General features: G+C 37.3%; 1 protein-coding gene across 2 annotated transcripts; it reads left to right on the top strand.

Moving 5' to 3' along the window:
- Window positions 1-7,276: 7,276 nt before the first annotated feature.
- SHPRH (SNF2 histone linker PHD RING helicase) lies at window positions 7,277-53,727 on the top strand. Of its 2 annotated transcripts, none has more exons than XM_032184334.1 (31): window positions 7,277-7,358; window positions 7,761-7,838; window positions 8,835-9,508; window positions 9,908-10,037; window positions 11,922-12,140; window positions 12,492-12,570; window positions 13,345-13,495; window positions 14,258-14,363; window positions 14,864-15,120; window positions 15,521-16,216; window positions 19,611-19,862; window positions 20,649-20,727; window positions 21,682-21,845; window positions 21,930-22,186; window positions 24,078-24,199; window positions 25,671-25,756; window positions 27,439-27,528; window positions 28,619-28,726; window positions 29,737-29,879; window positions 31,584-31,757; window positions 32,312-32,374; window positions 33,379-33,604; window positions 34,955-35,098; window positions 35,794-35,895; window positions 36,791-36,862; window positions 38,009-38,197; window positions 45,981-46,073; window positions 46,593-46,679; window positions 47,162-47,340; window positions 49,839-49,919; window positions 51,201-53,727. In XM_032184334.1, the coding sequence occupies exons 3-31, from the start codon at window positions 8,867-8,869 to the stop codon at window positions 51,295-51,297; spliced, it is 5,088 nt and encodes a 1,695-aa protein (XP_032040225.1). In that variant the 5' UTR covers window positions 7,277-7,358; window positions 7,761-7,838; window positions 8,835-8,866; the 3' UTR covers window positions 51,298-53,727. The 2 variants fall into 2 exon arrangements, with proteins under 2 accessions (XP_032040225.1, XP_032040224.1); XM_032184333.1 differs by having other exon boundaries at window positions 25,668-25,756.
- The last annotated feature ends 7,221 nt before the right edge of the window (window positions 53,728-60,948 follow it).

The following is a 60,948-nucleotide window of genomic DNA, read 5'->3' as shown; positions in this document are numbered from 1 at the left end:
CCTCCTCAATTACAAGGGCTCATTTTTGTCCATGCAGGGCTGTGAATTTTTTCATTGTTTTATTGTGTGACAAGGTGTTGTTTTTGTGGTGCTTTTTTACCCTGAGACTGTGTTCAGTGATGCATTGTCATTTCTGGTGGCTCACTTCCCCGGTCAGACAAGGTGGATGCCACCAATTCCAACTAATGAACAGTCTTGTGGGATGAAAGAAAGCACTTTAGAACAAAGCAAGTCAAAGCTGAAAACCCTCAAAGCACAGAAAGCAGGAAGGAGAGTAGGTCGAAGCACAGTTTATTATCATGACTTGTGTATGAAGTTTGTAGTTGTAATGCTACACAACAGATGATGCACTCATCCTGGTGAGAGTACAGAAATGATTTTTTGTTGCTGTTGTTGTCATTGTTTTATAGACAAAACAAAATACATGCAGCTGGGTTTAGTTTGATGGGAAAAGGCAAAGGAAAGAGTAATGAAAATAAAATATCTACAGATACTGGGAATTAAAAAAAACAAAAAAAACAACAAAAAAAAAAACCATCAAGTTTCTATAATTGGAAACATTGACTATCTAAAGAAGTATCAAAACAGAGTACTTAACTTGCTTACATCACTTGTGCTGGTTATAAACCACAAAGCAGAGCTGTTAATTTGCTTGGTTCACCAGATCACACCAGGCTGGGTTTCTGTCCTTTGGTACCTGCATTATCATGTAGAGGAGCAACAAACACAAATTTGAAGCCACCAGACAACATTTTGTTGCTCATTTCTCACTGTATTTCTAATTTTTACGCCTAAGACACACATAAACATGGTTTGATTAAAAAAAAAAAAAAGTGTATGTGTATATATTATTGGAAGCACGTTTATATCTAGAAATAATGTTCTTTCTTACCAGTTAAGGTCACTGCCTTAGCAAGTTAATGTTCAGGCCAAAATAGGTCATGTCAGAGATGCTTCAGGCTCCTCTCCACTAGACCAAATATGAAAGACTTGCTCCAGAGGTCCACACTGCACCAGGGGACAGGGGGCTGGAGGCTTCAGGGCTCTTAATGTATATAATAACTGTAAGGGACCAGATCCCGTACTGGTTGGCAGTAACAATATCGAGATAGTGGGTAACAACCCTGAAGCATGGGGCAGTTTGCTGACAGCTTTGTGATGTCTCCTTGGCTGTTTCCTAAGCTCAGAATGAGAACAAATGCTGGGTGGTGTGGAACACACCTCTTACCACCCTGTAAAACTAGGGGCTTTTTCTGAGTCAGTGTAACAATCAAGGTGGACTCAAATATGAATTTTAGGCAGACAACTGAATATAATGCTGCTCTAAAGATGATGGTTATTAATCTTCCTTCATGAAGCAACGTCAAAAATAATGAATTAATTTTAAGATCAAATCTTGTTAAACTTAAAGAAAACATATGTAGAGGCAGATTTTCATCTGTGTTAATTAAATGCATTAGTTTGTGGTGTGAGTACTGCAGATCTTTGTGTGCTTCTCATTTTATAAATCAAGGAAATAATATCCTGATCACTGCTGAACTTCATATTTTCTCTGACAGAAGATACAAAGACTGCTTCTCACTTCTTTGTAAGGGAAGAGGCCAAAAGAAAAATGTCCCAGAAGACTGCACATTTTTGTTTCAATGTCACTTTGAATTGCCTTTTTATCCACGGTGCAGACCACAGAGAAGAATTTTGCGTAGAAGAGACTTTTGATTGGTTTGATCTTTATATCAGAGAGTCAGCTATGAATTCAAATCTTCTCTTGCTCGAGTGTGAAAATGAAGATTTTTCACAGCCAAGAAAATATCTCCGAAGAAAACACAGATAATGTCAGAAATATCTGTCATGAGTGTCCTTCAACTCTTCTCTAAACTAGTGCCTTGTATGATGCTATAAATATCTGTATTTTGAGCCTAGATTTCCAAATGCTTTCAATGATTTTATAATACATACTTTATTTATTTATATTCAGTCATATTAGAGGAGTTGCTTTATCCCAGGAACTGCAAACTTTTTTTTAATGCATTTTTCGTTATGTTAAAAAAAAAAAAAAAAAAAAAAAAGGCTCATAAAAGTAATATTAAAGCAATGAAAGCACCTTATTATGTATACATTTAAATAACTTCAAGAGCTGCATTGCAAATCCTGGATAGTAACTCCAGATGATATCCTAGATGCAACGTGGTTATTTTCTTTTCCTGCTCTCTATTACATCATCTTTTTAACTGTCTTCTTGTGTTGGAAAAAGGGAGATGGGCTTCACTCCCACCAGTGCCTGATCAGCTGCTACCACCAGTGCTGAGGTCAGTTATCACCTGGTTTCCACAAAACCAGCATGCAGCTCAGCTGAGTGGCAGATGGGCCAGGGTGCGTAAGAGCTGCGTACACACATGAGCAGACAGATGGCCGAAGGAGTGCTATCCTGTGGGGTGTGGATGGACTCCTCCAGGAGAAGCTGCGTAGAGAGATAGAAGGGCATGAGAGATATATTGAACTCTCTTATTTTGAAGAAACAGAACCGAAATCCTGAATACAAAGTCAAAAAAAAAGAGAGGTTTGTAATCCCGTGGCTACGAGGTATTGTTTTATGCATGCTGGGGAGTTAGCCTACTGGCTTACATGATTGCTTTTGGCACACAAAAATATTTTGTTCTTTGTAGCTTTCTGAAAAATATGTAAATCTTCCACTCTTGCCTGAAGCAGCATTATAGACATGGATAGCAGCAATTTTATGATGAACACTTTAAAAATCCCACTATGATAGCTAAATTACTTTAAAACACCAAACACCAAGGAAGTTGCGTAGAGTTGAACCTATGAACATAATTTCCTACAAATGCACAGAATTCTGACTGCAGATTTACTGATCTGGAATAGATTGGAGCCGTATTATACCTCTGCCAGGGTCCATTTTTTCATTTCCATCATATGGTGATTTTATCTATAGAACACAAATCTCCTATTAGTTAACTAACTGATTAACACAGTGAGTGGTTTTCTACCTAATTTGCTGAGGCACACAGATGCTCAGTTAGGTATTCGGCATAATGTACAGTCATTGTAGTGCAGGGAACACAGTACACCTGCCCTCAGTTTTATTCTTTTGCTGTAGCCATTCACATTTCCTGCCGACAAAACCAACCTGGAGAAAAACACAACTTTGATTTATTTTAGAAAGCTCCTGGCTGTTTTTGCAATTAAAATATTGCTGAAAAGACCCTAAAGTATTGTATGTTGACTACTGTGCTGTTCTCTCTTCTTCATCCTCCCTCAAAAATAAACCCTCCACAAAGTTGCATGTCTCTCACTTTTATTTGCTTACTTTTTCTGGGATTTAAGAGTTGTTATTGAGATCAAAGAGGAATTCATATCCATAAGCAGGAGAGGCTATGTTCTTAAGTGTGATCAAAAAAAAACCCAAACCAAAACAAAACAAAAACACAGTCTCCTTTTATGTCACATTTGCTTTTCTTTTCCCTTCTATTTCCTTAAATTAAATGGCAATTATCTTCTTTCATGCATGCAAGTTCTTTAGAACAGGAGGGAAATTACTAGGTACTAATCACTAGGATCCTTAGTTATTAGCTGCTGAATAGAAATGGGCATTCTTCCACCCGCTCTTGACCCTTATTTCAAAATAGAGCTTGTTTATCCTGAGAACTATGGAAGATATTTCCTGCAGAATGGGAGTGCAAGAAAAAGAGAGTCTCAGGCAGAAATCATTATGCAGAATGGGCACCCTCTTGGTGCCATTGTATTTTTTTCTCTTCTGAAAGCAGAAAAGGTTCCTTTCTTGCTTACTAATTTTCTGATGACATCCAGATGAGGTGATAAATAAAGTTCTATTTCATGAGTGCTTTGTATTTTAAGTCTTTAAAAACACAATCACTACAAAAATAAAGCACAAATCCAAACCTTGGAGAGGAAATCAGTAAACAGAGGACATGCATAATATATAAATAAAACAGTCAATTAAAAGATGAGAACTAGGAGTTTTATAGACATTAGCATGTGAAAAAGCTTGCAAATGCACGGATTGTTGTCTTCTATTTCTATAAAGATTCTTAAAGTGTATGCTGCTTGAACAGTTTCTAATAATGGGTGACTGATTTGACTACCATCTGTGATGTGGTGGTTTTGTGTTTTGTTGTTGTTGTTTGCTTGTTTGTTTGATTGTGTTTTATTTCCATTCTTTTCCTGCAGGAGAATCTGCTGTGATGTTTTAGTTTAGACATTTTTGTCTGCTCTTGTTTGTGATGCCATATATTTGTATCGGAGAGCTCCAAGTGGAAGAAGTGTTCTTTGTGCTTTTAGTGGGAAGAGAGTTTAAATTTTGTGATCATCACTTCCTGGGGAAGAGAGGGTAAGGGCTAGGTAAGGTGGATACTGCTCGAACATTATGTCAATGTTTGTTTCTGTTTCAAGGAGACTGGGAAAATTTCTCTGGATGATTCATCACCTACTGGATTCCCAAGAAGAGCCTGTGCCAAAAGTTTAGAGCTCCTTCAGAAATTCAGAATATTCACTTCATAAAGAGCTTTGGGAGGAGGGGCTGGTGAAAATCCTGAACTGTAAAAATACAAGCTGTCAGGGTAGATCCATCATGTCCAAGCAGGCATTATAGATTTATAATGGAGTAGGACATCACAATATTCATTGTTAACTTCATGGCTACTTGTAGATCCCAGGACATTAATAACACAGTTTCTTATTGCTAACCTTAGAATTAGATTTGACAGCAGTTATGGATCTTTACAGGTAGCCCTTTAGGCTACACACATATAGCCTCTACCAGGCAATCCTGTGGATACAGTTTAGTTTCTGGCCAAGCAGCACAGCCTGTATCTTATCTTCTGGCCTTTTGGAAGAAGCTGCGCCCGGTCTGCATTTAAGCAGGACTGGCCCTCAGCATGAGAAGCATCCTGAAACGTTTTGTGCCCCTTTTTGCTGCAAATGTCCCTGTATGGTCTTCATAAGGGCACTGGCCTCATATACCTCTTCATTCCATCATTATAACAGTTGGACAGTCATGCTAACAGCACAGTTGCTACTGGTGCTACTCTTCCTGGGGAAGCTTAACACCACAGACCTGTCTTTGGAGTCATCCAAACCCAAAATAAAAAGGCAAATCATCCACAGAAGCCTGGTTTCCCTGTATTCCCAGGTAGCTCTGGTTACAGACTGAAGTCAAAGTGTTTTTTTTTCCAGTTAGCAGGCTTCCCTTTTCTTTCCTGTTTCCCACTACTGGTGTAACCCAGACTCATCAAGCAGAGGAGGAAGAGCAGCCACTGTTGGATCTCTGTCTTTCCTGTCAAGAGCAGGTGCAGAACCCTTGTGTGAGGAGTCCCATGTCTGAGGTCCTGCACGGGAGAGTCTCCCCTGCCCCAGACTGACTGCATATCACTTTTAGGACCCCTCATGCCTCACTAACCATCAAGGGAGTTGTCCTCTGACTGCTCTGGAACATATCATTGGAGAGAGCCTCTTCAGGCTGGGAAAATCTGATGCTCACGTCTTGCAACATGAACCTGGATGTCAACCCTTGCTGGGAGCTGTCTACCCAGGCATATGGCTGCAAGCCAGGATGTGGGAGTGAAACGTGGCAGAAATTCCTAGGGAAGCAGAAAACTTGAACTGCCCACTCATTGAGTCAACAGCTAACTCCCAAAAGGCACATCCAGAAACAAAAGGCATTTAGTAAAAAACAAACAGAAAAAGAAGTGGTTCTCGAGCCACCAGCTCAGCAGCACTTGCCGCAGTGCACAGGCCTTGTGCAAGAGCAGGCTCGGACACACTGCTCATGGGGTTGGACACCGTTGTTGCAGCCAGAGGTCACAGCATGGGTAACACGGTGAGCTGCCCGCACAGTGATCTGAGCCTGGCCTTAGGCTTTTTGGACTAGCAGGACCTTCTTCACACAGGGAGCTAAACAAGCTCTTCTGCCACCTCCACAATGTCTTCACACAGATGCTGGAGAACTTCTCAGCAGTAAAGCTGTGCACAGAGCTACAGAGCACCCTGAGGGCACCACCAGCCCTGCCTCTCCCTGCCCACCCCCAGGCCCAGGACCCAACATTAGCCCAGGGCCACCAGCCCCAGCTCCAGCAAGGCTGCAGCAGGGCCAGGCTACAGCTCCCCACAGCCCTGCCCTGCTGTAGGCCCATGTCCTGGCCAGACCTTGTCCTGTCTCCATCCAAAAGGGAGGTGCCCGGTGTCAGGGCTGGGGCTGCCCCAGTGCCCTCAGTGCCCTGCTCCTGGTGGGGCAGGGGGATGGGATGGGCTGCCGGGCCCTGCCCTGATGTACCCACAGGCAGTCCTGACACCCACAGGGTACACACACACATTTTCAGTTGTTGCACGGAACCTGCCCAGCAAACAGATATGTTCCCTCTGATTCATCCCCTCTGCTGCTGTTACCTTGCCACGTAAACCCACTACATCAATGCACACCAGGCAGTATGGAGTTGTTACTTTATCTGTGTTCTACAGTAATTTACAGTCGTAGGACTGGGTGGTGATTTTAAAGTGAATTTTCATGCAGGAATGGTCACGCAGGAAGACATGCACTGGGAATTGAAACAAACCGCCAGCATGGCAGTGCCAGCGCTCTGAGGGCTTCCTTCCACACTGAGTACACCACAGCCCTGGGCAGCTCCTCTGGGGCCACAGGAGCCTCACCCTTCCGGAGTGGCTGAGAACAGGGGAGAATCAGCCACAAAACTTGGTAAGGATTTTCTCTGTGAAGACTAAGAAAGGGCCTAAATAGCTGCTACAAGAAAAAAATAAATAAATAAATAAAAATTAATGGCTTTCTGATTTGTTTATTTAGAGCTGTTATAACAGAAGTCCCCAGGCGTGGATCTGTGTCTTTCACAGGAAGACAAGTGCTTCCACATTATTTACTGAAGGGCTATGTGCAGCCATGGGGCTGAGCCTGCCCTTACGCAGTGACAGCTGCCGAGGAAACCCCTCCCTGCACCCCTGCTCTTGGAGCACTTTCTGGCGCCTTGCCCTCGCGCCTGCGCACACCGCCAACGACGCCGCGCCCTCCCTCCTGCCCCGCCCCTAGCCCCGCCCCACTGAGGGCAGCCCCTCTTTCCCCGCCCCCTCACGCCGCGGGGAGTCACCGCGCATGCACCGCGCATTCCCCCCCTCACGCTCCTTGTTACGCTAGCGGGGAAGGGGGCGGGAACAACGCTGCCTTCCTCGCCTCCCATTGGCCGCCGGCCGGGCCGGGGCGGGTGCGCGCGCATCGCCGTGCCCGGGAGGTCGCTGCCGCTGCGCTGCGGGCCGGGGGCCGCCTGCCCCCCCCCCCCCCCCCCAGACCGGACGTCGGCGGGGCGCGAGCCCCTGCGGTACGTTAGTGGCCGTTAGCGACCGTTGGCGGCAGTTGGCAACCGTTGGCCGCCGCGGGGGGAGCCTGGCCGCCCCCTCCCAGCCGTGGGCCCCGCGGGGAGCGCCTCGTCCCGGTGGGGCTCGGCTCGGGCAGCCCCGTCCCGGGGAGCGCCCCCTGCCCGGGTCCGGGTCCGGGTCCGGCTGGGGAGCGGCGGGGCGCGGGCCTCAGGAGGGGGGAGCGAACGCGGGGCCGGCCGGCTGCGGTGTCCTGCGGGACTTTGAAAACCAGCCGCGGTTCTGAGGATCCTGCCCTCTTCCCGCAGGAGCCCTTTAACGTTAGGATGTTGGGATTAGGAGCTTGGGGTGTTTGCCTCTCGGCTCCCGGCGCTTTGGTAGCGGTTGTGTCTGTGTTTCCTCAACAGTTGCGTGCGGAGGCTGAATCGGCGTGGATGTGTAAATATTTTCCTGTTGTGGTGACAAAGAAGGCGCTGTAATATGAGGTAAGAAATCTGCCGCCGTGTTTAAGCTCCTTATAAGGATCCTTATAACTGTCAAAGATAGTTTTCTTTAAAAACGATGACTGCTTATTTGAGTACTTAAGCATGAGCATGTAGTCCTGAGTGTGTAGTCATTAGTTTCCCCAATAAGTCTAATATTCCGTTATTTTCTTCTTCATGTACGTTGTTTAGCATGTGGACTTTATTTTCTAGTATTTTATCTATAAAATCTGTTCCTTGCCCAGGTTGTGGCAAGGAGCTGGAGTTGTATCTTGATTAACCTTAGCAGTTAGTTGAATTCAGTAAGCCTAAGCATTTAGTTTGATGATTGGTCTCACTGAAATGCATGGTGGCAGAAGTAAAGGCTCCTCTGCAAGTAGTTTGTATATCCAGCTCTCAGGATGCACAACTTCCTGGGAAAATAAAGTGTTCGGTCACTGGGGACTTCTAAGGACAGAATTTGATACCTTAGTATCTAAACTATGTTTTATGTAATAGCAGTTTCAGACAGTCCTCTGCTAAGTTTGCTTAAAGTTTCATTCCTATGTAGGCTTTGGAAGAAAAGGAGGGGCACTCTGCTTGTTGCTTCCCCACGCCCGCCTCCAAATCTCTGGTACATCCTGCACTTTTGTGTATGGTGTTTCTTTTGCTGTCTCCCTCCACCCCCAGCTTTGAGGGATTCCAGTGCTTCTACATCTATATCTGTCCCACAAGATTCTGAGCAGTAGTGAAATATAGCATTCCTGTTGATCTCCCTCTGTAACTGTCTGGCAGAATGAGCCGTAGTACAAGACAAATTCTTCGCATCCTCTTTGTGTAAGGTTTTTGCATAGGGACGGGAGATGGTCTGTAAAACTGCCTACTGATCAGTTAGATTTCTTAATGCATATGCCTGCGTCCAAAACTTTGCAAGTTTAGCAGTAGCTGCACAGTCAGATTTCAGTGTGAACATTCAATTTTGCAATACTTATCACTGACTAATATAAATTCATCTCACAGAGTCTGAAAATAGCATCGAGAAAAACGACAAAATGAGTAGTCGTCGAAAGCGTGCACCTCCATCAAAAATAGACGATGTGAAGAAAAAACAGCTCTGCTGGAATATGCATGAAGACCGGAGAAATGAGGTGATAACATTAGATGATGAAATGACCAATGAGGATGATGTTCCAGGCCCAAGCACTTCCTCTTCGTCCTTCATTGTTATAAATGATGATAGCACTGATGAGGATGTCAGTCAAAAAGAAGACACCGGTTCAAAGTCTGTTAAATTTTTTACAGTTAACGACGAAGAAGACTCTTATTCCACTTTGACTTCTGTGTCAGTACAGCTAAATATTACTGTCCTGCCATACCGTGCAGATGGGTCCTGGAAAGCTTTATTGGGAGAATTTGCTCTTTGTCATCCTTCTGAGCAGATTCTAGCTGAGGAATTCCATGAAAGGGGCTTTACTTTGATGAGAGGAGACTCTGATGATCACCTGCAGGTCTGTGTCCATAAAAGAAGCGAAGAAGAGTACAGTAACGAAACAAAGGAATACCTGGGTGCTTATGAACAAATTATTATGGTGGAACCAACTTTAGGTGGTGAAATATTGGAAGGCTTGCGATGGTTGCAAAAGAAAAAGATAATTGGCCTTTATCAAAGACCTGCAGAGGCTCAGGCTTTAAAGGTATTGATTCATATATCTATTTTTGTTGTTTTACGTTTTAAAATTTGGAAGATTAAACACTGCTGAACAACGAAGTCTGTCTTACAGTTTTATAATGTGATGAAATACATAGTTTCTGCATCCTTTTGCAAGTGTTTTTGGTGTGTTTTCTTCTGAAGACTGTCTTTACTGTTGCACCATTACTAACATTTTAATCAAATGAATTAAGGTAGCTTTTGTCTGTGACATACTGTATCTTCCTTACTGTTACCTTGGCAAAGTTCATCATATCTGTCTGCATCTGTTTATTTTGAAGGTTTGGTAGCTAAGGTTTTTCATGTAGAAGGCTATGAAAATTACAGTGTTTTTATTTATAATGTCCTTAGCATTCTGATAATTAAATGATTAAACATTTCATAGGTTGGAATTTACCTTCTGGAAGCTGGGCTTAGTAAACCAGATTTTCTCAGTGATGGAGGTGGAAGACCCAAAAAAGCTAATCAGCTGATTCAAAAACTCATGGAAAAGTTCTATAGTTTTATAATTCCAGGTAATCTGATTCAGTTGAATGTTGATTAATACTTTTTGTTATTTCTGTTATTGTCTCTTTTCAGTAGTTTCAAATATAAAGGAAAAGTTATTCCTGCCATATAGAGCAGCTCTCTTTTTAAGTAATATTATTAGGTAATAAACTTTCCATATTAGTATCCGACCATTAATCATATGCTAATTAACTTGTGGACAAATTACAGATGGTAATCTTCCTTCTCTACAGATAAGGCTCTGAGGCACATAAAAGCTTGAGACCTTACCATCTGGGGAGTAAATGCAGATTTCTTTAATGCATGTGAATTATTTGAACAGATGTACAGTAAATGGCTGAAGATACCTAAGAAATGTTTATTAAAAAAAAAAATTAAACTCAGAGAAGTTTTATTCCTAGTTTGGTGCCTAACACAACCATGGCAACAGATTTTTTGTTTGGTTTATACTGTAAAACAATCGTAAAGAAAACTGCATTGATGAAGTTATGTAGAAATGAGGGAGATGTTCTCTCCATCCTATTGCTTTTATATTTTTTTTCCTCGGTGTACTCATCCTGGTAATGTTCTTGTAGAGGGTTTTGAGACTTGGAGTTATGGATTCCATATCAAGTTAAAGCAAGCATAGGATAGATGCATTAATGAATCTGCAAAAGATCAAAGTTACACTTCACAAATGTGGTAATTTCATTGTAATTTCCATGAAGTTAGGAATCTCTGTGAGAGGATCCCTTGGAGTAGTTTCTGTAGCTCTCTGGTGTTTGTGCCACGTATATTTCCTTTTTTTTTTTTTTTTTTTTTTGAGAGGTGTCACAGTGGTAGTCTGATTTAATTGTTGTGCCTCCCAGTATCATTTTTCTCTTTTTTTTTCAGTATGATGTTATAGTTTTAAATGTACCTTAAAGGTCACTTTGTGATGATTATGCTGGGCTTGAGTTGCTTCTTAACTTTGGTCTTCTGAGAAAAATGCTGCAAGGTGGCTTTCTCTCCAATACTAGCTAGGGTTAGTGTCTTTATTTGAACTGTAGGGTTGTACAGCTCTTCCCAGGTTTTATTAGTACTGATTTTACTTGGGACCTAAAATGCTCTCAAAACTTGTGCAAGCCTTTTGTTGCCTCATCTTACTTCAGCTTCCTAAAATACTGACCCTTAAATTTTTCATAAATATTTGTTCTGCAGTGCATAAGTTCTGTGTATGCCCATATACCCAAATTTCATGGAAAATATGTATGTACAAGGTCTTCTTTGCTAAGTCTCCTAGAGGGTACATACTTCTCTTGAGGTAGGATTATGATTTCTGAAGTATGAGTTGTCTGACTTCTTGCAGTGATACGATGGGAATTCCATGTTGTTAGACTTCTACAATTTTTATAGCCAGATGAATAATTTAAAAGTAACATGAAAACTTATACTGAAGAGATTTTCTGATTGTTTTTAATGTTTTCATATCAAGAAGGACTTTATTTAATGAAAAATGAACAAATCCTTTACAACCCACTGTGATTTTCCCCTTTCTCTAAGTCGATCAACCCATGTGAACATTTTAAACTGAAATGTGAGTTATTTGTGATTCTTTATCCACTGGAAATACTTAGTGGAAGGTATTTATTGAATAAATAAAATCTGGTCATTCTGTGCCTAAACTCTGAAGGAAGAGCTTTTCCAGTTATATCCATTTCCATGATGGCAGTAGAGTGTTAATGTTAGCATCTAGGAAAGTGTTCTTTGTTTCCTACTGCTGGTAGCTGAGTCAGGTGCAGTTGTGACATGTTTAAATGATGTTTTGCTTTGTTTGTTTTCATGGCTTAAATAAGTATGTTGCAGCAGAACTTACTGAAATGTTGACAAGAGTTAATTGATAATGCATCTCTTGAATGACTGGGTGTATACAGATGTGCTGGAGGAAGATGAAGAAGAATCAGACATGGAACTAGAGCGCCAAAATATCGAAGAGCTTTATGACTTTGTAAGGCATACCCATCAGCAGGATATCCAATTGCTGAGAGAGGATGTGCAGCATCCTGCCTTAATTCCTATTCTGAGGCCGTACCAAAGTGAGGCTGTGAATTGGATGCTTCACAGAGAGAACTTCACAGGCACTCCAAGCAATGGCAAGTATATGGGCCTGGAAAACTTGTATAACTGAGGAAAGTGGTGTTGTATTGTGAGCATAATGTTTTCTTACTGTTTGATTAGAAGCTTTGTTAATTATTTCATTACTATTTTTATAAAAGGTGTGGCTTATAAAAGCAACCCAAGTGGGTTGCTTGGGTAGTGCACTAAATGAGAAGATAAATATGCTTTGCTGATCAGCAGATGATACAGCTTGTTGGTCATGAAGTGTGGTGGACGTCTGCTTCTTTTATTTAAGTGCCACAATAAGGCTAAGCAATTCTAAGTACTGTTCTAACTACTGTTTATAGAGAAACCTTGTAATACTATTATGACCTCTTTCTCCCTAGAAAATGCACTGCACTTCTTATGGCGAGAGGTCATCACTCTGGATGGAGTGAAAATCTACTATAATCCATTTACAGGCTGGTACGTTTCTACGGTCACCTCTTTAGAGAACACCTTAAAGCTGTACTTTGTGAAAAACCTTATTGGCAGCTTTTACCTGGAGAATACAAGATAATCCATAATTCTAGCTTTTCAGTTAACAACTAAAGAATTAGAACAATGATATATTTGATTTTTAATGAAAGGGCAAATTGGAGTATATAATACATGGAAAAATAAGTAAATCTGGAGTTGAAGACAGTTCTTAAAGCTGCTTGTATTTGATGTAAGTTTTTGGTTATAAGATTAACATTCTTTTAAAATTAGAATGCTGGAGGCTTCAACCTGTTCTTCCAATGCTTTTAAAAGCTAAAGGAAGGAGGCAGCATAAAGCTTTTTATTAATGCAATTATTATCTCAGTTTCATTTTTCTCATGAATTTGTTTAGAACAGAATCTTTTGCTAGTATGCTTTTTTCCTGTTGTGTGTATGTAATTTTCAGAATATGAATATAAATATATTTTTATTTTTGTAGACTAATGTTGCAATACGCTAAGATTAGCGAAGCAAAATCTATCAGGGTGGAGGTGTGGGGGTAACCTTCTGCCATACACATTAATTTTGACCAGGTTGGAACACTCAAAGCTTGCAAGCTTTTGTCAAGCTCAGTTTATCTAATAAAAGATATTACCCATTCGTAGGTACTACCCCTTGCTTTGCTGACACTGTGCTGTGTGTATATTCCTGAACACATGCTTCTGTCATACCGTTCTGTAATCACTGATTTTCCTCTTGGGAACGTACTTGTTTTTTTAGTATTATCCGTGAATATCCATGTGCTGGACCTCAGTGGCCTGGAGGTATTTTGGCAGATGAGATGGGTCTTGGAAAAACAGTAGAAGTGTTGGCGCTTATTCTGACTCACACCCGACAAGACATTAAGCAAGATGATCTGACATTACCTGAGGTGAGGCAACTAGGGTAAGATTTAATATGAGGAAATTACTTCTCAGATTAATGAAATGTGTTTTATCTCTAAGTTTACTATTTTGTTTTATATTAATCCAGAATCAAAGCTGGATTAAAGTACAGTAAAAACTTTAGCTTTTTACTTTGTGATACGTGGTGACATAAATAGTGGAGTAGATTGCATGAGTGGCATTTGATACCATTCCCCTTTGTTGAAGGGGACTAGCAGGCAACTGCACTGTTAATAAGCTGTTAATAGTTTCCACACACTCCAAGAGTGTATGAATTTATAGTTTGGTCTGCTAAGTCAGAAATTGTTCTCCCCTTCACTTCATTCTATTAATAAGTATCAAACATCTATTAGACAAGCTGTATTGCTTATTTGTTTTTGTCTTTCTGGCTGTATGTACAATATGTATTTTCCTCTCCTGCCTTTCCCCATCCGTAATCTATGTCAGTTACAGCTATAGATTCCTTCAACTTAGTTCTGAAGTCGCAGAGACCCCAAGGGGCTTGCTGGGCTGCTCTTCTGTTTTAGTGTAGGGTGTTGAACAGCATTTGCCAGAAAACTGAGCCAATGGGTATCATTCTACCTACTTAAAAATAAATAAATAAATAAATAAATTAGTGGGATCAGTGCATCGTAAGAGTGCACACTTCATTAACAGTTCAAGCTTTTTTTCAAATGTGAAAAAATTAAGTTCAGAATTGCTGTGAAGAGATGTGAGCTGATAACACTATTTAATGTTGTCTGCCTTAGGGTAAGCTTGTGAACTTCTTTGTTCCACCTCAGCCTTTAGAAGGAAATAAAAAGAAAAAAACAAGGGAAATGGAGTTGAAATTGAAAGAAAAAATACAATATCCCAGTAAGTATTTCTGATGAATTTCTTAATGCATTTTGCTTTTGGCATAACTCTTGTGTTGACCATTGGTAGTGAGTTTAAGGCCACTCTGTGATTTTGCAGAATGAAGTGGTTCTTTCGCTGAGTATTTTGGTGTAAGGTTGTGTATGTTTAAAAGTAAAGTTACCAACTCAGATGTCTGCTATAGAACTGTGTGTACCTGGGGGTCATTTTGTAAGAGTTCATTCATCAAACTGAAATAGAGAGTTTCTAAACTTCAGTAAGAAAAATTAGGAGGTAGTTATTTTTGTGGTTACTCTGTATTGAAATATGCACGTCTCATCTGAAAAGTGATTCATAAAACTACCTCAAGTAAAGCATTGTCAAAACTGCTGTCTGTACACACTTTGCATTTTTTTAGATAAGCACAGACAGTGTTCAGGGTTCCTTTAATAGGTGTTCTCCAAGGTAACTGTCATTTTGTCTGAGCTGTAGTTTTTCTTCTGCTTTGGTTATACATGCAGGCTTACGAGTGATGGTATTAGCAGCTGTAAAGGAGATGAATGTGAAGAAAGGAGCATCCATTATTGCAATATTTAAGTATATCAGTGCTGTCTATAGGTATGACATACAGAGAAATAAACGTCTTCTCAAAAGAACTCTAGAAAAACTAATTGCAGAACAAGTAGTGGAACAAGTCAAAGGACATGGTCTGGCTGGGTCTTTCAAGCTGGGAAAGAATTACAAGGAACAGAAGAGACGAGAGAGAACCAAAGAACAGGTAAAACTTGCTTCAATAGCTACTTCAAAGAATGGTGCAAAGGCAGAGCTTTCTACCCATTGCATACTGCAGTCAACCAAGTTGTCTCTGTGACCTAGTTCTGTGATACTGGCTTATTTATAAAAATGAAAAAATGCACCATTTGCTTTGAAATCCATAGACAAGGAAGCAGAAATGATAAGTAGGTTAAATATGGGGCTAAACATTAACTACATTTGTCATGAGTCCTGTAAAATACTGCTGTAGGGGCTGGCAGATACACTGTTCTTACCTTGCAGTTGTGTGGTAAACACTGGTAAACATATAGGATGTTTATATCTTGATGTTAAAGTCTTCCTTCCAAAGGAAGAAAAAAAGGTGAGGAGAAAGTCTGACAATCTTGTTTAATTTTACTTTGTAGATAGCAAGGACTTCAGAAAGGACTCAGAAGAAGCAGTTGACTGATACTAATACTCAAACCAAAGAATCAAAAAATAGTGATGTTACTTCTGAAAATGTCCTTAAAATCCCTTTACGACTAGGTATCGCCACAGAAGAACATGATTATTGTGCAACTAGGAAAAACAGCAAGACATCTGAAGTAGATCACAAGAACTCTGCAGAAGAGAATGATGTTCAGCAGGAAGCTGTGGTCCCAAAGTCTCTTGACTTGCATGGCAGCCTCCTTGTTTCCAGTGACGTTAGCAGTCATCCTGATCTTGATGTTCCTAAAGGTAAAGCTGATATCAAACAGGAAATCCCAAAGGACCAATCCTCACATTCCCAAGAACGTGCCAGCAGTAGTGTGCAGCATGCAAGTTCTGTGTTTCCGTTTAATACCTCTGAATATCGTTTTGAATGCATCTGTGGTGAGCTTGGATTGGTTGACTATAAAGCTCGCGTGCAGTGCCTGAAATGTTCTTTATGGCAGCATGCAGAATGTGTAAACTACAAAGAGGAAAATTTGAAGATCAAGCCCTTTTACTGTCCCCACTGCCTTGTGGCAATGAAACCAGTTTCTACAGGAGCAACTCTGATAATTTCTCCAAGTTCTATTTGTCATCAGTGGGTGGATGAGATCAACAGACATGTGAGGTCATCATCTCTTCGAGTTCTGGTAAGATTATATATGTTCATCTTCTGGGGAGTTATTTTATCAAGGCTTGGGGTTTTCTGTCTGACTCTCTGTATCATGTAAAGTTCAGACGTTTCTTTGTCAGAATTCTGTATTCCTTGCTGATAGACCGTCATGTCTGTTTTGGCAATACGTGATACACTTCTCTCCCTGAAAGATGTCTGCGTTTAATTCTTCATTTTTTTCATTGTTAGTTGATCATTGGGAGACAATACAGTGAACTAGATATCTTTATCATACAGAAGCAAATCTTGAGTAGTAGCAACAATGCATGATTTCTAAGAGGGAATGCTGTATGTGTCTTTTTTTCCAAAAGATTATTGAGGAACTTAGGAAGGCCTTCCTATAGGTGTTTTTAGCTGTATCGACTCTCACTGTATACTTAGCAGCTCCCTGACAGGTGTTTCTCACTTCTTTGTAGATAAAAACAAATGGTTTAGTAGGTAAAGGGTATACTTTGGAATTCTGTTTCTCAGGCTTTATAGAAGTCTTGGGCTTTCAAGTTTACTGAAAATAACACCGTTACATCTTGGGCATTTCTCTAGAATGTCTGACATGGAATAGTATGTTGCTTGTCTGGAGACCTTGTATCATCTCTTGATTTCTCATTGAAATAAACTTAATTACACATACAGTAGTTGTGACTGTACAGGATTTTTTTTTTTTAATATAGCTATTACAGTATTCAAGGGTAAGCATTGTATTTTATTAAACTGAATTTATTTCAATTCAATTATTTATCTCAACTAGATGATCTTTAAGGTACCTTCCAACCCAGACCACTTGGTGATTCATGATGTAGTCAAGTCTTGTCCTTCATAGTTTTAATGAGCAAAAACCTTTCTAATGGTAAGGTGCTTTGAGATACTTAGATCCTTTGTATTTTGAATAAGGGTAAGTAGATAAAAAGAAATCTTCACAACCAAGAATGTATCTGATATCTTCAGTTATCCTTCAATTGTCCATTTGTACATTATGTAATGTACAAATGAATTCTAGGCCTCCAGTAAGTTGTGTGTGTGAGTAGTCTAACTAGCTTAGATAACTAGCTTTATTGCGGCAGCTAACAAATGAGTAGCTTGCACAGTTTTCATAGGACCTAGTCCAAGTTCTATACCAGCTTTGATGAAAACTGTCAGAAATAGATTTACATGGTAACAGGAGAACAGCTTAAATACTGAATGTCAGTACTTTAAAACTGTGACACCTTCCACTCTAAGACACTGTTTACATCTTCTTTTAACTGCCAACTGTAAGCCATCCAGAATGGCTTTCAGTGCTGTTTCAAATGAAAAGTTTTTTTGTTTTTTTTTTCTGTGAACTTAAAATGAAATGAATGCAGACATTTTGAAGTATTGACTTTCCCATGTTAACAGATTTTGCATTGCATGTGAATGATGTTTTTTATTCTTTCAACTGGTCATAACCTGTGGGAAATTCTACAGATTTTGTGTAAAAGAACAAAGAATTAGTATTTATCAGTAGGTCTTGCTTTGTAGCAGGTTGTCTTTTCCTGCTGCTGTGGAAACAACCAAAACTTGGCCAAGTTACAAACCTCCAGAAAATCTGTTCACAAATGCTTCAAAGAGATCATTAGACTTCAATAGCTATTTTTCCTTAACAGTTGTTTCAGTGAGCATGCTCTGTGCTTTGGTGTTTTGTTTTTTAAATCTCCTTCTCTGTCTCTTTTTTTTTCTCCCTTGTTCATGTGCATTAGCCAGGTTGTACTTGCTCAGTTCTCTTGTTCTGGGGCTGAACAGAAATGTTCTGCAGGAGTTTCTTGCAGTTGACAAAAACTTTGTTGCTATATGCAGAAATGTAGAGCAAGATTACTGGAGTAAAAAAATATAGTGACAGTGAAAATAACAATTTTAACAGTGAAAATTAAACAGATCAAGGGCTAAGTAGGGGGAAAATCAAATGAGGTTGTATATCATCACCTCAATTTTGGTATTTCTAATCATTTGTTGCCTGAATTAAGAGAGCATTAAAGTTTGTTACCCTTAGGGACTGGGTATCTTAAGTGATTAAAACCAAGCATTTGTAGACAACTTTAGATAAGAATAGACTGTCTTGATTAGAATGTTCATGTAATCACAGACTGAGAGACATATAGAAGGATATTAGCTGATTGAAGATGTGACTAGAATTTAGATGTTTTCTAAAAAGATGGGGGTATTCCTGTATCTATGAGAAGAAAACCAAACCATTTAATGCTGGGATTCAGCATTACATACAGTTCTAGGTGAATGGTAAGAAGTAGCTAATGACTTCTTATAAAAATGTAGTAAGCAATGGATGCATGTAATTTTAAAGAGTGTTCCTGAGATAAATGGGGAGCAAGAGAAATCATTTTTTTATGAGAAAGGGAGGGGGAAAAAAGTTGATTGCTATATAGCTCTGGTAATGATTACTTTCAGCTAGAAGTCCTGGGGATGACAAAACTCTATTTTTGTAAATGGATTTCACTGATTGTTTGCTATACCACTTGTTATATGAAATTTTGACATGCTTTGGTATTCTGAGTATATTGGGACTCATCATATTAGCTGTGTTTTAGATATAAAATGCTATCACAGGGAAGCATGTAGTAAAATGTTTGGTTTAGTTTGTAAAATTTTTATTGAAACTGCTCCATGTTTCCAAAAGGATTGTACTTAAAATAATGAGGGAGATAAACTACTTCTGATATTACAACAAATGTCACTATGAAAGATTTATTATAATATTCTGTTGATGCACAGAGAACTGTTTCTCACTAGGGTATTCTTTCTATGTCATGAGTCTCTGTGGAGATACTTTTTGTAGATAAAACTGTACCCAGAGTATTATTTTCTGTTTTTAACTATTTTATTTTACTGCATGCTACTGTCTTTGTCTAATCTTCCATGAAATTTTCACGAGATTCTTTGGGGGGTAGATGAGAGGATTGAGAGGAGAAAGGTAATATACATCTAGAGTAAATGAGAGAAGAGAGAGCATGTAACACTGGCATAATGCTACTTCTTACAACATAAAAGAATATTTAATCTTGTTTACAGCTGTTGGTACACAAAATTGTTGTAGCAAGTTCTAAAATTCTTTTTTCTTCAAAGGAGAAACAAAATCAATACTTGAAGTTTTGTACAGATGTAAATAATTATACATGAAATTGCATCAATGTACTTCATTTGTTATTTTGTATTACTTATGTTTTCTGACCATACTAGTACATGGTACAGGTTTTGTGAATGATTTCCTATTTTATGAGGGCCACATCTAAAAGTATGCATGTATTAAGCCATACATGATAGATATGGTATATTTTTTTTTTTTTTCTGAAATGTCTCTTACCTTAATTCTTCGCTAATGAGCTACTGAATGCAAATCCATGTAGGTATATCAAGGTGTGAAGAAGCATGGCTTTTTGCAGCCACACATGCTGGCGGAGCAGGAGGTGGTTATCACCACATACGATGTCCTCCGCACTGAACTGAACTACGTAGACATACCCCACAGCAACAGCGAAGATGGGCGGCGTTTCAGGAACCAGAAGCGGTACATGGCCATCCCAAGCCCCTTAGTAGCAGTGGAGTGGTGGAGGATCTGCCTTGATGAAGCACAAATGGTTGAATGTACTACTGCAAAGGTATAACATTCCCACTCATGCATTTATTTAACTTGAAAAGGTTTTGACAAGCTTATTGTAAATAATTAAATAAGACTCCCCCCGCTCCTAGCATTCGGTGAGCTTAGGTCATTTGTCCTTGTAGCTTGCTCTTTAGAAGTGAATTTTCTGTTGGAGATATTATTATTAATTGTTTCCCCTGCTGGAATTTTAGCAGACTGAAATATATTCAGCTCAAAAAATACTTAACGTAATCTATACTGACAGCTTAAACAACTAGGTCATCATGTTGTATATAGTGTCTGATAGTTTCAAGCAAGACACTAGGCAGTTCAGTGACATGGTTCAGAGGCATGTGTCCCCTGGATCCAGAGGTTAAAATAATTTGCAGTGTCTCTGGAAACTCTAGGTGTGCAATGGGAGATAATTAAAATTAATGTTCTTCCAATCTTTTCGCCCAAGACAGGAAGACAAAAATGCTACTTACATCATGGTTCATAAGCTTTAGTATTCATTCTGTGTATGTTTCTTTTGCTAACTCTGTGCCTCTTGTGAACATTTGATTGCACTTGATTACTTCGAAGTGGATATGGCTTTTGGTTACCTTAAAAATAGCTCTCAGTAACTTTGTACATGTTTTTGTAATACATTGTACCAATGCTGCTTAAAGGTTTGTTAAACTTTTAAACCAAAAGTTGTGCAGGCTTTTTTTTTTTTTTTTTTTTTTTTTAAAAGTCCCTATGTCTTCACACTGTGTTCCACTCTGTTTTTTCCTTTCCTGGCATTGATTCTATCTTGTTTTGCTAGGCTGCTGAAATGGCACTCCGTTTAAGTGGAATCAATCGCTGGTGTGTCAGTGGCACTCCTGTGCAGCGAGGATTAGAAGGTGAGATTTTATGCAGCAGTGTCAGCTGTGGGTTTTCCTTGTCCTGATAATGAGGTGGTGGGTTTGAAGCACTTAAAATGTCTGCTAATTTTGCTCTGAATTCAGAGATATGTATGAGATATTCTGACTTTGGAAGTCCCCTGGTCTGTGATGTATGTGATGAATGTCTTACAGCTCTGAGCTGAATTATCATAAAGCTAACAGAGTAGGGAATGTAGCCACCAGGTCTTTAAGAACTTAAGGGTGTCGTCATATATTTCTGTTTCTCATGTGGACAACGCAAGCATTTAAACATGTGCTTCTGTAGTTCTCCAGTAAGTTCTGAGTACAAGCTTAAAGTTAGTGTGTCCTTAAATTTTGTCCCCCAAGATGGTGGGCATCTGAATTGATCAGAATTGGCAAGCTATGTTCTTTCAAGGTAAGAAAACAAGAATAGTGGGTTTTGCGAATTTCTTCTGCTGTAGTAGAAAAGTGAAAGTCTTCTGAATTGCAGCCACTTCTAGGATAGTGGGCAACAGAAGGTGCCCAGCAGGCTGTAAAGTAATGATACTGAGCAATATTATTGTAGAAAAAACTGGCAGACCTAGCTAACCATATGCAATCATGTACTTTCTGCCTCTCACCCCTGCTCTGAGTAGGTTTAAATTCATCAGTTTGTTCTACTAAACTTGAAATTAGCTGTTTGAGAGACATTTTGCGATATTGCAAGTTCAATAAAAATCAACAGGTAACTAAAGGAGAGACTCTTCCCTCCCCTCACCCAGTCCCCTGCCTCCAGTTAACTGTTTTTGTGAAGGAATGACCAGAAAACAAGTGGAAAAGATAATCACTCAAATGTCTTTGCTTTATATATGGTAACATTTCTGTGGAAGCTAACTTTTTTTTTTTTTTGGAGGCATATTCTGAAGTATTAAAACAAAAATGTTGCATTAAAACATTTTCTTTTCTTGGCAGATCTGTATGGATTGGTTCTTTTTCTTGGAATTGATCCTTACTGGGTCAAACATTGGTGGGACCAGCTTTTATATCAACCTTATTGTAGGAAAAATCCCCGTCCTCTCTACAGTTTAATTGCCAAGATAATGTGGAGATCAGCAAAGAAAGATGTGATTGACCAAGTAAGAGAGAGGTTTTGGTTTTAAAATTTCTGAAGAAGATATATCAATAATTTTATTTGCAAATTACTTATTTTTTAATTGCAGATTCAAATCCCGCCTCAGACAGAAAACGTACACTGGCTTCACTTTTCTCCTGTGGAGAGACACTTCTATCATCGCCAGCACGAGGTGTGCTGCCAGGATGCATTGGCAAAACTCAGGAAGATATCAGATTGGACTCTTAAGCTTAGCAGCCTAGATAGAAGGACCGTGACATCCATTCTGTACCCTTTGCTGCGGCTGAGGCAGGCCTGCTGTCATCCACAAGCTGTTCGGGGAGAGTTCTTGCCATTACAGAAAAGGTGAATTTTTATCACTTCCTTAATGGTTTGCTTTGGATAAAGCAAACCTTTAGTTGTGCCTAATGGTGCAGTATTTTGTAGAGCTGTAAACCTCACTTTTAAGCTTCATAAGTTAACCATGCAACTTTGTCACACCAAGCTCTGACAACAGAAGTTGAATGATATGCAGTAGGGGAGCCGGTAATTCTCGTGTTAAAGAAACATTAGTGCTGAGTGATAATGCAGCAACACTTTGACTTTGATGCTGTTGCATGCTAGGGTGTTACAGGTGACAAATATACTGTGAAACAAAATATACTCTTTTTCAGTTTCAGACAAGCCCACCAAATTTCATGTCTTACAAAACTCACTTTCATAAATGAGAACAATGAACTAATTGAATAAACAGAATGGAATAATTCTTAAAATCAAATGTTTTTAACGTGAGGTTGCACAGCTAGTAAATATGCATCAAAACTTGAAAGCTGTTCAAATCTTTCTTTTCCCCCTCTTGCATGCTTTCAAGGTCACCCTTCGCACAGAAGCCCTGCAAATATACCAGTTTGGTGCCAGCCTTTGTTAGACCTAAAGCCTGTTGCCACTACTCTTTGTGAAACATAGTTACTTCTTTTTTGTGCAATTAAATGGGCTTTGTGAAAACAAGGTGTTTCTCTTCCAGAATCTCAGAGCACTGCTTGTGTTGTTTTATTCATAAATTTAAAAACAAGGAAAAACATAAACTATAGCACTAGCCACGTTGCTTCTGTTGTTTCTTGCTTTTGTTCATCTATTTTATTAAGTTTATTTCCATCCTTTTATGAAGTTTTTTATCCTACTCCTTCCTGTTTCTCATACAGGGCACTTTCAGTGTGCCTAAGCAGCTGTAGATGACTTTCCAGCTGTTTCAGCAGGGACCAATAGCAGGCACTGTGCTATACCACTTTGTCTCACATTCTACCAGTGTGGTAGTAAGAAGTCAAACCTGGGAGAAAGCAATGTTCCCACAAACCCCTACATTATTTGCATTGAAATTAGCCAGCGGAGCACAAATGAAACATAAAACTGAGCTGAGCATGCTGGGGACAGCTTAGTGTACTGCATTGATTTTGGCACAGTTCCAGGGAGCAGGGTTGTATCTGGTCTCACAGCAGCAATTGGTCATAGAAGCAGCCTCAGGTTGGGTGTAGACTGCTGCTGCAGTTTACTTTCCTATCTCTTTGCATCAGTCTTCTTCCTGCCTGGATTCTTTGTCCCTTATTCCAAGCTACCCTTCATGCTTCCTTCTTTGCTTCTCCCTCTCATCTTTCCTGTATTTTTCTGTTCAGCTATTTCACTTCTAATTAAATTCCTCACAATAATTACAAATATTACAAACAAATGTAGAAAAGGAAGTCTAGAAAGAAAGGGAAGTTGTGCTTGCTAATCTTCACTGTTTTCATTCCATATATTTTCCACTTACCTCAATATTTCATCCATTCTGCATGTTTAGGTTGGTGATGAAGGGGAGAAGTGTAGTTTCTCGTGGCTGTTTTCATTTCTCATTTTGTTCTCTCAGCTTCTAGTGACACAAGGTCTATTTTTGGTTGTTTCCAGTTCTCTATTGTAACAGAAGGAGCAACATATTTTGCCCCGTGAAGGATTACTTCACCTGGTTCTATTTTTCCTCTTGTTTTATTTCTCCCTATTTTTAGGAGTTGTCAGTCTCTTGATGTACTTAAGTTAGAGTAAATCTCTGCCTGAAGTCTGTTGGAAAAAGTTTTTTGTTGGCTTCTTATTTTTTAATCTCTGGTAAACATTTGCACAGTATGTTGCATGTATGTAACATAGTATTTCATGCTGCACAGCAAGACAGATTAACTTCTGTAGCATTATGGTTTTGTTTCAAATTTGAGCCACTTGCTCTCTATTCCAGCACCATGACCATGGAAGAACTGCTAACATCTCTGCAGAAGAAATGTAGAACAGAGTGTGAGGAAGCTCACCGACAGTTGGTGTGTGCTCTTAATGGCTTAGCTGGTATCCATATCATTAAAGGTAAGACTGGGTGGCTGTAATATATTTACTTCTTTTAGTAGGCTTATTATGGAAAAGACTTAATGAAAATAAACTTGGGAAAATAAGCTCGTAAAAGTGTTTATAACAAGACCAGCACTCCTCCTAGTCAAAGGAGAAGAGAATAGATGTAGTGTGGTGTCTTTGAGGTGCCTCGGTATTTCTGGCTTTCCTGTTCTGTGTTCTACCTCAGTTCTACCATCTGTTTGTACTGGGAGGATAAGAAATCACACTTGTACTTATTCTGCTGCCTTATTTTATTAGTATACTGCTTTCAGGCCTGCCTTTGTGTTCCCTTCCACATAAAATTCCACAATGAATGTGGAATTACTTGACTGCATTTTAGGGTCTGCGTTTTTGTTTAGCGGTTAGAGCTGTACAGCAGGCATCACAAATTTTTCAATGTTGATTTTTGTCTGAATTAAGAGGGGAAAGAAAGCTTTGACTGTAAAACAAAAGTTGTTTAAAAAACTTGCCATAAATGCCAAGTGAGTTAAAGAAATTGTTGTCACTGCTAAACCAACTAAAAGTTACTGGCAAGTCAAGAAATCTTCCAAAGAATGCTTGACAAGCCTCAGTGTTGAGTCCTTGCAAATTCAGCGCGTAACTTTTGTCCTGTTACAACAATAGTATATTGCACGACCCTTACAGTTTGCAACTGTTCCAGTGTAAGAAAGAACAAATCTTATTGCTGTTATGTTTCTAGATATGTGGGGAAGTGATTTTTTTTTTTTTTTTTTACTTCTTGCTTTTATATATTTCATGTCCTTGTACTTTCCCCATTTTAAGAGTCTTCTAAGACTGTATTGCTGGCTAAGTAATTTTTTATCAGATGAGAGAAAAGGAAATATTTTTTTTTAAATGCTGCTACTTTCATGTGTGCAACTTCAATTTTGCATATCTTCTTAAATCAATTTATGTTATCTGTTTTCTGAGAAGTGATTGTCATGTTGGTACCTTACATCTACGGTTATGATCCCTACATGTATGTAATTACTTTTTACATTTCTAAAGTACGATAAAACTTTTCTGTGCATGTGTTGTTAGGACTCTGGAAGAGTGAGTAACATATGTGCAGTGCAAATTTAGTAATACATCCTTGCAATGAGTTGTAGATGGTGGGTTTTTAGTGTGACATTTGAGATGTTTTTTTTTGACATACACAACCGTGGATGGATATTTTTAAGATCAAGAAGTTTATAGATCTGACGATCATGTAATATACTTAACTTAGAAACTGCTTTAGCCTATAAGATTCAACACTGTATCTTTTCCCATTTTGGAGCAGGGAGAATGAATAGGGAAGATTTGCTTGAAGATGAACAAATATTATACAGCTTGTCTGAAAACCTCTTCATTTATTGCAAGTGATGTCTGTCTGGATATTTAAAGACCAAGTCAATTTGTATATGTAAATGTTCTTGTTTTGTTTACTTTTTTTTAAATCCAGAAGAATATGCATTGGCTGCAGAGCTGTACAGAGAAGTGTTACGTTCTTCTGAAGAGCACAAAGAAAAGCTCAAAACAGATTCCTTGCAAGTGAGTAAAGATTAAGGTGTAAAGAGACCTGAATAAGAATTGGAATAATCTAGATTTAAATTGACAGGTTAAACTTTTCTTTCTCCCAAGTGGTGTGGTGAATGACTCTTTCAGCCAGCTGGCATCAGTCTTTAGATAGGAATCTGTCTAGTGACCTTCATTTGTCTTTTTCTAAAACCTACCATGTTTCTAAAAAGCTTTTGCTTCTCAGTCATAACAATATCCCAGAAGCAGTGTATGATCTCCACCTGCTGTTCTGTACTAAACTTAACAAGCTGACTTTCTAGGCTTGCATATGTGACTGTGACTGTTCACATTAATGGTATTATTTTGCAGACTAGTGCAAATACAGGATGCTGGGTTGGCAATAGGAGTGATATTAATGTGCCAAGTGATAGAGAATAATAAAATCATTGCACTGTAGATGATCTCAAATAGCATTAAAACACAAAAAAAAAAAAAAACAGTTATTTTTTTCAGGAAAAATATGGATATATTTTGAATACTATATAAAAGTATGAATATATTTTCCTGATAAATAAACTTTGTAACAGTTATTTCAAGAACTATCAGTTTTAAATTGACCAGAATTCTTTTAATCATAACAAGATATTTAAAATGCTAATGACAGATAAATAAGAAGTGATCTGTATATTTCTTTACTTTGCTTTTTTCCATTAAGTTACTCTTTGATTGCTAATCTTGTATGTGGTCATTTGATGCCTCCATTGTGCTGCTTTGATATTCCTTGTTTGTGAAATTGAGGCATTTTTCAGTTAGCATGTTAGCATAAACTTGTTAAGCCACTTGTGACAACGTTGTTAATGAAGCTGTTTTACTGAATGATATATCAAGTAAATATTTTCCTCAAAATGTGCACTACCTAATATTGACTTTAGGTAATAAAACTACTTGTTGAGTGCTTCCCAGTTGTGTAGCTTTGACTCTAAGAAAATGGCAAGCCACTACAGGTTAGTGCTCTTTACTGGCTGATGTATTGATAGGGCAATGGTGGAGTGAGTCAAGGAGGTGAGAAAGGCATAAGATCATGCATAATCGAGGAGGTTATTAAAATACATTCATGGAATATGCAGGCAACATAATATTAGTAGACTGGTTTGGGATATATAAGGCGAACCTAGAATAAGAAGAATAGAGTTGCTTTGAAATAATGAAGTTGTTTTTTCCCCTGAAAAGTTTAAAAAAAAAAAAAAAAAAAATAGTAAAATAGTTGAAGTGTTCAAGAGAGAGGTTTTTTTTCCTTATATTCTCTTTTGTTTTAGAATGCTAAATGACTTCTCCATATGATGTTCCGAAAGATTTACAAAAGAATGTACTATAAAATAAACAACTTGTTTTACATAATAGTTAAGGGCAGTTTTAATTATGAGGGTGAGTACTGGACAGAATCTGAAGACTTGCCTAATAATTTGCTAAGAGGTGTTGAAGGTCTTTTTAACTTGTTTCACTTCCCACCTCACTAAAATGATGAAAACAATGTTTATCATTATATGCTTCCAGATTAATATAGGGGTTAAAAAAAAAAAAAAAGACGCTAATGCTTTAATGGAGTACTAATTTCTTGCCATAAGACTTCATTGCTGATTAAGCTTTTCCTGTCACAGTTATTGCAATATATTTTTTTCATGATTACCACTGACTTTTTTTTTTGGTATGTTTAGAGACTTCATTCTACACACAATTTGATGGAATTGTTGGGAAAGCACACAGGAATTCCTCCAACTTTGCGTGATAGCCGACTTGCAGAAGAGGTAAATCTTGTTCATTTTTATATAAATACGTTTATAAGAGTATCTTTTTATTTTTTTTATCCTTTAATATTTTTCTCTAACCAGAGTTTTCAAGTTAACTGTGGGCATTTTCTTTCAGGTTAGTCAATAGAAATTTTTCTAGTTTCATAGTAACTTAATAGAAATTGTGCTCATTTTTTGATTGCCTTAAAACTCAAGCAATTTAATTGCCACGTTTTCCTGACATTGATGTGAAGAGGATTGGAAAATGTGGCTTTTGCTTACAAATATAAAGCAGAAATTGCTATAAAAAACAATCTTCTGCCAGCAGCTCATTCAAATCCCTATGAGTCCGGTCTGTTTCTGGTAACTAACTTCCACCTGTAGCAGTAATATAATTGTTTTGATAGTAGCAAACAGAAGAAACAATTTAAACACACCATTAAAATGCACTAAATAAAGGTATCTAGTGATATCAGATTGTAATGGTAAAAGATGTGTGTATGTGTTAATGGTAAGAAACAAGATTTCTGTTGATCAGTTTTTAAAATATCAAATAATCTTGTACAGGTTATATCAGAGACACCTGCATGTCATAAATGGTTTTCACTCTCAGGAGTAATTTTTATTGGAGAAAAAAACACAAGAGTGATGCCCACAAATATAATACAGTTTAAACCTTTCTTGGTATTTTTATTGATAAATTCTATATGTAGGTAAAGTGAAATTCAATTGTGTGGTTCTCAGATTGAAAAACATTGTGTTGAAGCTAAACAATAGAAAAATCCTAAAACAATGTAGAGAGAATTAAGGAGTATGTGGCATTCCAATTCCTCTTATAATGTGTTGTGTTTCTAGTGTGTTATTTGGGCCTGTCCAAAAGCAAAATCGCATGGTTAACATCATGTAATAATTTGTCTTTGAATGTTTTGGGAGGGCTTATGAATAAATTCTAGAGGGAAAAATTAAGTCTAAATATTACTCAAGAACAAAGGTGAGTAGCACTTAGGTAGATAGCCATTCTAAAGCATTATGGTAGCTGCGGAGATGTTGCATTTTTATACCTCATAAATAAGAGTTGTACGTCATTTAAACTCTTACTTACATACAGGCAGAACAACTTCGGCAGCATTATATGAGTAAATCAAATGCAGAAGTTGCAGAAGCCCATCAGGCTTTACAACCAGTTTTCCAGACCATTCGGGAGCTCCAGAGAAAGGCAGGTACCTCTTACATATTTAGTCTTTTTTTAATTTATTTAAATTTACCTTAATTTCATGTTTCCTTTTTTATCCGGACCTTCAGCTACCTATTATCTCTAATAGTTCTTTGAAGGCCTGTTTCAAATGGGACTTCAGCAGTGTGCGTATATTCATATATACACACACACACAAAAAACAGAGCCCCCAAATATACTGTGATCCCCGCACAAAGACGTTCACAGTGCTCAGTGAACGGATGACTAAAAAGAGAAGCATATAATAATGGTGAAATGGTTCTAGTAAAGTTTAGCACTGTGCTTGATTCTTATGTTAACAGTTTCATGTTGATTTTAAGTCAACGAGTTAGAGGTTTTAGCTTGAAATGTTTCTCTAGTGTATCAGATTACTTGTTACTTCTGAAGGAAGTGTTCTTTTTTGACATGCATTTAGTCATTGTGTATAAGGCTCAATTACATCTATTCAAGGTGACTATTCACATTTCTTGGGAAGGTACAAACCAAACAAATTAATGAACACCTGAGGTGAAATGCTGCTTGTTAAAATAGTAAAGAACTAATACAGAAATGGGGTCATACAGCACATACATGTGAAGAAGTAATCTTTCCCGTATTTTCACCTTTAAAAATTATAAGCTCACTTCAGTGTTATTCTTCATTAATTTCACAGATAACTTGCTTTCTTTGAAATGTTCCTTTCCTCTTTTATAGAGCGCACTTTGAATTGATTATGATACCTTTTACATGGGTATTCTGTGTATATGGCCTAAGAAAATCTGACTCTACTGAAGCAATTTCAAGGTGTGGAAGTAGATGGGGTTTTACAAAATCTCTGTCCATGTATTCATTGGGTATTTTCTAAGCATATGCTCATTCTCTGCTTTCTTTCCATGGAATTTACCAGGTTTTGTTGTTTAAACATGGCCTAGAGAGCAGAATAAGCCTCTGCTGCAAAGAGTAAACTTACTGGTTGTTGAATGTTCATAGATAACCTGTTCTTTTGCATACAGATACATTCTGGTTCTCCATGGTGGTTAGATGTCATCCAGACTGCAATACAGTATGCCATTGATGAGGAACTTGTTCAACGTGTGCAAAACGAAATAACCTGCAACTACAAACAGCAGACAAGTAAACTCTCCATGGCAGAAAAGTAAGAGAACTAGCTAAAGTAGGCTAATGAATACAGTTAAGTCTTTTCAAGTCTTCCGATCACTTTGTGCTAACAGCTGCAGTTTAGTAGCAGGCACTTGTGCTTCAGAATATCTGGGCTGCAATTAAGTTTCAAAAACAGTTCAAGAAATCAAAACTAGATAGAAGACTTGAAAAGGAAAGTAGGAGAATTAGTTTTCTCCTAGACAAATGTTCTTTAAAACTTTCCTTTCTATTATATACGGTTGTTTTAGTGTTTTTTAGCAACTGCTTGTTAAGAAAGATCCCAAGTTTATTGCATTAAATTTGGGTAACCTCTAAAAGAAAATGACTCTCAGAAAAGGGAAGTGGACAGACTATATCAGGAATTCCTTGTGTAACAACATAAAATAGCATCATTGTCTTTAGAGCAAAGAATTTTGGGTTGATTTCATGTTAAACAGCAGTACTTCTGAATTCTAAATGTGTGAAGCAGTGCTTTATGGGTTAATATTATGCAAACAAATTGTCATAATAGCTACTCTTTACTGTGCTTGTTTTGAGTGGAATTTCTGATATAGAAAATCAGATCAAGAAGTTATTAGTAATGGTGTGATACTTTGATGTAACAATTCCATTTTTTTGTGTGCTATTACAGTATAATGATTTGGAGGAACATCTGGAAGTCACCTAGCACAAGCTCTTGCTCACAAATCGCCCATGCTCAGAGACTTAGATTGACCAAGTTGCCCAGGAATTTGTTCTGTTAGATTTAGAATACCTCCAAGGAGGGAGATGCTACAGCGTCTTTGTGGAGTCTATTACAGTATTTGACCCACTCAATGAAAAATAAATATCATTTATTTATTTATTTAAACACACCATTAAAACACACCATTTTATTATATTTATTTATTTATTTAAATAAATATCCAGTTAGTGTTTCCTCTGTTGCATCTTGTGTCTGTTCTCTGTTGTCCTTCCACCATGCGCCTTTACGAAAAGTTTGGCTTGGTCTTCTCTGTCCATTCACGTTAGGTATAGATAAATGTAGAAAACAGTAAGTTCTCCTCTGAGCAGTTGTATTTTAAGGGTGAGCAAGGCCTGCGCTCTCAGGGAGAGAAAGAACTTAATTTCCTATTTAATTTATTTTAGCATGTGCAGTAAAAAATTGATAGTGTCTAGCGTTTCCTAACAGTCAGTTGTGGAAGCAACAAATGGTAAACTCTCATTGAGTATTAGAGATGGTTAATCCAGGGGATAATGTGGGAGTTTTACAAACCTGTGATTGCAATACATGTGTATTTTCAAGCTACCTGGTCAGGCAAACTCAGCTATTTTAGTTTAAAATATTTATTGCTTAACTAGGTCATTTTAAAAGCCAAGCTTCAGTAGTGTTGATAAACTTGTGCTCTTTTCTACTCACTTTAGGAAAGGCATGTTTTGAATCAAACTCCCCTTATGGTGTAGAAGCACAATCTTATAAAACATTCGTCTTGCATGTGAATACTAGACCCTGTATGAACAGTGCACTCTCAGTAAAGGACCTCTGCCCACAGGAAAAACATGATATAGGAAGTACTTTGCTAGTCCTCACATCCCCAATCTAATCAAGAAGGACAGCTAAGATTTAGGACATTTTTAGGAAATTATTTCTTCAAAATACTGAATTAAATTTGTATTTGATGACTCAGTGTGCTATTTTTTCCCTTTTTCTGCAAATCAGATTCCGTGACTGCAGAGGCCTTCAATACCTACTCACAACCCAGCTGGATGAAGTGAAGAAGTTTCAGAAGATTGTAAGAGAAGCAGTGAAAAACTTAGAAGGCCCTCCATCAAAGCAGGTTATTGAGGCTGCCACTATCTGCCATTTGCGACCTGTTAGACTGCCACTTAACAAGTATGTCTGGAGAATCTAAAATATATTTTAGATGTATTACACAATTTTTCCTTTATTCAAAATAAGAGAAGAGATTATGGTCTTAATTTTGTTCTCAGTTTTGTGGTTCTATGTACACAGACAATACAGGTTCAGTTGTTAGAATCATGACCTTCATTTTTATAGAACTGTAGAGCTGTAGAATATCCTGAATTGGAAGGGACCTATAAGGGTCATCAAGTCCAACTTCTATCTTAAACACAAGACAACCTAAGAGTTAAACTGTATGTCCAAGAGCATTGTCCAGATACTGCTTGAGCAATGACTGGCGTGATGCTGCAATCACTTCCCTGTGGACCCTGACCACCCAGTCAGTGAAGAACTTTATAGAATGATAAAATTGCTTATGAAACCTTTTGCTGTCAGATATTATATCGCATGTACATATAAGACTTAAACTGTTCTTTTTAAGGACTTTGTGTAGTTTTTTAAATATTAGAATTAAGAATTACAGGAATTATTGTGGTTTCTGATCAAATTCTGAGTAGTTTTGTTTTCAATCTCCTATATTGCAGCTGTGTCTTCTGTAAGGCTGATGAGCTGTTCACAGAATATGAGTCGAAACTCTTTTCTCAGACGTAAGTTCATTGCTACATAATTTTTTCACTTCAAAAAGAAAAAGTTGGATTGTTCTCTATTTTGTGCTTACAGTTTTCTGAAATGCTTTGAACAAATTAAAACTTCTTGCTTGGGGTCTTGATAGCAATTTCATTAGGTTAAATTTTCTATGTAAAATTCATTTGAAGAAGTCATCTACAAAGAACAAATGCATGCCGTTCTTTCTCAGGCTGCTATAATTGGCAGTATGTGTGAAGTGTTTAAGTGTTCAGAAAGAGCTTGTATAAATACATGGTGTAATGCCATACCCTTTCACTGATATTTTTCTGTATAACTCAAAGTAAGACAATTTGACTTAAGCCACAATGAGGGAGGAGACTTCAGACCTGAATGCAGCTGTGATCTGAAGGAAAGGTTGCACCAATCCATGGTGTGAAAGGAATATACGTAGTGGACAGTAGTGAGGCATAGGTCCTCTGAATTCTTCTTGACTTTTATCTCATATCCCTTACAGCATCAAAGCTAGATTTGAAAATCTTAATGTCACTTGAGAAAGCATTTGGAATGTCTTCCCTAGTGGGAGCTCTGTTAGGATCATTGGAATCACTAGGTAACATTAGGGTGTTTTCTGAATCGGCGTTGTTTATTAAGAAGGTATCTGGGAAGCTGCACTGTTCTTAAACAGTGCAATGCATTGCATTATATTTTGCATCAGAATTTGATTAACTCTTGCTGATTAAAGAATTCAGAGTTACATTTTTTTAATTGAATGTGACATTCTAGAATCATTAACTACTGAAAGATAATTAAAATGTGTAAGCATCTTACAAAAAGCTGTTAATGATTTTGAGCTGACAAAATGGCCTGTACAGTAATTTGAAACCAAGTAGCAAAACATTTGTCTGTATTTGTTTAGTTTGTTTTTTTCCTTTAATCAAATATTAGAAGGCTGAAATATATGATGAATAGTAGAAACTGATGTGGAATTCTAAATCAGTGATACGTTGTTGGCTTTATTTTTAAGTGTTAAAGGCCAAATGGCTATATTTGAAGAGATGATAGAAGATGAAGAAGGGCTAGTTGATGACCGTTTGCCCACCACAAGTAGAGGACTGTGGGCAACCAGTGAAACTGAGCGTGCCCTGAAAGCTATTCTCTCCTTTGCTAAAGCTCACCGGATGGATGTTAAGCTAACTGAAGAAGGTAGCATATTTCTGGAACTCTTTGAAGCATGGAAAAAGGAATATAAGGTACAGTAAATTAGATGATAAAGAAATACAGAAATAAAGAAATATTATATGTAATACATGCAGATTTAAGCTGCATATGAACAAATATTTAAATTGCACTTCTGAAATCAGTTTGTATACACAAAACATTTTTGTGGTGATTATTACGTGATTTGATTTAAAATGGTTTATATATGGTTTAAGGATATCTAAAAGATCTGTACTGGCAAATAAGCAATTTAGTAAGCACTGTAATTGCATCTGTTAGGATAGTATCTAGATACAATTAAATGTGTTTTTCTGCTTAGTTAAATCAGAACGTAGCAAGACAGCAAATCAGTTGGTCAATTCTGTAATTCAGTTAACCTTCCATCTTGTGCTAGCTATAGCACAAGCTTCACATGCTTTTCACATAGCCCTTCACATGCTTTTCACATAGCCCTTCACATGCTTTTCACATAGCCCTTCACATGCTTTTTTTTTTTTTATCCTGGATCTTTTTTGCCATGCAATGTAACCTAGAATATTAGTCCGCCATTCTTTGGACCAGAGGGAACTGCTGGAGTCTAATATGGCTTTCTTCATGCATCCTGGCATGTCTGGGTGTCCTTGCAGTAAATACCAGTGTTGGAGATAGGGGAAGAACTTCTGCATACAAGGGTATCATCCTATCTTATAGCCTAGATATAATCAAGTGTTTTCTTTCAGATAGTTATCCTTTTTTTTTTTTTTTTTAATCAAAAATGAAAAAGTAATTTTTGGCATTTGCATCACTGAAGTTTTTGATATAGTAATTAAATTGTGGAAAGCTTGGGAAGGCATATTTTATGGTATTATAAGTAATTTAGAAATAATATAACATCAATTTGTGTATGCAGTATACTTCCAGTCCAAGACGTTTCTTTTGTAGAAAGTCAGCATTTTCTTTTACTTGGGAGATCTGAATCTGATTTAATCTTCACCCTGTGCTTGTCTGTTCTTTTGTCAAGACCATTAACATTTATTTAAAACACACTTCACCTTCAAGAAGTAATGTTTGTACTATAACAGCTAACTGTTCAAAAATTGGTTAATCATTTTCCCTTATTCAACATCTTGCCAGGCATTTTGTTTCTGATTTTTTAGTTGTGTAATAATAATAGCTGTAGAAGAAATGAGAGACCTCGTTCATAAAGAGGCTGGAAAAGAGAATAAGCAAAAGGCATAGGGATAATCTTGCCTTCCTTTGTAATTTGTTGTTGTGTCTGAATTAGTGTAAAGAAATATTATCTCTTATTCAAAAATGTTTTCATATTATACAGTGTATGGTCGACTCATATAAAGAGAACTCAACTCAGTTCTGCTACTAATTTGTTTAGGCTTTTCTTATAGTTACTTCATGAATATTGGATGGTGCTAAGGGATCACGTGTCTGCTATTGATGAGCTAGCAATGGCTACAGAACGGCTGAGGGTGCGTCATCCTGATGAGCCAAAACCAAATCCACCAGTTCTCCACATCATAGAGCCACATGAGGTGAAGTACTTGACAGGAAAGACATCTTTTTTTTCTGAAAGAATCAAGTTTGGAGACTGTACCTCAAGTGTGTGTGTGCGTGTATAGTGAGAGAGATCTATGTATAAGTTCTATAATGCACCTCTGTTTCAATTTCAGAATGCTTGGGTGGAATAAACAGAAAACATGCCACTTTTAAATGTATTGTATGGGCCTTTTTGAGTTTATAACTCTTAAACGGATATATTTTGTCAGCCTTCTGGCTGTATGAGTGGCATGTTTCCAAAAGACTACTGTCTTTCCAGCAGCAGGTGAATAGCTGAGGGACCTGTCTGGTATTGCCCAATTTTGCAACCTGGTGGAAAATGAAGTTGACCTGATTTCTGACCTGCATTGTTACTTTCCACAAGGACTTTAAAAAAAAAAAAAAAAAAAAAAAAACAGCAGTAAAAAAAGAAAAGAAATAGACACCTTATTTCAGTACCTTGGAATCTGAGCCACCTCTGAGACATTTTCTGTTCTTGAACACGGGAAATGCTGGGTTGATTTCACTTAATTATTTTTCTTGCACAAATAGAAATATGTTTTCAATAGAAATATATTTTCCTTTTTTTCCTGTGAAGGCTCAGTGTTAGATATAAGTGCTACTATAGGAAAATAGACATTTAATCTATGTACTTTTTTGTATTTATACACGTTTCATACTGTTTCCGTAGGTAGAGCAAAATCGAGTGAAACTTCTGAATGACAAGGCAGTGGCTAAATCACAACTACAAAAGAAATTAGGACAACTTCTGTATCTCACTAATCTGGAGAAGGTAAGGTTTATGGTTCCTTGATCTTTACCAAACTAAAGTGATATATTCTACTTACTTGAAGAAAGTTGCCGTTATTTCATTTAAAAATTGCATTTTCAAGTAAATTCAGTTCCTGTAAAGATTCACACTACATATTGAATTTGTGTGGTGTTCTGTGTTACTGCATATTCATAAAGTTATTTATTAAGTGTTACTAAGTGTAATAATAAAATATAAAAATATAATGTAAAAATGTAATGTAAAATATAAAAATGTAGTAATAAAATAGTGTAATAATAGTAAAAGTGTTATTTTGGCCATCTGATTAATTACACAAACATAAAACTACGAAGTAGTTATAGATGGTTAAAATACTCAGTAAACTAACTGGGCCAAGTTCAGAAGAAGGCTTGTAAATCTATGTACCTCTGCACGTACTTTTTGCTATTCTACCAAGGCCTTGTTTCCTTAAATAGAAGAACAAAGAGCTTTATAGGTTAAATATTAAAAATGTCAAACCAAACGCCATGTATATTAGTGTTAATCATAGTGTTCAAGTAAGCATAATTAAGTATATTTAAGTGTTTTTACAACAACATAAAGCTGAGAGAAAATATAGCTAGCTTCTCATTTGAAGCTTCAATTTTCCTTAGATTTTTCAAAACTGTACTGCGATGATATCTGAAGGACCACAGTGTGAACAGCACTTACATAAATTATTTTTTTTTTTTTTTAAGTTTACCAAGATACTTTTCTTCATGGGTAATGTGTTTTAGGTTGTGCGCACACCTTCTAAGGATCTCAACATTCATTTTTCCCAGAAGTATAGAATAACTTTTATATTGATAAATATATATTTATGTATATATGAAAACTATATTAATAACACAGAACACATTTTTCTTCTACTTTACAGTCTCAGGATAAAACAACTGGGGGAGTTAATCCAGAACCATGTCCTATCTGTGCACGTCAACTGGGAAAACAGGTAAGATATTTTACAAAAGCAAAAACTACTGACTAACTCTTTACCTAGATCTGAGTCAGTTGTATATCAAGACTGCCATTATGTTTTATCTCTGACTTGGAGGATTTCACTGAAAGGAAAAGCAGTCTTGTCTTTAACTTTGTTCAAGACTGTCACTTGAGAAGATGGTAGCCATCACATTTCAAGGAAGTTTTAAAATGCTTTGCGTCCTGTTTCTGTATGATTGGAAGAACCTTATAAAGACTGGAAGATCTCTTGTTTGGTTGCCAGACATTCAGTCAATTCCCTCTGCTAATTAGACCTGTGAATTTTTTTAATCTTGGTATAACCTGTAGAGCAGACTGGTACAGGATGGACTTCATAGACACAAAAAGATTGTTTTACAAATTACTTTCATGTGAAGGGAGGTCACAGATGAGATGTAGATATTCTAAGCCCTCAAAGGAAAAACAATTTCTGCAACACCAACTTTGTTTCTAATACATACTGTCAATAAAAGATCAATCTTCCATGTTCAAAATATTTCCTTTTAAAAACCCAAACATGTTGCCTAGGACTTTGGTGGTATGAAAGAAAACGTTCTAATTCATGCCCCTTGTAAAGAGGCTGTGAGTACCCTGTTTCTGGAAGTGCTTAAGGTCAGGTTGAGTGGGTCTTAAGACAAATGGATCTATTAAAAAGGGGCTGGACTAGATGATCTTTAAAGGTCTCTTCTAACCCAAACTAGTCTATGATTCTTTGACTTTTACGGAAGTCTAATACAAACATTTGTGTAATATTCTCTTAAAATGTTGTAAATGCTTATTCCGTGTACTTAACCTATGCATTACAAATTAGTGTTCATAGAAATGAGAGACTGTCATGTCTGTCTTCAAGTTTAGAATTGGGAAAATACAAAAATAAATAAATAAATAAATGCAGTGCAATTCTATGGATTACGAATTACTCTGTGCTGAAAACCTGTGAAATCCAGTCTTTTTAGCAGGTGTAGTAGTAAAAATATTTCTAATATTCTTTATTTTTAAGCTGATTACTTCAATGAAAATAATGCATCTATGAAGATGTAATTTAACGTGTTTAATGCTCTGGTTTTCTTTTGCATTTATGTGAAACTGATAGTTTCTTTTTTTTCAATTCCCTACATAGTGGGCAGTGCTGACATGTGGACACTGTTTTTGTAATGAGTGTATAGCTATCATCATAGAACAGTACAGTGTTGGCACACGCCGGAGCTCAATTAAATGCGCCATTTGCAGGCAGACAACATCTCATAAAGAAATATCATATGTCTTTACTGCAGAAACTGCAAATCAGGAGGATGATATTCCTGTGAAGGTAAGCTGTGCCTGGGGGAAGGCCTGGTAAACAGATTAAAAATTACACATTTGTGAAAACTAACACTATTTTAGGGTGAGAGGGTGGGGTGAGAGCTTCTGCTGAGCTTAAGTTTTGGTGTTTTTTTTGTAAGTGTTTAAAACTGGGTAGAAATAAATGTTCTTTGTTTGCAGGTGGATTTTTTGTTGCTGTTGAGGTGGTGATTTTTCTTTTTGTAGCTAAGGAGATGTGAGGCTTTTTGGAGGCATAGTTTTGATACCTGTTCTTGAATGAAATATGTGAAGTTTGAGAAAACTGTCTGTACCATAAGATTGTTATGAATTTAAAGTATTTATATTATCCTAAGTCTTCATTGTTAGCCAGAGAATATAAATCCCAATTCTGAACCTAAGATTAGTTATCTGAAATGTTTCTTGAGCTATTAGGGTACAGTAGTTTCACACTTTGCTTATCTGTGAAATGTCTGGTATACAAACCATAATTAGGGGGGGGGAAATGCAACTCTAAATATGACTAATGAAAATTAAAAGCCTGAAAAAAGCTATATTAAGAAATAAATTACATTAAAAAGCTATAGCCTGCAGACTATGGCTGTGCTTCCTTCATCTAACTTGCCCACTAATAAACTAGTGGTTTCACTTCAGGTTCTAATAAGCATATTCAGTAATTTGACCAAAAATTTAGTAATAAATCACAGTAGAGAAACTAAAAGTTTTTATACCATAATATATCATTTCTTAAAGGCAATGCTTTTCATTGGTAAGTATTGACCATTAATCAGTTCTATCTCCAAAGGTTTCTCTTTGGAGAAAGGACCCTCAAATGAGTTCTGTAAAATCTACCTGTACATTTTTGAAGCATTGTATTCCTGGTTCTTGCCCTCCTTTGGGCTGACTGCAGATAACTTTCCTATTTAGCTTTTGACATACCATACAACTCCTGCAGACTTGTTCAGCCAGAGTATATATATTCCTGCGCGTACAGATTTCCATACCACAGCATCACACATTGCTTGAATTCCCCAATGACCCTCTTGACATAAAACAGTTTATATTTGTCTCATTAGCACTTTATTCAGCATTTTTCTCTCATCAGGGAGTATCTGTTTTCCTTTGCACTTTGTGACTCCTAACTCCTTAAAAACCTCTTCTCTTGAAATTTTTAAGGTCTTAGTTTTGGGTAGGGGTAGCTCAACAATTCCCTGAATCCTGTCTGAATCTTATTTTTTGTTCCCCCTCAGACACCAGGTTCCCTAAATACTTGACTTCTCATTCTACGTATTGTAATTTATTTTCCCAATGCTTTCAAGCCCTGTTTTCCCAGAAGGTTGAATATCTTCTTAGTGGCTTCCTTCACAACTGTTTTCTCCTGTCCTAACAATAAAGGATCATCCACGTATTGTAACAGTAACACCCTCTTTGGAGGTTGGAATTGCTCCAAAATTTGTTCTAGAACTTGCCCAAATAAATTGGTGGCCCTCTAAACCCTTGTCTGCCATTCCTTTGTCTCTCTTCCTCTCCTTTCCATCCTGGGCCCTCTATCTCCCCCTCTGCCTCACTACTCAGTACACTGTGAATACCATTTGTGTTGCTCTCTACTTTTCCATCTCATATCCCCTCCTGGCATACACCTTCATACTACCCACACTGTTCGCTCCATCCTCTCACCTTCTGGAGTTTTTTCTGCATATCCGGCCAGGCTTTAATCACAAAATGAACTTTAAATAGCCCTTGGGCTACTGGGTCCGCAGGAATCATCCCTGAGTACATTCTAATTCTGACCCTGAGTCTCTCATAGCATTTCTATGTTGTGAGTTGTTATTATCATAGTTAGATAAGCAGATATTTCTGATTTTTTGGAATTACTCTCGGTTTGGGGGGGGGGGGGGGGGGGAGGGGGTGTTAGTTCTTTCCCATTCTTGCATAGCCTGGCAAATCATTCCCCTCCTAAACATTCTTCTCCAGGGAATAACATACTCAAGATTGTCATTTCCCCCCCAGGAATACAAATGAGGCCTTAGAAATGGATTTGACTCAGGGCCCCACTGCCCCCCCCCCCCGCCATTCCTGCTGCTCTGCGCTCCCGGGCACAACTTCTCCAGGGACAGCATCAATTGCAGTCCCTGTCTCCCCTCCTGGAGCACCTGCCACTGCCTCCGGTGCAGTACTAGGATTATAGGGAGCATAACAAGATTCCTCATCTGAAAACGAAACCTTACTGTTTACATATAAATTTCAAACCTGAATTTTCATCAGACCCGTATTTTGGTCAAAATACTGAAGTTCCTTTTATTAGCTTTTTAGGCCAGGCAATTACACAATATCAAACCATTTATTTAATTGTGTATTTTTAAAATCTTTTTCCCTAGTTTTTGTGTTGTTTTTCCAAATCCTTATCATGCTCTCCAAAGGACTATCTTTAGGCACAATCCAGGGGTCTCCAACCCCACCCTGCTGACTCTTGGAACCCTTAATTCCCATCTTAATCCCCAGCTCTTCCTGACGTGCTGCTGTGGACTTCACCACCCACAGGGTACCACACTCCTTCACCTAGGATTAGGACAGAGGTGGGGTGTACTGCCGAGCACCATGCTCAGGGTACCATACACCTAAGGGCCCAAACACCCCAATACTCTATTTCACTCCTTTCCTCTCTCTCGCTTTGTCCCTCTCCAGCCAAGGGGACTTCATTCGTCCCCTTGCCGGACCACCGAGCCTCGCGAATTGGGGATTCGCACTAAAAGTGCCTCATTCACACTCATTCACACCAGAGTCTCCCCAAACACAATCCAAGGCAAGATACAGTAAAGTTTCCCTTACCTCGGTCCGTGCACTGTTTCCCAGTCCGGGTTATCAGCAGTAATCCCCGTGCCTCTTCCCAATGTGGGCTGTGTCTGTGTATGTTTGTGCTGGCCTCCCTTCTCCCCAGAGCTTCGCAGAGCCTGTCTTCAAATTAAACAGTCTCGGTCCTTTGCCGGCCATACCGAGACGGCCCACCACCCCCGACGGGACCACTGAAATCAGCAGGGTGCACCTTCCAGTCTGTGGTGGCAAGAAATCTTCAACAGGTGACAAGATTCCAGGCGAGCCCCCAAATTGTGAGAAACATCTCAAACAATTTTCTTCAGACAGGATCTTCTGTGAAGCTATTTTATTTGCAGTTGCAATGGTGGGCGTCCTGTCAATCAGGAGTGCATTTTAGTAAACAAATCATAACCTTTTATTCCCTATTACCCGATGCCCGATCATCTCCCCTGTTTTCTCATTGGCTGAGTACTACAGGTTCACAATCTACTCGATGCTCATCTATACCATATATGTACAATTTTTCTTTTTTTTTTTTTTTTTTTTTTCCCAACCCTTTAATTTATCCTTTCTTATGTTTTGAGAACTTGTGATCTTTGATTTACTGTTCTCGCACTGCTCATCCTGGTTTTCTCAAGCTGCTACCTTATTTTGGAACAATGAGGCCTTCTACTGTCCACTTATCTACTTAGCATTTCTCCTTATTATGACTACACAACTACCTTGGAATACAGAAAAGTAGTTCTCTACTGCAAAAACACAACTTTGTTTCTCACGCTCTGGTGCAATATTATGGGGGGGACATTCTTTCTCTTCCCTATGCATATAGTTAATAGCATAATTGTGAGGCCGCTTCCTTTGAGCTCATCTCCCCTTCTTTTGATTTAATTGTGTGCTGTAAACTTTTTTCCATGTTTTAGATGAGTTTTCTGGACCCTGTACTGTTGGGTACTCTGAAACAACATTGTCACTTTTGTTTATTTTCTTTTTGTTGATTTTTTTTTTTGACTGTTTTTGTTTGCAACATCAAAAGGTAGACTTTGGAAAAACTGAGTGCCTATTGTCTGTTTGCATTTTAAGCTTGACAGTGTTTGGTCAAAGCTTCATTGGCTGGATACCATATACCTACAGAAAACATAATTACTGTATAAAGAATGACTTTCGCTCTTAAAACAAATGCCTGCATATCTGGGGTATTTCTTTCCCAATACTTTCCATTGACAGTGTGCAACAGCTCTACTGATCACTGGAAGTTGCATCTTCCAATGTGACTCTTTGTTCTTTTTAGCCTGGCTTTTTAAGAAGTTATGGTCTTTTCACTGTGCTGTCTTAGACTTCTCCTGTAATTTAGCAACCCATTGGTTAATTTCAAACAGTGTGACAGTCTCTTGAGTTTCCATGATTATTCATTTTCTAGAATTCTTATAAAAGCAGCCATCCATCTGAAGGATGGCTCTGCAAAATACTGCAGGTTGAATTTCCCTTTTCCACAAAAGATTTTTAAAATTCAGGTTAGTGGAGAAACTGTTTGTAACTTGTGTGCATTCCTAATGATGTTAATGAACCTGTAGATGCAAACATGTAGGAGATCAGTCATGATTGCATAGTTTTATCTACCTTTCTTGGTAAATTTGAGTTTTTGTTGGGTAAGAATCTGGGGAGGAGGAGGAGACAGTATATCTCTGACTCATTAACAGTACTCATGTGTAGTACAAGGTATGTCTTTGTACAAATCTGTTGTAATGTTAAAGCAAAAGCCTGTGGTCATTGAAGTTGTAGAAAAAAATAGAGAGTTCTGGATTAAAATGCGAAAGTAAAAGACTCATTGGTAATATTTTGATTTAGATGATGATACTGTCTTTAACTAGAATGTGATTATGGTACAGCTGGATGTAGCAATCATAGTTTTCATTTGGTTAGTATAGTTGAAAGTAACAAAATGTGCTGACAGAAACTTCCAAGTTATCTGTGCAAGTCTCCTTTGAACCTTGCATGTATACTAGGGTTGCTGGCCTTCACTGAAGTCAATGCTGCCATATTCAGGCTATGTATCTCAGCCTTCCTGGACAATGGAATTGTTTTTTGTGAGTAGATGCTTCCTAAATCAAAGACTTGAAGTAGTTGAGAGCATGTGGCAGCAGGGGGAGTAAATGGACTGTATTTCTGAAGTGCTAATTATAGCAGTTTTAGCAGATGGTTTACTAAGGGTTTAGAGATACAATCCTGTTTCGAACAAGAAAACTTCAAATATGTTTTATAAATTACATAAGTAGAATAACCAAATTTCTGAGATAAAATACAGAAGGAACAGGTCACCTACTCTCCTGCATAAAGGGCTATAGAGTTCCCTAGAACTCTATAGTGTCTGCATCAGAACTTGAGGTGACGCAAAAAATATGAGTTTCACGTGAATTTTCATGGTGTTTTCAGCAAGGCCCATTCTTATCTCAAAAAAAAAAAAAAAGTTTAGTTTACATTGTAGCCTCAGTGTTTTTGCTATCAAAGCAAGCAGGAATATTAAAAATTTTTCATCTCATTCCTTTAAGGACAGTTGTTAACAAAAGATAACTAACTTGTTATGGTTTTTGTAACATCTTGCACTGCAATACGTGAAAATTGTGTGATTTATTCAGAATTTGTATATTCATATGAAAGTTCTTCTGCTCTCTTTGGTCTTTTTCAGTATTCAGTGTCTCTTGTTTTGTTGGTGTTTTTGTTTTGTGGTGGTGGTTTTGTCTTTGTTTTGTTGTATACCTCTTATTTTGTTGTACCAGCACTAGTCACAGTAAGTTAATGCATTAGATGTGAAAAGACTACTGTAAAAGGGAGCATTCTATACTGAGAGAGAGCTTACTGGCATCCTTGTATGTTTTGCTTCTATAAAAGCTTCCAGTGTCTGGTTAGTGTTATCGTGGGCATTGCTAGTCTGTTATCTGAGAAATTGCTTGTTAGAGGGTAGTTTTATTCTCCTGTGTGCTGTTCCATGATCATTTAGAACTGCCTGATCTGTTTTTATATTTTCTTCTGATACTCAAGAAAATAACAAACTTCAAGGTGTGTGGGTAGTGGTGGGGTAACTTTTTTTTAAGAGACTGGAAACCAAGAACTCATAATAGCCAGGGTACTTCTATTAGTTTCAGCTCTCTGTAAATACTGAGAACAAAATTGAATTTTCTTGTGTGCTGTGAAAAAAAACTTTGGTCAATTGTTAGCTCAATGATGAGTCAAATATAGTTTGTCTAATACAGTTCAAGCAGAGGGATGAAGAACTTGGCACACTTAACACACATCTTGGCAGAAATGACTGAATATTAAGAACATGGAAAGGTCATTTACAGTTTTAAATAACATTAAATTAAAATTTAGTTTATTCTGTGCCTGTGAAGAGGGTATAAAACCTCAGGTTTCCAGGGTTTTACACTTGTGAAATATTTTGCCATGCGTGTTCAGAAGGCGGACTCCAACTTGAGGTGCTGAGACAAGTAACCCTAATGAAGAAAAGTAGCAGGGACAAATGATGCTTGAAGCAGAAGACTCAAGTTTCCTCAGGTTAGACAGGTGCACAGGTTGAACTGGCAGTGCAATTAATGTACTTCATTTTGAATTTATGGATTGGCTTTCTGCAAGAAGTTTTCTTATTGGCAGAGGTTTACATTTGGTCAGTTTGCTTTTTGTTTCTCAATAGATTTGGTATTGTATGTAAAAATAATTGCTTTGCAAATAGTAAGAGATTCTGTATAGTGTGAATGATCAAGCAGCCTGGTGTTGGCTTCCAACTTGTGCTTAGACTGCTGTCATCCTTCCCCACCAATTCTGCAAGCGGCATAACTTCAGAGAATTTGATCCCTCATTGTGGCAAGCCAACATAGTTAATTCAATGTTCAGAGGACAGGTGCAGACAGAAATAAAACAATATTTGTCCAGCTGAATCTAGTGCAGCTTGAAATTGCTATACATGTAAGAACTAGTAAGCAATTAAATAATGGCTTCTTAAAAAAGCATATTATGTAAAGTTACTGTAATACAAAGTGCGTACTGAAGGAGATAGAGGGAGATACTAAACAACTTGTTTAGAATCCTCTTCATGACTAAAGGGGAAAGAAGTCTAAGAATATAGAAACCAAAGTCTACAAGAAGTAGTATTGAGTTCATTAAGCACTGAAATACAAATGCAGAATATGAAGATGTTTTCATCGCAGTGATGAATCCTTCAAGTTATACTTGAAGTATATACTTGAATATATACTTGAATCCTTCAAGTTATACTTGAAGGATTCAGTTATATTCAGTATTCAGTATAATTCAGTTATACTTAGTAGCTTCTTAATATTTTAAGGTAATTAGCCAGCTTTATAGTAATGAGTGTAAGTTTAGTGTTGCCAGAGTGAGAAACAAAAGCAACAGAAATAAGGTTCATGCAGGTTTTTTTGCATTATTGCCTTTGAGGAAGTGTGAAGGGAAGGGAAGTTAAATGTGCATTGGGAAAATTTTTTAAGCGTGTATTTCTGGGTAAGTCGAACCTCAGCAGGCCTAACTGACGTATTTGGGTGTGATTGCACTTCTTGGGTTATCCAGTTTGCCTCATCCAGAACTAGGTAAGCATATCTGTAGTCCTTCATTCTTCCATGTACTGCACGTGCTGTAATATGTCATTGATCTATAGCAGTGCCTTACATGGGAGATTTCAAAGCAGTTCAGTGCTACTTAACCTGCTCATCCTCCAAGTTGGTAGTATTTGAATCTGTCCCAAGTCAGCCTGGGAAGTTGCCATCTAAATAGGTCAAGAGTCTTCAAAATTGAAGTACTATGTTCTCTTTTTGAAAAGTATTGCAGCTTTATGAAACAATTTGCTGGTGTCTTTTTCTAAGATGTGTAAGATAAGTAAGAGTCTCAATATAGCATTTTTTAATAAAACAATTAATTTGGAAGTTGTTGTTTAGTATCCTACTCTATTAATGGTGTTTTTTCTATTTTCAAAGGGGAGTCATTCCACCAAAGTGGAAGCTGTGGTTCGAACACTGAAGAGAATACAATTTAAAGATCCAGGGGCTAAATCCTTAGTTTTCTCAACGGTATTAATCACCATTTTCTGTTTTGTCTTTGTGTATTGTGTGTTTTCTGTGAGTTTAAAATGGTCATAATATTTCCTGGGATTTAGTTTAGCTACCACAATGTTGAGTCATTCTGTACAGTCACTAGATTGTTCTGTGAATTTGTAGGGCAGTTCATGTACCTGGGATACAATAATCCTAGTCAATAGATGTAACAGCTTCTTTTGTTAAAAGACAAATGCGTATATAGGAGCATTAGAAATTCTAGGTATCTTTAAATGTAATGCCCATATATTTTTGATAGATTATAAAAGCTCTTTTTGTGGTGGCTGCCAGTTATTTTTATTCAAGCTGATTTTTTAATTATCTTTTATGTTTAGATTTATGAAATATATGGTTCCTGCATGCAAATATTTTTTTTTAACCTTAAATATTAGTATTTTGAAAGGCTTGAATTTATTGCAGTTGTCATTGTTGTTTGTAATACTGACTTCTGTTGTGTTTTTTTGTTTGTTTGTTTGTTTTTGTTTTTTTTTACAGTGGCAAGATGTATTGGACATAATTTCAAAAGCTTTGTATGACAACAATATGACTTTTTCTCAGATCAATGGAATTAGTAAGTTTCAGGTACATAAAGGATATTTTTCTTTAAATTGTTTTCAGCTGGATATTATAGTTCTTAGAAGTTAATTTGTTCCTTTTACTTCATTGCTTCATTTGAGAATCTAAAAGAGCAGCAAACTTGTTTAGCAGAATCTTTGGTCTCTGAATTCTAAAAATAATATTTGCCACAAATTAAAGCCTTTGAAGATTTTTTTTTAAAAAAAAAAAAAAAGGTATGTATGTTCTCTTTTGAGAGGGCAGTGTTGGCTTGTTCATGCAGATGTTGAAATGGTAAGGATGAGACACACTGATCAGTGTTGCAAGAAATCCTCACCTTCCTGATAACCTGTCTGGTACTTGTTTGGTGATGACAGGGCTTGTATCAGTCTACAGGACTGTCAATATGGAGTCTGGAGTGTCTGCTGTAATTGCTTGAAAATATAAAGATGTCCCCATGCTCTTTATTCAGGAACTTCTGTCATGCTTCTGTGATTTTTGCCTTTTAGGAAAATCTCTCTGCATTTAAATATGATCCCAAGATCAATATTTTGCTGCTGCCCCTTCATACTGGTTCCAATGGACTAAACATAATTGAAGCAACTCATGTTCTGCTTGTGGAACCCATTCTGAATCCTGCACATGAGCTTCAGGCCATTGGCAGAGTACATCGTATTGGCCAGACGAAGTAAGAGTTCAAATTGCTTTAAGAGGTTTAGTGGTCTGGAGGTCCAGAGTAGACCTGCATACTGTAATCAAAATAAAACCAGTTCACTGAACTTCTCAGTTTTGGAGATGAGGCTATTCATAGGGACTCTATTTTTAAAGATGATCACATGAGGAACAGAAACAACAATAGTAATGAAAAGCTTGATGAAAGTCCACAACATGTAGTTTTGGGAGCTCTTGTTCTATTGGTGTTAGATGGAGTGGCAAACTGCAAATTTAGAAGTTTAGCAAGAGTGTAGGTTCTTGAGTCCAAAATCCTGAAAACCCTTGTGCCGCTGCTGCACTAATTTGTTTGCCTTCAGTTTCTTTGTTTTTAACTTTGAAGTTCTGCTTCTAGACATGTCCAGAAATGTCTTAGCTTTGCAGGTCTGAGCAACTCACCATTTATGTCGTATGTGGCTAAGTTCAGGCCTGAATTTAGTTCATCTTAGTTTCCCTGAGAAACTTACTCTGTCTGGTCATTCCCAGCTCCAGATTACAATCTGTGTTAAATCATGTTTTGTTTTTTTCTTCCCTCTTAAAGTGGAAGCTGTTACAGTGAGAATCATTTCACCTGGTGAAATGCAGCCTTCACAAGGATGTCTGAGGCCAGCTTTCTGGCTGCTTCTATCGCTTTGGAATTTGAGTGATCATACCGCTTAAGAGAGTGCCCTGATCACTCTCTTAGATGAGGGTCCTGCCCATAGTTAACAGAGAAACTGAGTAAATTCAGAAGAAAAATTCCTAAATACCACATCTGGTTCAAGTACTTGATCTGTAAATGGTTAGAGGGTAAAAGAGTACTAGGGAAAAATAGATTGTACACCTTGTCTGTATTTTTAAAGAGTGTTTAACAGGTTTTAGCTGCTGTTGAAGACAGTACCAGTATATGTGGACTATGTTCTAACTGTTACGCTGATCACTGTTTTTTTCAAGTATTTGTCATTTTCTATGGTTAGAAGGGTCAGAAAGTAAATACCTACAAAAATGTAAAATAACATTGGAAGATTTTCTTAAATGTATTGAAGAAAATCTATGAAAATCTAAAAGACCAGTTACAGCACACTCCATAAAGCTGGTTAGCTTTTCACAGTTCTTCCTTCACCTCTGAGTAGGTCATTTTGAGAGATTAATGAGTCTCCATATCTTTTGTTTCAGTGTCTTAGATGTTAAATAGGTAGTACTGAACACTTAACATAACTTCTAGAAAGTTTTTCCTGAATGAATTATATGCAAATTATAGGTTTCATGTTACTTGAAAAATAGTAATGAAAGAACCCTGCATGTGAAGTTAGAAAGATAGAATCAATCCAGAAGTAATATTCTGGAATAGTAATAATGGGTTTATGTTTTGGAAATTGAAGCAAAAGGAGAGGGCATGAAATGAGCATATATGTGAAAGAATGCATATGGACAGGTGGATATTTGTGTGTTAGTAAAGACTTTAATAGTAAGGATGTAGAAAAGATCAATTGCAAAAGCCTGCATTATAATTTTACTTGATGCTAGCCTAAGAGGTCTGGTAAAAACCTTGCAATAAAAACCAGCAAGAATGTATTATACTTCATAAAAGCCAGATTTCAGCAAACTCTTTTTTGAAAAAGAGCTGTATTCAAGTCCAGTGAGCATAGCTCAGCTGAGTTCTTATTTACTTCTCTTTTTTGGTAGGTAGGTCTTTGCCTATGAATCACAGAGTATTTCCCCAAAATATTCCACTGTGTGATGTTACCTAACAAATTTTCAATTTAAATTCTGAAAAACATCCAATCACTTTCAAGGGTTCATATACTGAAAAATGTTTACATTGAGGAGTTTCTGAATGATTTTTACATTATCTGTGAAACTGACTTTTTTTTGTTTCACTTTGTTATACTCAACATTTCTTTTATCTCAGTGTTGGTTTTTTTGATTTTTTTTTTTTTTGAAATATAATTTAACAAATAGGGCCTTCATTTTGTTCTGTACTTACTGACTTTTAAGTTTTACTGGTGTTTAAAGTTTTGCATTTACTGACTTTAACGTTTTTATACAGTTTTGCCATCTTCAAGAACAATGTTATTAAAACTCTGGGAATGAGTTTATTATCCATTGCACTAAACTCTGCTTCTTGGACTGACTTGGGATGATGCAGTATAAACATTATATATAAAGAGTGAGCCAAAATCATTACTTTAAACCATATGGGAAACTCTCAAGGACTGTTTGTAATAGGGACATAGAAAGTAAAACTTTGTCCAGTGTCTGCTTTAGGATTTTAGTTAATACAGCTTATGCTAATGTGATCCAGCCAAGTGGAATTGCATGATCTTGGAGGCACTAAGCATCCTTAAATGTCAGTGAGAGTTACTAATCACCTGCCTTAAAATAGGGGTGTTTTTTCAGCAGTCTTAAAATAATTAGTATAAGACAAGTGATCTTGAATTTTTGAGAGTAACGGCATATCTTATGTTCACTTCTTTTTTTTTTGAACATGTTCAGATCTACAATTGTTCATAGATTCCTGATAAAAGCAACAATAGAAGAGAGAATGCAGAGTATGCTGAAAACTGTAGATAGAAGGTATGTGCTGAATTTTTTAAACAATGTTATTGCAATGAAACTGAAAAGGAGGTTGTCAGCCATACTTTTGTTACAATTAGGTACACATCAAAAAAAAACACCCTTTTGCTCTCCTTCAAATCCTTTTGGTTGAAAAAGAGCTTTTTAATGTGAAAAATGTATCTTTTATCTCGATTCCAGTAACTGGAAGATTAAGGTATTTTAATTCTCTGGAGAATATTTTTACATTTTGTGTACTTTGTTTCAGAAAAGCCCAATTAATGCACTGTGTATTATGATTTGCCGTTTCATTTTACTTACTTCCATTGCTATAAACATTGATATTAGTGGAGTACTACTAAGTTTGCCACTGAAATGACAGCTTGCTCTAAGATACTATCTTGTTCTTTCTTTCATAATTTTTAAATTCTACAAACTGAGACTTGACACTTTGTGTCACACGGGTTGGTTTTGCAGTCAGTGCGAGAGTTGTCCAGATGCCAGCTTGTAAGTTGGTCTGGTGTGCAGACGCAGAAAGCAATTTTCACCATTTCTTTTCCAAAAACTCTAATCAATAAAAGACTAGGACTAGAACTTAAGTGGTATTCACATTCTTTGTACAGAAAATACAAGAGTTTTGTACCTCTTTAACTGTACTGTATACACATAACAAATCTAGGAAGCAACACTAGTTTAGGAAAATGAGTGACTTTTCTAGCTTTTCTGGTTCTTATAAAACAAGACTTAAATAACTACAGCCAAAGACTTGCATGTAAGTTTTTCACCTTTCGTTTTGAAAGAATAGTTTAATCAGTTTCCATATCTGTTAAGTAGCACTATTTTTGCTTATAAAGTTCAAATAAATATACAGTGATCTAATGAAGGCTAATGTTTTAAAAGTAGCATCAAACCTTATGCGTGGAATCCAAAGCCAATCCCTTAAACATTGACAGGACAAAGTGGTTTATCCCCATAATCACTGAGGTTGGAACTAGGAGAACTGTAAGGTCCTTTCCAACCTAAGCAATTCTATGATTCTGTGCTCCCATGTTCTGCTGCCTCTCAAGTGTTTGGTGATCATGTTAAGGACCGTAGGTGGACTTTGTATATTACTGAAATTGTGCATCAGGAGTAGCTGATCAGTGCATGCACTTCTCCTAATAGAAAGTGTGTTTTTTCTACTGAGCTCATAGCCCAACATTTATTGCATTCTGAACCATTTGGTGGTCTGTTTTCAGTACATACAGGTTGTTATTTAAATTGATTCCTTCTCTGATGTCTGCATGCAATTTTTTCCTACAGCCACACAAGCTCTTCCATGAAACAGTCAGAAGCTTCAGTTCTGACAGTGGCAGATTTGGCTGACCTTTTTACAGAGGAAACTGAAGAACTTGAGTAAAAACGTTGATTTGACCTCGTGAAATCAGAAAGTACCTGATCTAATAAGCACTTGTATATACTCTACTTGATCTGTCATTCATTTAAACACCATCTAATGTGTCCTTAATAGAACTATTGGAAATAGAAGAGTCTTCTAAGTGTTAACATTTTATTCTGTGGTGACATTCTTAGCAGCACGCATTTCTGATAGCACTGGAGAAAACTTGCACTTTGCACATTAAACAAAAATCTGGATTTTATTCCCAAAGAGCATTTGAGCTGGATGTTGGAATTGAGATCTTGAACTGCTGGATTTTTACCATCAGGTTGGATTGGTTAGTGATTCAGTATGAGAGTAAAACTATGTGGGTGGTGGGGTGGGAAAGGGAAGCAGAAAAACACAGATCTACTTTTTTTTACTGTACAAAGAATTGTTAGGAAGAATGACTGTAAATTAATATTCTTCTAGAAAGGGCTTCTAGGGTTGCTACAATTTAATGTCAGGTTACTGAACGTCTTACTGGTAACACTTTAACTAATCTTTATTAATCATTTGGATATTTGTATTAGGCTTTTAGATATTCACAAAGACTAGTGTGACAATTAAATTTCGTTGTTAATGCTCACTCACTACAGAATGATAAATTAAATTATGCTTTTTGTATGCATGTTGGTCTGGAACTCCGTTAAACACTTAAACATAATGTACATGTTTTTCACTTACTATTGAAACCGTGACTACTTCAGTGCTTTGTTTAAACAAAATACATTTGTTACAGATTTTTTTTAAAAAGTAATTTGTTAAGCTGCTGATCACTTTAATTATTTAGTGCTTATGTACATTTTCTCCTCCTGATTTTTTGTCTATTTCTCCCTCTCAAAGATGCATCAGTCTAAATATTCAAAATATGAGATTGCTAGGCAGTCTAAATGGTAGGTATCTAGTCTAAGTTAGATAATCAGTGAAGGGATGAAACTTTTGTGGAATTTTCCATCTTTATGTATGTGAGAACACTGCACCATCTCAGTTGACTATTGAAAGAGTTTAGAAAGCAAAAGCTGACTTTTAAGATGCTGAAGGTAGGCAAGAAATTCTAAACTTTTTGCCGTAGGTTATGGACACACATTTGCTTAACATCAAGCAAGGTCAGTTACACAGTGTTATGTTTAGAGAATATGAAAATGTATGCATAAACAGGCTACTTCTTTCAGAGTACAGTATTTACTGTTTTAGCAGACTGTTTTTTGTATATTTTAGAAATCTTACTTGAGATTGAGTCCTTTAAGAAATCTCAATGTTAGAATTTTTATTCTTGTCTGCTAAATAGACTTTCCATATAATTCTTGTTTTCTGTTTTCAAGAACGTTATATTTAAGTTGCACCTTGTAGCCTTTTGGGTATTAAGGCTATCTGCATGGCAAACAGATTTTCCTTTGCTGACACCAAACATGAATTGAATTACATGACTAATATTGCATCAAGAAGTCCGTCTTCAGCATTCTGTTGTGTATCTGGGCCAATTAGATACCTTATTCTAAAGACTATATGAGTAAATTTACAGACAATAATTCTTTATTTCCTGTCTTTGTAATATGTACTAGTCATATTTATATATTTTGTTTTGGAGATTACTGTTCTTTTGCAGATTACAGTTTGCAGCAAGAGAAATTGAGTACATAGTAGACTTTTTTCAATGAGAGCGATCAAACAGTTTGTGCAGACTGACATCTCCATCCTTGGACATGTTTGGAACTCAGATGGCACTGAGCAACCTGATCTAGCTTCAAAGTTGGCCCTATGTTGAGTGGTGTGTTGGACCAGATGACCTCCATGGATCCCTTCCAGACTAAATTATTCTACAGTGTGCTGGAGATCATGCTGTACAGACACTCTAGGAACTTTGTGGGCAGCAACATTCCAGTTTTCTCATCATCCTCAGAGAATTTCAATACTGTACAATGTAATGTGGTGGAACAAGGAGCTTCTGTTCACTGCAAGAAATTATATATCTGTTTAAAAAAATGTGGAAGCAAATAATGTTTACATTCATAGCTCCCCTTTTAAATAACTTAATGTGGGAATAATCATTGTGAGAAGCAAACTGAAAAATAACTGCTGTGAAAGGTTTCCTAAGCTCTGCAAGTTCTTGGCTTGTTTGTATAAAGATGTCTGTTTAAATGTTTATTTACAAAAATGTGGGGTTTGGATTTCAAGCCAAAAGCATAGCTTCTCATCAAGCAATGCGTGAGATGTTTTAGTCCTGACTGTTTTTTAATGCTTACGTAACAGCATGCGATGCCAGAGACCTGATTCTGAGCACTGAGGACTGGCGTGCCAGAACTCAGAGCTCTGGAGGCATAACATTAATGCACTTCTTACAGTTGTAAGGTTGAATCATTGGTGTGTATGTAGCCAGAGTCAGTAATAAAATAGTTTCTATAAATTTCACATAGTATTAAGTAGATAGACTACATCTAAAGAATAATATCGAAAAAGAAATTGAACTGTAATTTACCACTGCTTGCCATTCTTTGCAGCATTTCGTTTCTTTAACAGACATTTTCTTTCAGATGCTTTTAAGATGGCTCAGGAACTTATTTTTCTGTTAAGGCTGTAGCTTGTACAACTGCAGTGCTTTTCTCTTATCAACAACAGAGTAAGCATGTTTTCATGGTGCTGCGATTTTTGCTCTATCAGGAGAGTGCTCTTAAAAGACTGTCTTAGTTGGAACGATCTTTGTCCTATCTTAATTGTTCTGATATGCAAATACAAATGCTTTTTTCCACAGAAAGCAAAAGTCTGCAAATACTGACTGCGGTATTTGTGTGGACACAGTAATGTACTAGCTTCTCATGTGTTCTCCTGTGAAACAGTATTGCCAATTTATATTTCCATGTCTTTTCCAGTGCAGTCCCTGTAAAAAGGAGGATCCAGCGGACTCTGAAGAACTTATCACTAACCTTCCATCTCTTTCAGTTCCATAGCTGTAAAATAACAATAATGCTTTTTTTTTTTCTCTCTAGTTGGTGATGATTTCAAGACAGTTTTCCCCCCGTGTATAAAAGTTCAAAGCCTTGTAAAAGAGAGCTGCCACCTCAGTTAGGCATCTGTAAAAGCTTGATGCAAATAGAAGACTTTCTTAATCTACGGAAGACATCAGTATTGGAAATTCAGGAGTGCATTCCCACGTTGTGTTAAATTGAGCACCATAAATCTCACTGTGGATGTTAATGATGAGTTTGTAAGTCAAGGGCCACTTTGCGCTGTAAATCAGTCTGTGCCAGGAAGACATTTTCATCTTGACTTGTTAAGTGACTCTCTTGCATGCTAATGAAAGTCCAGGATATGCTATAGTTTCATGCAGGCCAAATACTATAAAAGAACGTTTGCCTCAAGTTTTCCCATGCATAAAGCTTTATGTTAAAGAATGGACTTGATGATGCTTTTTATGAGATGAGTCTTCTAAAAACTTTCCTGCCAGTATCTGTAGATATTCAAGCTGTCTGCCAGCAGAGTGTCCTCAACTTTAAAAGTAACTTCACTTTAATACAAGTGTGAGTGGGATCCTACAGAAGTTTTTTGTTAAAACTATAATTAGACGTACTTCCTCTTGTAGGATTCTGTCTGGATTAGTGGGTGAGGACCAGTTGGCAACTTTTTAGCACTGTCTTTTCAGACACAAACAGTGCAATCACTGGAAAGAATGTATGCTGTTCTCTTTCCACCCCTTTCTACAGTCCTTATTGACCGTATTATGCTTTCCAAGAGTCTTGATTATTTTAATAGCAACTATTATTTCACCTAGCTACAAATGAAACCTGTTTTTTAGTTTGGTTTTTTTTTTTTTTTTTTTTTTTTTGAAACTTAGGCTTACTGCTTAAAATCTACATGATGAGCATGTCTATAGACAGGCTAGTTGCAAAGCCACTGTGCCTATGTTTTTCTTCCTTTTTTGGTTGCCTGAAACAAGTACACTCTTTACAAGGTTATCTGCTATAAGCTACAGGAATTTCATACTGTGGACGAAAAGGAGATCGAAGTAGTCTGTCTGTCTCTGTGTCTCCTTCCCTCTGTCTCTCGCAGCTTGCTCAGTTTAATACAAAGAATGTGCTTGGCCAGTGGAAGTATAGTAGGTGAGTCACAATCCATGAAATGGCTCCAGTAAAACTAGTTTAGTGTGTCAGAGGAAAAGTGAGGGAGGGAAGTTAGTCTGTTTTTTGTTTTTGCAGCTGTAATATCTTTACCCATATTCACTGTAGATGAAGATTTTGAATTTCAGTCTGTTAATTTTTGTATTTCTGGTTTTATATTGTACAACTCGCATATCGGAAGGCCTAGTAAACTAATTATTGAACAATCAGTGAGGCTTACAAGTTTTTAGTTTCATAGTCTGGTGGTTTTGTATTCATAAACTTAAGATGAGAACCACTGTCACAAGTCCTGTTGCATCCACTATCTTTTTCCTCTTCAGAGAGAGACTAAGTTGGGAACTCTTGAATCATTGCATTACTAATTTCAAGTCACAAGTAGTCATTTTATGTATTGCTCTGTAAAGAGCGCAGTCAGCTGAACTTGCAGATTTTGACTGTAGTGAAGGTATTAAGTCAGCTGGGAAGAAAGTAAACGAAGCAGGGTTTATAAAAACTAGAATAAACTCTGCTTTGGAAATTGACAGTGTGAGATCTCTGTAAGCCTCTAGCTTCATTTCTTCCTATATGCAATATGTCAAGTTTCCAGGTCTTAAATCACAAGATGCTTTGTTTTATGTATTTATTCAACCAAGTGTAAGGTCTGATTGTTTACAGGGTGTTTTAAAATGTAAGTTGTTCATGTAAGCTGGCTTAGATCTTTTTTTATGTATCTTTTCCTCCTGTATCTTTTTCCTCCTTTTTCTTAGCCCCTGTTATGGGACTAGGAAGTTAGGAGGATTCACACTATGTCACTGAATTTTCCCCTTTGTGTGCTAACAGGTCACCATCATTTGTTGAAGAACTGTCAATGAATCCAGGGTTTCTTGTGACTATTATTAGGTAAAGGAAGAAAATCTAGACTGCTGTTCTTGTTACCCTGGGGGTGGTTTGTCCTATCACACTCTGCACATAAGGCAATGGCATTTAAACACCAAGGTGTGTTCAGCCATCTATAATGGCTTGTTCTGCACTAACAGAGTATACATATATTCCTATACATATTCAGCATGTGGTCTTGGATAATCAAATATTTGCTATCAAAATTGTGCGTCAGTACAGAGTCACTACTATGCTTACAAAAATTAGCTTTGGGTTAAGTCAATAAGATAGAGAACAGAATTTAAAGAAAACGGGAAAAAGGCATTATATTTGATGTATTTATTGCGTGTTCTCCAACTGTGAAATTTTTCCTTCTCCCTCCTTTATGCAAGTGACTCTTTTTATTCTGTACTGTAGGCTTTGAAGGACAAATGGTGGAGGAATAGAGGTCATATTTGACTGATCACCAACCTTTTTCACCAAACTAGGGATTTACTTAGTGTGAAAGCCAAACTAAGTCATCCTGGTGTGATTTATTTCAATTTATTTAATTTAATTTCCAAATGCTACTTACTATATTGAGCTGAGAAACCAGAGTTTCTGGGACCGCCTCTTCTATTGTCCTTTTATCAACCCAGATACTGCCAACAGGAAATCGTGGTTGCAAAAAGTTTCTGATCTCCTGTTCTTTAACAGCGGCCAATTCCTGATCACAAAAGATTTGTATAGGAAACTGATCAACAGTTATTCTAATTCTTCCTTCTCCCAAGTAAATTAGTGCAATTTTATATTGCAAGTATGTATGTAACAACTGCAAGTAGAAGAATTTGTTTCTGTTCCAGCTTCTCCGAACATGCTGGAAAGTAAACTAAAGGAGTACAGGTGCAAAGCTAACACCTCCTCCCTGCACTGTTTGATAGGGGACTTCTTTTTTTATATGTGCTCTATTTGCAGCAAATACACCAAAATGTGGCATAAGATCTTGCGTAGCACACTGCCATTCTCCTGGCAGGTAAGCATGCCCCCTTCGTAGCACTAACCTTTAAATACCACCAAGAGCATGCTGTGTGTCTGATCCATGCTGGAAGTGGACCATCAGCTAAGAAAGCACATACATCTGTTGTCTCTCTTTGAGGAAGCCATAGTAAAGCAACATGTAACTTTTTGGAAACAATTATACTGTAATAACTGCTGCCATCATTGTTAGATTTTGAAATCAGATCTGATGAAAAGACATTGTCATATAGCTCCTCTTACAGAGGTGAAAAGCTGAGAGCATTTCACCACCAGCCAGAAAAGAGATGGAGGGAGTACATGCAAGTCCTGGCAATCCCTTCATACCTGCTGCTGCTGGTGTATCTGCTGCTGTGGGACAAGACTGGATGGAGCTGGGGAGGAAAGAGGGCTTGGGATAGAGAACTTTTTGAGTAGTAGTTGGTAAAAACCTCCCCCGAGTGCCCTTATACTGTTTTTCCTGTGGGAGGAATGAGTCACTGATATGAGAAGTGAATAAACAAAGGGTGACAGATCGTAAATGTAACTTATTGACTGGAGCTCAGCGTTCATCTAATGTAGTGGCGTGTTTCTGTGTGTTCATTGTTTGAGATTATAGCTGTTCCACTGAAGTCTTGGGGTATGAATATACAGGGCTTCACAGTAGTTGAATGAGCAGGAATATTGAAAAGTTTTGTGCGTGATACATACCTTTATGTGCACCTTAAAGTTGTAGGACTCCATAGCCAAACTTATGCTGTGGATTTGTGAAGGATAACAAATCTCAAATGGTTAAAACTCAAATGATGCAAATGTATAGAGCCCTTGAAACAAACTATCAAGTTCTGCTTAATAAAGGAAAGGTAGTTAATCACTTCTGCTGTAAATGCACGAGATGTCTCTGATGGGACAAGACAGTGGACTTTGTAATTGCCACTCTTGGGAAACTTTGCACCCAGTGATCTCCCATGTCAGAGGAGAGACAGAAGGCCATAAGCCTACAACAGTCCTGTTGGGCAGGGAAATGGGGCAGCCGGGACTTGCCAAAGGTCTGAGCCTGCTATGTCAGAAGAGGGCTGTGTCAAAAATATTTGGGGGGAATCTTTCTTCTTTGTGCACCTTAATCATGAGGCATCCTGTAAGCATAGTTTTTCTGTAAATCTACAACTCTAAATTTTCTGCAGTTTTTAATATATGCTTCCTTTGTTAGCAGGCTGCCACTATTGAAAAGGACTTTCTGTTCTCCCTGTGGAGCATGTATTTCTTTTATGTTACTCATTCTTAACAAAGGTGGGTGCCTCTGAGTCACTTACAGCTCTCATTAAAAGCCTCTGTAGTAGGGTGGAAGGGCATAAACCACCAAAGGGTGGTCACAGTGGATGAAGTGAGAGAGGCTCTACTCCTTTCTAATAAAAAGCACGCTTTGCTGCCACTATAGCACAAGAGAAAAATTAACAAGTAGGGGTGGGTCCTGTCCTGGGGGATCAATTCTAAAATAGGTAGAAAAGGCTTTCCAAGTATGCTTGGTCTCTGCTGACTTGGCACATTGGGCACATTGTTGGGTGCAGGACACCATTTGATCACTCTTTTGAAACACTTGTTTCTATGTTGAACTTTTAAAACCTACAACCATGACCCTGCACTTAATATCCTGGGGGATCCTTTCACTTTCTACTGAAAAAAACAAGCTTTTACTCCCACCAAAGAAAGCAGCTGGAAGGGCAAAGATAGAGAGAGGTCTTCAAAGATATCCTACCTTTGAACTGCAGAGGGAAGTTTGATGGTGGGTTTGCCTCTGCGCTGATGTCTTTAACTTCAGCAGATGATGCTGACATGGGAGAGGGTGAGTTGTGTATTATTTTTTTTTTTGGAAGAAAATACCATCATTGGTTATCAAAAAAATAAAAAATAAAATCCAAGGAGGAACTTGAGGAATACAGAAACTAAAGCCAATTACTTAATAACTGTTGGTGTAGTTGTCAGCTCTAAAACTTTAAATCGGAATCTGCTATAGTTATGTAATGGTACGACATACTGATGTACAGTGGGATGTGGAACAAATTTTCTTTCATAACCTTCCTCTGAGTGCTTTTTTTTTTAAAATATATATATATATATATATATATATATAATATATAATATATATATATCAATTTCTTCTTGCTTGTAAAAGAGTAGCTGGAGTCTTTGTAAAGTTAAACCTCAACAGAAAGTTTTTAAAATGCAATGGTCAGTTGCCTTAGAGTCAGCTGTGCAAGTTCCTCATTTATTCATGTTATGATTTGATTGCTATGTCAATGCTAAATTAATCATTTGTTTGCAAACTAATTCTCAGATCTTTAAATTACATTTTTTGTGTGTTGAGTAATTTTAGTCATCAAATTACTAAAGTAAAACTAGTTTTTGAAAAACTATTTTCTTCTATTCTAAAAACTATTTTCTGTCAGGAATTTACAAACAACTTTATAGCTGACAATTTAGTTACAGATATCAGTGTGGAAACAGAATAATTGATCTATTAATACAATAGTGAAATTCATCAGCTTATACAGTGTCAAGAAACAACCCATGAGAGTGAAAACAGCAGTTTTCAATCATGTTCCAAAACTGAACTTCCTAGATGATGTCAAGAAAGATTATTTTGATTACCTGACCTGTTTTCTTGTATCATACAGACTGTGTCAATCAGTGAAATAATTTATCTACAAAGTAGCAAAACTAAATTTTTACTTTAAAATTGCCAGTGGTGGGTAAAGGTAGGGCCTAATCTTCCCTTTGGCTCTGAGTTACTTCACATTCCCATTGATAGCTTCTATTTTGCATTCTTTATTTGTTTTCAGAATTACAACACGTTGTCACTTAAGGTTTGCAGCTATTTCAGAGTCTTTGTGAACACAATTTTTTGGTCTTACTCTCCCGAATAATACCAACTGTTGTAATATTTATTAAATAACCTTTTCATCTTTCTGGTTTGTGGTAAAGTAGCTGGTGCCTCTTTTGAGAGACAAGTTCTTAATAATTTGTGTTACTATTAGTTTTCCTCAGCATGTCATTGAGTTGTTTGGTAGATGTTGCTCATTAAATAGTATCAATTAATGGAAATGCTCTGCATATGTTACTCACTTGTTACTCAAAACTACAATTACAGTATGTGTAGAAGCCTAGGAGTCTGTAATTATTCTATTTTTTTCAGCGTGGGTGGTTGAACCCAGCTCTAAAGCTGCTACCTTCTGGAAACAGCTAACATTTCTCTGTTGTTTCTTCACTGTAGTCTCCTGCTCCATAGGTAGAGACTGGGGCTGAGACAACTTGATTATGCTGTTTGTCGGATCAGCTGTATCATGTTTGCCCTCCTAGAACCTGGTCAATCCCAATGTACAAGGAACAATTTTTATGACTGCGGTATAATTACGAATCCTCTTTCATGTTTGCCCTCCTAGAACCTGGTCAATCCCAATGTACAAGGAACAATTTTTATGACTGCGGTATAATTAAGAATCCTCTTTGGTCCACTGCTGTATTTGAGTTCATGTATTAATAATTCCTTTTAACATTTAAAAAACAAAATGAATAAAAATTAAAAGTAGTTCATTTAGCTATACCTAGATGCAACCTGAAGAATTAAGAAAATGTTTAAAAAAATAAATAAAATTCTGCCAAAATATGA

This window comes from Aythya fuligula, chromosome 3 (genome assembly GCF_009819795.1).
Source record: "Aythya fuligula isolate bAytFul2 chromosome 3, bAytFul2.pri, whole genome shotgun sequence".
Lineage (NCBI taxonomy): Eukaryota > Metazoa > Chordata > Aves > Anseriformes > Anatidae > Aythya > Aythya fuligula.
Note: the sequence above shows the minus strand (reverse complement) of the source record. Positions and strands in the feature narration are given on the sequence as shown.

What these genes read in the sequence shown, in the direction of transcription:
- SHPRH (XM_032184333.1), top strand. Translation starts at nt 8,867, where the DNA reads ATGAGTAGTCGTCGAAAGCGTGCACCTCCATCAAAAATAGACGATGTG. An exon ending in CAGAGGCTCAGGCTTTAAAG is followed by an intron (nt 9,509 to 9,907) that starts GTATTGATTCAT and finishes AACATTTCATAG; the next exon opens with GTTGGAATTTACCTTCTGGA. An exon ending in TTGAATGTACTACTGCAAAG is followed by an intron (nt 19,863 to 20,648) that starts GTATAACATTCC and finishes TTGTTTTGCTAG; the next exon opens with GCTGCTGAAATGGCACTCCG.